Raw genomic sequence first — 57,333 nt, 5'->3', positions numbered from 1 at the left:
TTTCAGTACAGCAAGACTGTAGTCTCCTTGATGTGTCACTGGGAGATGAATATTCCAGTCAGTTACAAGTGGACTGTAATAAAAGTGGTCAATTAGCTTGCTTTGCCCTAACTATTGCTACTCTGAAAGTGTTTGTACTTGATGTTTATGGTTTTAAGCATGGTAGTGTAATGGTCACTGCAGGTGAAACTCCTTTGTGGTAAGCACCAATGTTTCTACACTTCAAAGAAGTGAAACCTACTCTTAATCCCTTGCCAGTTTTTGGAAAATCTTTGATGACTTCTTGCAAATTGATCCAGTAAATGCTTTGAGGTTTTCTATAGCATGAGCAAAGAATAAACAAATTGTACCTTTGATTTTTTTTTTTCCCTTACCTGACTTCTTGGTGGTTTGTAGATGTTGTTTTGAGAGGTTGTTTCTAGACTATATAAAATTGTATATAAATTATATATAAAATTTATTTATAAAAGCTCATGCCTACAACCACCAAGGAGTGTGAAGGAGAGAAACTGTGATGGGATGGAGAAGCGCTCTAACCTAGAGCTATCAGAGGATCATAGCCCTGGTGTCTGGGTAGGAAACCTGTCCAGTGGAGTCAATGGGAAGGACACTCTGGATCACCTTGTGGATTAAGGGGAGATTAATCCTTCTAAGGGGCATGGGGTGCAGGGAAAGAGCATTTTATGACTGTACAACACTTTGTTATGGGATGTCTAGGGGTGGGATCAAAGGCAGGAAAAGGGAGTGATCAAGGACAGGAAGCACTATGGGAAAACTGAAGGGAAAAGGGCAAAGAAGGTGGTGTCTGCATGTACAGAGCATGCTTGTCTGGCCATGCCCTATGTGTCATCAGTGCAGTTTGTCCTGCCTTTGCAATAACTTTTTTTTTCCTGTGAATGGACTCTATTCCATGCATGTGGATCTAAGCACCAGCAGGTGGAAATACCTGAGTCCATGCATATTGAGTGGATGTGTATGTCCCTGTGCTACCACTAGTAAAATCAAGTCAGAGTAGCTGGTGAGTAGGGTAAGAGACTTGAGAGCCATGACATGGCACAGCTGTGAGTCTAGCTAGAAGCTGTAAAGATGTGCCTGAGAGTCAACTGCTAGAGCTTCCAGGAGATCCAAGCCAGCTACTCTTGGATCTGAAACTCAGCTACTGGATCAGCTACAAGAGAACAGTTTGCATTTGTGTGTGAGGTGACTGGGAGACCAGGGAATCCTGGGGCCAGCTGCTGGGTAGAGCCAATGTCTAAGGCTAACTACTGGAGGGCTCCAGGGGGGGCGGGGTGGGGGTGTGGGGGTGTGTGCATGTCCGAGTGCCCACCACTGAGCAGGGCTGCAGGCCTTGAGAATTTGCTTGTCCTGGTGCCAGCAAGAGGAGACTAGCTCAAGCTCCAGGTCATGGAGCCAGCTACTGAATAGCTAGTCTTGGACGCTAGAGGGTTTCATAGTACATATGTATGTATCGCCCTCTAACAGGTTCATCCTGATCAGCCAGAGAAGGGAATAGGATCAGGCTGTTTGTGCTGTGCTTGCATGACTGCTGTGCTCTCTGCCTCAGGCCAGTCATGTGCACTGTGTGTGCTTTTATGTACATGTACATATTATATGCTTGTGTATTTTGTGTGCGTGAGTGCCTATTGGGAATACATGCTCAGGCTTGCTACTGGCTGTAACCTGAGGACATGGAACTGAACAGCCTCTTCTTTATCAGGCCAGCTGATTCAGCAGGTTCTAACAGTTGAAGTTGGAAGGGACCTCCTTGCTTAGAGCAGGGTCAACTAGAGCAGGTTGCTCAGGAATGTACTCCTCCATATTTTAATACTTCTGAGGATGAGAACACAACCTCCCTGGGTAACCTGTTCTAGCACTAACTACTTTCAGTACATTTTTTTCTTACCTTCAAATGGAATTTACTGCATTCTGCTGCTCCTTTCAGTGGATACCACTGAGGCATATCTGGCTTCTTTTTCACTCCCTCCCATCAGGTATTTATACACAATGATGAACCACCCAGTCCTTCGCCTCTCGAGTCTGAACAGTGCCAGCTCTCTCCTTGTATGTCTGATTATCTAATCCCTTCAAAATCATAGTGGCCTTTCACTGCACTTGCTCCAGTAAGTCTTTGTCCTTCTTTGTGCTGAGGAGCCCAGAATTGGACATAACACTCCAGGCATCTGATTGATGCTTGAATGAAGAGGAAGAGTTGGCTCCTTCCAGTTACTGGTGATGCATTTGCTAATGTAGTCCAGATACTATTGTCTTCCTTTGCTACAAGGGTTCAGGCACAACCTGCCGTTTACTGTGACCTGCAAGTCCTTTTCTGCAAAGCTGCTTTCCAGCCAGTCAGTCTGCAGCTTGTACTGGTGCGTGGGGCTATTCTTCCCCCATTTCAAGGCTCTGTTATTTCCCTTTGTTCAGCTTCCTGAATCTCCTCTCTTACCATTTTCCCCCTCTATTAAGGTCCCTCTGAACAAGAGCCCAGATAGCCCAGCTATGTGATGTATCAACCTCCCACCTTTCTATCACCTGCAATGACAGGCCAAAGTTTACACATGCATGACATAAGATTGTAATCTTGTGTCAGCCTTATCAGGGGTTATGTGTTAGCCTGGGTGTCTGCCAGGTAGCAACTTATTATCCGTATTTCATATTAAAGACATCAATTAATAAGGCTGAACTTACTGATATACTAATGATTCATAGTAAGAGCTTAGTTTGTCAGCTCTAGTTGCAGTGACTTAAATAGCTGTAGTATGTGTATTCTGTGGTACCTTGTGTATATTCTGCTGCTTCTCATGTTGAACTTTCTTGCTTTAGGTTGCAGTTCTTTAGCTCTTTGCTTCTTAACCCTTCTGTCTATCTATGGTTAAGCAAGCGTTTCCCAGGAGCAGGAGTGTTAACTTATAGCCATAAGAACTTGGAGCATTGTACAGTTATGGAAATGGTGATAGTTATCTCCAGCAAGTAACTGATTACTGAATGTGTAGCACTCACCTTCATCAACCTAGACTCGAAAAATAAATCTTGAGGTAGCTACTCTTCCCAAATGGAAGAAAGTCTCGGGAACATCAGTGAGAATTTTTTTTATCCCTGGACAGTCTATTCTGCAGAAGGAAGTACTACTCATGTATTTCATCAAACTACAGCAGTAGCTGCTAGTCTTTCTTATGATTTAGGAATAATAACAGCTGTAAAAAGATGGATATAAGATGTGTATGTCTGTAACTGGGTTGAAAGAAAAAAATCTGAAGTGACCAGGTGCATAGTTATCCTTTAATCCTAATGCAACTGTACTTCCACATCAAGTCTGCCGTTAAATGGATGAAGACCATCAGCTGAAACAGCTAAACACGGATGTAAGGACCCAGCTGGAACTAAAAATATGTATGCTAAAGGTCCCAAAAATATTTGAAATAAGCCAAAGAACACCAACACAGCCTGCTCTGCCACAGATTTATTTACAAAATATTATTTACAGATATAAGTGTCTTGAGATCTGATAAATAATAACATTTCCTCCACAGAGAAGGAATAAGGCAGACCCCCTACACATTTTTCTGTTACAAATACCCTATCCAGCCAAACAAGACTTTTCTCTCTTTTAAAAAGGGGCAGAGAAAAATGGATAACTAAAGGGGTTTCTGTTCATGGTATATGAAAAGGTATTAAGCTGTTTGGAGAGATGTAAATCTCCCCTCTGAAGTGTGCATGTGCAAAACAGCAACATGCTGAGGTGATGTTATCACACAAGTTACAGCAGGGTGTGCTGCTACTCCCAATTTGTCCTCTGAAGAAAGAAGTACACCACGGGTTGGTATTCAAGGCAAGAACAGCTGAATTAAAAAATAATCCCTTACCAGCAGCCTTTTGAAAGGCTGAACAGTTTGTTCCTGTTGTAAAATAAGAAAGACAGAAGGCTGCTGAAGTGAGAAGGAATGTATGCCAGGGAGTGAATGCGCCCAGTCTCTACCTGTCTGTATTCTTGTGCCTGTTCCCTGTATGTCCCAGGCTATAAATCTGAACCCTCATTTCCAATCCTCAAACATAATTCACCACTCCCAGCCCATTTTGTATTCCATGTGATACACTAAGGGTCTGAAACTCCAGTATATGGACTACAGGGACTACTCAGTGCTGCACAAAATGGACTGTAGAAGACAGGGCTGAGAACAGTTTTTAAGACCAGTGCTCTGAAACATACTGATGGCTGCTGTTGAGCTAAAACAAGGGGGAACAGAAATGAGAGCAGGTGGTGTTGCCTCATGAGCCTTTTCAGTTCTGGTTGTTTTGCTTTGCTTGTCCCAGTCACTCATTTGGAAGCAATTGCCATAGGAATGATTCCAAGTGATATCTGGTAAGAATGGGCATTTTTCAAGCTTAAGAGCACAACAACTGATCACTCCTTAAATCCTTGGATGCTACACAGGATCCTCTTCTGGTGGCCTGGAAGTGACACTCCCATCTGTTTCAAATCCCTGGAGGAAACGGGAAAAGAAAGATAAAATGAACTGCTGTTCTTATTCCTTGGGGACAAGGATGTGGGTAACTATTACCGAGCATTAGTTCAGAAAGCTTCCTTTCCCTCAGTGCCTCCTACTACACCTATCTTTACTCTAGAGGGAAGAAACTTCTAGATGTTCCTGCCCTTTCCTGGCATCTCTGCCCACCCAGTCAACTGACCTTTCCCACCTCATGACTAGGCCTGTGCTCCCAGTAAATCATGACTTGTTAAATCAGCTTGTGATATGGGCCATGTCTCAACCCTTTAGCATGTTTGTGCCTGCTCATTTTTTTTATGTAACTGCCTAGGTTGGAGCTGGCTGTACATCCCCAACCCTATGAGAGAACACAGCTGTGTTGGTAAAGCATCTGACCTGAGTCCTTCTAAGGAGCCAGAAAGATTTGCTCTATGACAGAACAGTGCCTAGCTGATGGAGGCAGGGGGATATCACTAGCCCATATGGGGTTCACGGCAAGAAAATTATCTTATTAAGTCCTACAAGGGAGGGGAGATGGTCAGCTAAGAGAACTGTTTTCCACCTATTGTTTCCCCTTGCTGTTTGTGTCTGATGTTAGTTCAGAGCAGCTCAGACCCCCGAAGAGCCTCAAGTACGGACAAGGACAGTTAGGAAATTAGTCTCACAGTTTGGGCTGATCCCAATTCTGGGCTGGTTCTTCCCATTTAGGGTAAGAAACCAGTCCACTTCCAGGTAACTACATAGAGAAGGATGGAGAGATGCCTTCCAAGCAAATCTCAGTGCCTATTTAGGTAGCACAGAAGCAGGCACAGCTATTTGTATCAAGCCTGAGGTGCCTTGTGGGTGGCCTGTGCTTACTCAGCAGTGAGCTCCAGAATGGACTCCATGGTGTCCAAGCCAGCAGTGCGAAAGTTGGAGATGTAGCGCTTCATACGAATGGATTCCAGCCATTCAGGGATGGAGCGGTAGGGGATTCCATCAGATCCACTGCAGCTGGGGAGACGGAGTGTTACCCTAGAGACAAATAAAACCTTCATTAGCCAGGAAACTACCTTAAGTGGCCAGCACTATGAGACAGCAGCCAGAGGGCAAGCAAGCACCCTCTGACAGGGCTAGGCCAACTATCTGCTCTCTGCACAGTAAGGTCAGACCAGGCCACTGGCTATCTCTCTGTCACCAGGAGAGAGAGATGACTACTTACTATCTTCTGCACACAGAGCACGCAAGGTGCCTCTTTGCCAGTCCGCATTGCTAGCACTGCCTCTCCTCCTGCTGGGGACAGGGAGGTGAAAATCTCCCAGTTAACCTCTCCTCTTTCAGTGACAGCCTGCTTACCTGGGATCAAAGTCTGCAACAGGCCGGAGGAGCTGGGGACTTGAGATGAAATGTTGCAGCTGTGCCCGGATTTCCTGAAAATGAGGTCTCCTCATCCGATCATGTGACCAGCAGCTCTTCATGAGTTCATAGAGGATAGATGGACAGTCCACAGGTGGGGGGAGCCGGTATCCATCCTCTAAGCTTTTCATCACCTGCACAGAGGGCAGAGAGAAATCTGGCCAAGAGCAGAGAGTGCGGAACAGGAGCCAGAAATCTCTGTGGGGCTAAGAGCAGGCCATTCACTGTTTTGCACAGTCTGGGATGGGTTGAAACAGATTACATGTGTATGACACAGGGTTTGGGCAGCATAGCACAAGATCAGGACACCCAAGGGATGTTAAAAAGCAAAGTGGCATGTGCACATACTTTCAATTCTTTACTAGCTTAGCTCCCCTTTGCCACTCAGGACATTTGTCCATGAGAAGTAAGGACCAAATGATCTTGGCACAGACATGGTGTGAAAAAGGGAAACAGACTTTGAGGAACAATTTCAACAGCATGTGCTGACCTCACAGATGTGCTGAGCCTAGAATGAGACCAGACACAATACTCGAGAGCCAGAGGAAGAAGAAGATGAAACAAACAGAGAATTCTCCAGATACAAAGCCATAGTTGATTTATCCACTCTTAAATTTGGCTCATTGCTGTTGAACATTTTTTACCTTTAACTTGGTTGCATTGATTTTTAGCAGGGAATGAGACATAGTTATGTGTCCTAAAGAATATCAAAACTGCAGGTGGAGGGGGATCTACAAACGTTGGGCCTACATGCCTTGTTTATTTTTTTAAATCAGCCCTTGAGCTCAGTATCTTGTTACCTCTTGGTTGGTCATGTGCCCATACGGCTTATCACCAAATGACAGCACCTCCCACATGACAATTCCAAAGCTCCAAACATCACTGGCTGAGGTGAAAATCCGATGAGCAATGGCCTCTGGAGCTGTCCATCGGATGGGAATCTTACCACCCTGTGAAAGAGCAGAGACATAGCATATCCAGTATGTATCATTAAGTTGTATTTCTCCAGTGCTTTCATGCAAAGACCTTACAAAGCAGTTTAGAGTCTCGGCCTACTTCACTTGAAGTGACATGTAACCACCCCGGGGAAATTTCTCAAAAGGACAGAAATATTCTTGGAAAGTAAACAAGTTTAAGCCCTTTGTTCAGCTGAACACTACACAAAATCACTACTGTTGGAGTAAGAGCCTGACACCACGCACAGCCCTACTTTGAAGGACACCATGCATTAAAATCACTGGAACTTTTATTGAAAGACACAGAGATGTTTCTAGTCCAAAACCCTGATCACAGCAAGGCTATCTTCAAAGCTAGATTTAGTAATTGAGAGATCAGACCTCTTACTTTGCTTCTCATTTTAAAACCACAGTCCCTCTGAATTTCTTAGCAAACAGAGTCAGCATAGACTCCAGAAAGAAAAGTACCACCTTCTGAATCATGCACCCTGTGACTTGCAGTTTCACTATGGGTTTTCCTCAGATACTACAGTTAATTTACATTACAAGACTGAAAGATTGTTTTTGCATTACCTTGGTTTCATAGGTTCCCTCTGCATCATTCTCCAATATTCGTGAGAGACCGAAGTCAGACACCTTACACTGAAGACTGCGTGTTACCAGGATGTTGCGAGCAGCCAGATCTCGGTGCACATAATTGTGTTCTGAGAGGTAGGTCATGCCAGAGGCTATTCCCTGCAGCATACTCACAAGCTGCACAGGGCTAAATTTTTCCTCATTCTCCTGCATGGAAGAAGAAGTCAGAGAAGGTCCCAGTCAAGTGACATCAACCTGCTTGGCTTCTAGTCACTGACCTTATCAACTTACAAAAGTGGGCATTGGTGAGCAAGCAAAAAGGCAAAGCTGCAGCCCAAAGGCCCCAACAGATTCTCCCTAAGGGACTGGTGGTGGTCTCCAGAGGCATCATTAGGCACCTGCACTTCAAATACCAAAGACAGCACCCTGGTCACTGAGCAAACTGGATGGAATCATGCTTCAGCTGCTGAGACTGGAAGTGTCCGTAAGCAAAAGTAAGTGGATGTCTGGATCTTATTTCTAGTCTTATTTTAGGGCCCTAAATCCAGGTCAAGTGCAAATTCTGGCAGTACACAAGCCTATTACAGATTGGAGTTTCTTACCCGGAGGAAGGTATCCAGCGCTCCGTTCTCCATATACTCAGTGATGATCATCATTGGCCTCCCTTGAGAAAGATAAGAGGTGTCAGCCTTTTTGAAATTCTCCTACTCTTGCCTTTCAATGCTCTCCATATTGCCCCAACACAGAGAATCATGTCCAACCCCAGCTAACACCCCCACTCCACTGGCACAGCAGCTGCCCCTTCTCCTTAGACATCTCCCAATGATCTTGTACTATTCCTTGTGTCACATATAACCTTGCAGCATCCCTTACACTATCCCAACTTCTCATCTACTCACCAACCCAAGAAGACCTCTCCTAACACTGCCTCAGGACTATTGGAAATCCATATCACTTCTCCCTTCCTCATTTTCTGCCATATGATAACATGACAATGCCTGTCTTCTTCCAGTACAGCCTCTCTGACAGCAAATTCTCTAAGAAAGGCATGAGAAATGTGCCAGGTTCTGCTCTTATTCCAGGACCCTCTCCCATACACTCTTACTTACTTTTGGTGACAACTCCTTCCAGACGCACAATGTTTGGGTGATTGAATTGCCCCATAATTGTTGCTTCACGCAGAAAGTTCCACCACTGTGAGTCTGAATATGTTGACTTCAGAGTCTTGATGGCAACCACAATACGTTCTTTCCCTGGGAGCCGCAGGGACCCACGATAGACCTCCCCAAACTCTCCTGAGGACAACCAGAGGCAAAAGAACACAGACGAACTCAGGAATAGGCAGCAAAAAAACAGTGTGAGGAAACTGAAAGATGGGGAGAGCAACAAGTAACTCACCCTCTCCAATCACATTCTCCATAGTGACACAAGAGATGTCCAGTTCCTTAGTGAACTCCAGCACCCCTCTGCTCGGGTCATCATATGGTTGCAGGTCTACATAGGGTTTCAACCAGACCTTCTCTATGGTAAAGGGAAACAAAAGAACAAATGAAGCTGTCAGCTCTTTGGACAACACTCGTAAGGCAAAACTACAAAAGCAGAAGTGAATCCAGGGGATTCTGACAATGGCAGCAAACAAATCTACCAAGTACACAGCAAAGAGTAGAACTGTTGTGGGAAGAGGGAAATAACATGAGAAAAGCCATGCTCGTATCTGGTTTGAAACTAATGTTTCTTTTCATTTCTTCCAAATCATTCCAGGCTTCCCCCTGGTTTTACTATCCCTTTGAAGCTCACCTCGATCAAAGCCTGAAGTATTGTAATCTGGCCGTGCACGTCTCTGACGAGTCCTCCTAGTCATGAAAGAAGCAGTCATGAAAATAAAATGGTCAGCAGATAGCATAGAGAAAAGCAACACTTCCAGGGTGTCTTGGACAGAGTTCAGGGTAGCACAGAGCAAAGTGAAACCAGACACTTCAACTGCTTGGAAAAGTACAGCTGCCAATAAAATGTGATGCTTCATTTACGTTTAGAAAGGGAGCTGTGTTTCCATACAGGTAGTCTTGCGCTGAGATACAGATGAATTTTATGTTTTCTGTACACTTTCAGAGCAATATCTGATCTTCTTAAAATCAAGCAATAGCAGCCTTATAGACATTGAGAAAGGAAGTAGAATTTTGTATCTGGATAGAGTACCACTACAATAATGGTATACGGAAAATGGTTTGAAAAGGTTGGATACATGTATTACCACTTTATGGGTCAGTAGCTATAGAAATGATTGCACCATAACAATGTTTTTATTGCTCTGTCATGGTAACAGTATGATAGTGCCAGAATGCAAAAAACCTGAGAAATCACCACATTTTCCTCCGTTCCAAGCAGCAAACCATATCTTACAGACATCAATCCCTCCAATCCTGCTATTCAAAATTACTTACTGAGACCCTTTCCATCTGGCTGCAGCACACTGGTCTTTTTTTTTTCTGACCTCAACATTCCATGAGAAATCAGGGCTTCCCTTTCTCAAGCTCCCATAGCTCAGCTGTTCCCACAACTATAACATTTTCAATACCAAAAATCAATACTTACTTTCGCCGAACGATGAGAAATCCCAGAAGCAGCCCAATAAATAGTAGAATTCCAAAGATAATAGAAACTATGACTCCACCAGACAGAGCTCCCGTGTCTGCATGAACAAAGACAAAGGTCATACCATTTAAAAGACCAAGTTCTATTTGTCTGGAATGTAGCAACCAGCTTCTACCAGTTAATGGCATTAGGTAAGTTGCAGCCATTCATCTTCCAGGCAGCAGAGCCACCACATTTGAGTCCTACCATACCGTTATTCATGAGCATGGAGCACCTTCTGGTGGTTATTTGGTTGACTCTTAACTACAGTCTTGGTCTTCTAGTCAAGTAATTCATCCCTATGCCTGATTTTCTACATAAATTCCATGACACTTTTAAAAGTGAAGAACAGCTGTTCCTTCGCTCCCACTCCTCTCCAACACTCCTTTCAGATCAGACCTTTCTTCCCACTCAGTAGCTGATTTAGGCCATGACAGAGCAAAGACATGATTTTCCCTAACAGTCTAACCTGACTCTCTTCTTTTTTATGACATTAATTACACCCTCCCCTCACATCAATATCTGGGGCTGGTCCTTTGCCTAATTACTCTGACAGAAGCCTCTGTCTGCTTAGGACTTCTGAAATTGACTTACAAACTTGCAGTCTAACATCATATTCCTGCTTTCTCAAAACTGAGCATCAGGTGGTTTCATTTTGTGATTGGATAGCATTCAGATAGCACTCACATAACACAGGTTGTCTCCTTCCATTTAGGTTCTCCAGCTAAAGCCAGCCATTTTCATACAGTATATTTAATTAATCAGAAAAAATCCTAAATTACCTCTGTTGGTGTTTTTAAACCTTATTTCCTGTAACTTAAAAAAATATTTTAAAAACTTAAATATACATTACTGAAAACTATTCATATCCATGTCCAATGAGAATCTATATTTTTTTATATTTTCTCTAAAGAGATTTAGGAAAACATCCAGAAGAAAGAAAATCCCTAAACAATTTCTGTCAATAAATGGGTAGATTTTAAAGCAAGGAATAGATGATGCAGAGAACTGTGTGTGGAAGTGCTTCCTAACATCTAGTCCAAAAGTCAGCATCTGTAAAGCTTAATTGACACTTCTTATTTTTTATCAATTTGATGCTGACTCATCCCACTAAAATAATCAAAAATCACCAGCTTAGTTAAGCAGAAATCAAGAGGCAGAGCTAATGTTCTTGGTTTGTTAAAATCAAAACCTCGAGATTTGAAAGATGAAATACTATCTTTTATTACTAAAATGGACAAGCTTTTAGATACATAGCACTTCTGCAGGAAATTCAGGGATCTAAATTCTCAAATTCAGACTTAAATTAAAAAATCTCTCCTTGCAAATCCTGTCCCACTAATATCCCTAGGCCATTACAGCTAAGCAATGCTTCTAGTATTACCAAATAACTCTCACCAAATGAAACCTTGCAAGCACTTCTTTTTAAACCCTTTCATAGTTAAAATACCTATATCTTGACATGATGAAGTGATCAACTTTTATTTGAAATAAAGCATAATCTTGATTAAAGTATTTTCTAACATATTCTTTCATAATGAAACAATTGTACATGCTAACTTACATATTTTCCACAAAGTCCTTTTAGGACATTATGATATTGGTTAAAGATAATTTATGTTATCATCATTTGGCACTGTGACTTGATGAAAATTTTACCAAAAGCTCCTGGTGCCAAAAAGAGTCCAATCTTTATATTCCACTCATGGTATCACAACTCCTTATCAGCTTTTACATTGTTAATTTAACTATTTATTCACATTAAGGTATGCCTTTGCTTTCTTCCTTATTTCATTACGATAAAACTAGCCTTTCAAATGCATCCCTTCAATGCATGTATTTCTAAAATTATCTATAGGGTCAATAGGAGGATCTGTGAATTTGGGAAATGAAGAGAGAGCAAACTCCATCATAGCAAACTTTTGACAAAAGGGAAGCCTTTGGGTGACACAGGGAAAGAGGAGGTTGGATGTAAGACCTATATAAGGTGTTCTTTGATATAAGAGAAAGGTCTTCTTGTGGCCTCAACAGCTTGGCATTCTACACATGGTGCTTTGTCTGAGAACTTTTTTCAGTGGCATATACCATCTTTTGGGGCACAGCTACATTCAGGAGCTGGACTACATACAGTGGAGCTGATAAAGCTGGAAAAAACCAGTATTGAGGTCCTCTGAGTTCTCCTTTTCACTAGTAACTGGCACACAAAAGGAGGCATATGGTAATCATTTGACTAACATTGAAACTTACAACCCTTAGCCAGAATCAAAATGTCTTTCAGGAGAACTAGATAAAGAGATGGTTAACTATTGTGCCAGTACAATACACTAACCTGAGACTGATCAGGTCTCAATGGGCAAGTACAAGTGAATTGTATATGACAGCAAGGAAACAGTAAAAATGCCTTTTGTGTCTACAAAGCAACAGGTTTGGCCTTCATGACAAGGATTTCAGGACTGTGGCATCTGTGCCTTACAGCCAGCAGAACACAAGAAGAGATCTGTGTATTATGTGAATATACAGTCTGATGGAGAAGTGAGTCCTCCCAAATGAGATACCAGTGCTTGTTCTCTACCTGGCGGAAGAGTGCGGAATTCCTGCTCTGGGGAGTAGGGCCCAGGCCCGAGGGGTGTAATGGATCTCACACGAAGCAGGTAGGCTGTGTCTGGCTGCAGGTCTCTCAGAGTGACATTTGGCTCAAGAAGGTGCTTCACTGTGTAACGTGCCTCCTCTCCCTGCAGAATTCAAACAGGGTCAAGTAACGAATACACATTGAACAAGAGAACATTTCCATCCCTTTGAGTGGAAAGGGGAAGGACAAACAAAGCAGGCCTTACTTTCTCAAAGAACATGACCTCATACTCCACTGAGGTCCGGCTGCGTTGCCGTGGGGCAAGCCAAGAAACAGAAAGACTACTGTCATCTCTTTGAGTCAGGATAAACTGGGATACTGTCACCGGAGCTGCAGGGGAGAGAACAGAGAACATAAGGAAGAAATACAAACATAATGCAAAGTAGGTCCTCTCTCTTTGAGAGAAGCTCTCTCTTTCTTTCTCTGATCACACCATGCAACTGGAACTGACTCTCATTGCCACTGCCACTCCCTCATCCTTCTCTTCTGTGGTGAAAAGGAAATGAGGTCTCCGGTCATAATTAATTGCTTTCCGTGAATAGTATGCTTCTGCCCCAACAGTGGAAGCATAACTTTGTTTGGCCCTCAAAACAAAATCAGTGTTCCAAGAAATTACATTTAATCCAGGACTACACTGAAAACATTCAATTTGAAATAAAGATGTTAGGATTTTATGCCCTTACAGCAGCAGCAGGACACCTATCCTATGTGATGATTTATGAATGCAGCTCAACTGCATAAGGGTACAGTCAAACTCAATGCTCAAAATCTCTCAGCTGACTGCAAATGCATGCTGTTCATGAATAAAAAGATAATTCTCAAGAGTCTGCAAAGACTGAAGAGTTAAGCCTGGTTCTCTCCTTGCCCTTCAACATCACAGGAAGTGATGAGGCAAGCCAAAAGTAGCTCCACTTTTCTGGATCAGAGTTATGCTGCCCCCGCACAGCGTCAGGAAGAGAAGTCATATTTTGCCACTAAATTAAAACCTCGGGAATGTATCAAGTGCTGTTGAGCACTGTGATGTCACTTTTCTATAATCACGTTTCACAGCAGTCTGGAAAGTGTTCACAGGACAGCCAAACTAGCCAGCTTGAAGATAAAGTACATAAATGTGTCAAGAAATTGAATGTTTTTAACATCCTCATCTCTCCATTCTTTCAAAACTTTTTTTTTCAATTACAGCAAGGGTTTTGTTGTGTTTGGTTTTTTGCAATATCTGAGTCATGGGAAATATTTCATGACACAGTCCTTGGTCTTCCTGTCACACAGGTAACAATACTTAGGCTGGACTACACCACTTGTTTGACAGGGAGGGCTTCATCATCCTCACATCTGTTAAGTTCTTGGTGGATTCAGAACTCTTGGTGGGTAATGATTACTGCTACTTTGATTTGCATGAAACATGGCTAACGGATTTTACATGCCAGAGGCGCTTTAGAATCCTTATCATATCAAACCAACACATGTGGCAGACAGAAGGAGAACATGGAAATAGCTTAAATATTCACAGAGATTCCTCTTCCTCTTCGTGATGAGTAGGAAGAGCTTCTCTCTGCTTCTGCTAACCTGCATGTCCAACTGAGACCCAGACAGCTGGAGCTGTTCTCTGTGGAGCAGGTCCCATTCCTGAGACACCATTATGGGCTTCCACAGCAAATGTGTAGTTGGTGTAAGCTTCTAGGCCGTCCACGTCCACAGCAGGTTTTGTGAGACCAGAAGCACTGGGGGAGAACACCACAGCAGCTTCACATGGCTCACACGACAGGAAATGGCAGCGCTGACAGAAGACTCTGTAGGTCAGGTCCTTCCGCCCACCGTGGTCGCTGGGTGGCTGCCACCACAGACTCAGCTGTGTGCCAATAAGGGAGAAGCTGACATTGCGGGGAGCTGAGGGGGGGCCTACAAGAATCATGAAAGTGTTAGATCCAGTTGATTATACACAAAATACTATGGCAGTTTCATATCTGCTGATGCACTTCAAACGCAGCCCTCTGTCCCCCCCAGCCTCTCCCTCTCTGATCTGTCATCCCCTGATCTGTCATTTCCTGACCTTTTGTTTCCTCCAATATCCTTGTTCATGGAATCACAAAACATTTTGGGTTGGAATGAACCTTAAAGATCACCTAGTTCCAACCCCCTACCACAGGCAGGGGCACCTTCTACTTGACCAGGTTGCTCAAAGGCCCATTCAGCCTGGTCTTGAACACTTCCAGGGATGGGGCATCCACAACTTCTCTGGGCAACCTGCTGCAGTGCCTCACCATCATCACTGTAAAAAATTTCTTCCATATGTCCCATCCAGACCTACCCTCTTTCAGTTTAAAACCATTGTCCCTTGTCCTGTCACTACAGGCCTTGCTAAAAAGTCTTTCTTCATCTTTCTCATATGCCCCACTTAAGAGTTGAAAGGCCACAACAAATTCTCCCTGGAGCCTTCTCTTCTCAGACTGAAGAAACCTAGCTCTCTCAGCTGTTCCTCATAAAAGAGGTGTTCCACCCTTACAGTCATTTTCATAGCCCTGCCCTGGACCTCATCCAACAAATCCCTACCTCTCTTGTACTGGGGGCCCCAGAACTGTATGTAGCCCTCCGTAGCCCTCTTGAGGGTCTCTCAAGAGCAGAGTGGAGGGAGAGAATTAGCTCTCAACGCTGCTTTTGATGCAGCCCAGAATACAGTTGGCTTTCTGGACTGCAAGAGCACATGGCCAACTCATGCCCAATTTTTCACCCACCAGTACCCTTAAGTTCCTCTCTGTGGTGTTGCTCTCAATAGGTTCATCCCCCAGTCTGTATAGATATTCTTCCTTCTTTCTATCTGCAACTCACGCGTGCAAGCAATGTTCTGGCCCTCTGAAGGTGCTCGGTAGAAGCCTGCATTGCAGGAACAAGATGTAGCCCCGGAATCGTTGGACATGCTGTTGGGGGGGACACTTCAGACAGTGTTTAGTCTCCAGGGAATGACGGTAGAATCCTCGCTGGCAGGCTGTGAAAGGACAAACAAGTCAATGTAAGATAATCAATAAACCACGATCAACAAGAAAACACCCGGCAGTTTTGTTCAGCTTCTTGAACACTCCTTTACCTGCTTGCTTTTCTTCCATTTTCTTAGTTCACAGAAATATTTATGTTGAGAGGAACCCCTGGCAATCATCTAGACCAATCATTTCAGAGCAGACAGAGAGGAGATGCAAACTCAAGGTTATGACAGGACTTGCAGACTGAAGAAAGGGGATCTCATTCCTCACAGATGCTGTATGAATAGGGAATCCGGTCAACCTCAGAAACTTTTTCCAACAAAAACCCAGACTGGTCTGCACCCTGCACTTCAAGATTTTCACACTATAAATAAGAGCTGTGAATAGTAGCTCCAAATTCTTGTACTCCTCAGAGTCCTCTGCTTCCTGACTTCATGTGGGATAGCCAGTGGGATTTTTAGGGGGAGCAACTTTGCTGATTTCAAGTGTTTTACTAGAGAAATACTTAGCAGGGCCCTGGGGAATATCAAGGTAACTATCAGTTCAACTGACAGCACTGAGCGTAACTGGCTGTGGGTCCAACACAGACTGCAAGAGAATAGGCGCCACGTGGTTTCTATTTCCAGTCCTACAAAAATAATCAGCCACGTTCTTTAAGTATAACATCTGACAATCTGTCTTTGCTCTATTACTATTAGCCTGATCTACAGAAGCACTGCTCAGTTTACCAGTTATCTCAAGGTCAATGCTTCACATCTATAGCTGTGTAGCAAGGAGAAAACGAGTGAGGGAGGTTGAATGGTTTACCACCCTGTGCTAAACAAATCTATCAAATGTTCTTAAACTAAAGAAAACTACCAACTTATTGCTAATCAGATGGTTAAGGAATGCATACACTAATTTTCTGTCACAGCTACCACCTTGCATTTAACTTGAACATTGAGGGAATGACCCTTTTCCTATTGCACTATAAAAGCAACAATGTCCTGAATAATCCCTCAGGAGATCCCAACAGAGAAAACCATCTGTTCAGGAGACTGACACAAATGGCTTACTGTGGTGGAGCATAGCATAGGAAGTGATCCTTTATCTAGAAGACAAGAAAACAATTTAGCCAATCCTACTGTGTGACACAGAGGAACATCTGAGAGACCCTAAAAACTTTCCACTAACAAAGGCCAAACAAGACTACTCATTATTAGTCTGCAGCAGTGACACCTAAAGAGCACAGAAAGGAGAAATAATCACAAGAAGCAGGAGCAACCACCACCTTATGATTTGCAGAAATAACAGAACCAATCAGGAAAGCCTATCATTCTGAGACACAATCATGCAACTATAGAGTAAATGATAGCAGAAGCCATTGAAAAGAATTAAAACACTCGAGCATTGATGGTCACCAGCCCAAAGAGATTCCATTTATATTCCAGACCAAATCAACTCCTTGATAAATAGGCAATAAAAGTTACTTTCATCTCCAGGCTGCTCACAAGTGAGAACAGTTCTACATGCTGGAGTGAATACGAAAGCCCCTTTGAAGCCCCTTGCCCCTTTGCTGCAGCATAAGATTTCAAAATTCCTGATATTGGATCAGTTTGGGTCAGGAGAGCTTTGGCAGCAACAAGAAAAACAAAAGAAAACACAGACCCACAGACTTGTATAACACAGAGGTTCTGATGTTGCCTGTATAATACTACCTGCCACAAATTTGAGACAATATACATACCCTCATTATCAGGCTGAGACTGTCTGCAAGTAAATTATGGAAATTTGGGGTTGGGGACCTTTGCAAGAATGAAGGAATCACAGAATAAACTAGACTGGACTCTGAGATCATTGAGTCCAATCTATAACCAAACACCACCACGTCAAATAGACTGTGGCACTAAGTGCTACATCCAGTCTTTCCTTAAACACCTCCTGAGATGGTGATTCCACCACTTCCCTGGGCAGTCAGTTCTAACGTCTAATCATCCTTTCTGTGAAGAAATTCTTCCTAAGTCCATCCTAAACCTCCCTTGGTGCAGCTTAAGACAATGTCCTCTCTTCCTGTCACTCGCTGCCTGCAAGAACAGGCCGACCCCCACCTGGCTACAACCTCCTTTCAGGTAGTTGCAGTGAGTGATAAGGTCACCCATGAGCCTCCTCCAGGCTAAACAAACCCAGCTCCCACAGCCGCTCCGCATAAGACTTGTGCTCCAGAACAGTTAACTCCGACCCCAGGAGAGCCTCTGTTCCTCCAGGCCTAAGCTCCGGTGTCAGTCCAACCCACGTCTGCCGTACCTCGCGGTGCTGCCGAGTCCCTTCAAGCAGGGAGAGCTGCCTTGCAGGGAGACAACACCCTGGCGGGAGCTGCACGGGGGACTCCGGGCGTAGGGGCAAACCCCGGCGGTGTCCAGACCAGTGAACTAAAGCGGGGTGGGCAGTGCGGGGACACCGGGTGGTGGCACAGGTCGCCAGCCGGCCGGGCCGCAAGGCCCCGCTCGCGGTGCCGGCAGTGTCCGGCAGGGGGCGGCAGCGGCCCGGCGCCCCGCAGAGCCCGGCCCGGCGCCTGCCCGGGACCGCCCGGCGGGCCGGCCGTGCAGGCGGCACAGCCCGAGGGCCGGGCCTGCCCGGGATCCCGGCTCCCACCGCCCCTCCCTGGGGGGCCCCGGGCACAATTAGGTGGGCGGCTACCCGCGGCTGCCCCAGGAGCGCGCCCGCCGGGGGAGGGAGACGCGCAGCCGGCAGTCTCGGCTCCCGCCCAACCCCTCTGGCCCCCGGTTTCCCCAGTCCCTGGGCACCCGCTCCAGGCGACATGATGGGAAAAACAAGCCTAGAAAAGGGCCTGCTCACCGGGCACCAGACGGCAGAGAGGATGGCTGGGGCGCTCCCTTCATTCCTTATTCCTCGGGAGTCTGAGTGCCAGCCAGCACCGGGCACCCTGCAGACACCAGCCCTGAGCTGACAGGGAGCTCAGCTCAGCTGTCACCCTGCAGAGCCCATCAAGGAACCAGAACACAGGCCGGGGCACAGCCAGCCTCCGTGTTCACCGTAAATTACATACTTAACCACTTTGCTGTAGGTTTATCAACAGCAAAGTCTGAAACATTGTGAGAGGCTTGAGATGTAATGCTCTGGGCAGGCAGTTTTTCTGGGACCATAGGATGGCTGAGCCATTCTGTACCCAGGAGTTTTGTATGGCTGGGAATTCACCAAGAGCTCGAGTGAGCTAGTTAAGAACCTCAGCCTCTGGCTTTCTGTTGTCTTTTGTCCTGTAGCAGAGGTCAGGTTCTTTTCCCTGTTTAGAGGCAACGGTTCAGCCTTCTTTTTTGTTTTTGGTTCCTACTTAAGGCAAAACTCAGATGACACTGCCAGAAGGTCTTCCATCCTGTCCCACTTTACATGTCTGAAGAAATCCTTCCATGTTCTGAGGACAAAGTAAAAGCTGTGATCTCAGTCTTTATCCTGACCTGGATTGCTCCCAGTCCATTGCACAATGCCTGGTCTTTTCTGCTGAGGGAGAGAACCCCAAGATGTGCCCCAGCACCTACATTCACCTTCTCCTCTGATCCTCGAAGACAACACTGCTCTGGTCATGAAGTACCTCTCCCTACTGCTGCTAGGTTCTCCTCTCTTCCCTTCCTCTCCCGGGAGACCCCCCCAGTCCCTGCTAATCCTACAAAAGATACTTCTGGTTGCAGCTGTACTTGGGCGGAGTGGGATGAAAGCACAGATGTAGAATGAACCTGTGCTGTGATAGCAGTCAAGGCTTGTCCAGACATGACAGCTTCCCTGCCCCTTCCCAGACGAGTGCTCTCAGGAGGGCGGGGAGAGCTCTGTAGCACCTAAGTGGAAAAACTGGCTGGGCTGTGCAGAGGGGATTGCTGGAGGAGGGCAAGGATTTTGTGCTTCAACCTTCACCAGCTCCCCAAGCGAAATGAGCAGTAAGAAGTGGGGATTCATAGAGTCACCAGCTTGTTGTAGCAGAACAAAGCAGAGACACGGAGCACCTGCTGAACCTGAGACCAGTGCATGGATTCCTTTTTCTATACACCTTAACCTTGTGCCATAGAGCTCTGACAACAAGAGCAGAGTTGTGCTTTTGCCTCCCTTTCTGGAGTAGTACATACTTCCAAAACAACACACATATCCTCTCCCATGACAAACAAACAAAGTTGCCTTAAGAAGCTGAATTTTGCCCCCTCAGTGGCCAAGGGAGAGCCCTGTGCTGCCTGCTTCAACAACCCTTGCTCACTGGGACTCCAGCACCCTGGTGACTCTTTTACTTGCTATAATTGCTCTTCCTCAGAAGAGCAGGCACTACAATATTGTGCAATGTGCTTTACATGATTTCCCATGGCAGAAAAGCCATCCCAGTCCAAGAAGAAGGAGAGACAGAGGAGAAACCTGTCCCCTCTGTCTCTCAGCTTTCTAGTTACGGGACAAATACCCTGTTCTGGGCATCTGACCCATCTGCCCTGGGAGAACAAGGCTTCTGTTTAAGGGTTGAGAACCAGTTGTTGAGTGAGTCAGTGTCAATCACATAGTTACAGCTCGCAGAAACTAGCTGCAGAGCTGAAAGCTCCTGGATGAAGCCCAAGAGGGAGTGGAGAGGTGTGTGCAAGTCTTACACCTGACACATAAGGAGAAAAATCACAATTGAAGAAGAGAAGCTAAGGAGGGGAGGGAAGGTATGATACACCTGGCAGGCACAGAGGGTGGGCAAGAGAGATAGACCACACTAACTGCCCTGATCCCACTCTGTGCTTACAGATACTCTCATCTCTAGCTCTCTGGAACCTCTCCCATGGCCTACAGCTAGTGTCTGCATACTCACCTACGCAGCTCCCATCAACTTCCTCAAACCCCACAGCACAAAGGCATCGGCCCACTGGTACCAGCCACTCCCCATCGGTGCTGCAGTGCATCCTGGGGGGAGAGCCCACTTCTTCAGCTGCATACTGCACGCAGACCCCAGGCACTTCTGTCAGCCCCTCTGAACCTGCTAGTGTTTCTGGAAAGCGAGCCAGGCCCCGCACTGCCTCTGGGCAAGTCTTGTAATACACTCGGACAGACACCATTGCTACGCAAGCTCCAGAGTTCTGGAAAGCCAAGTAGAAGCCCCGGCGAGAGAGCTTCCCAATGGGGCACACTTCTGTGTTCAGCTGCATGGCCCCTGATTCGATGTCTCTGCTTGTGAAACTTCGATCTGCTGCCACAGTGTTGAGCTAAGAGAGAAAGAGAAAGACAACAGCTTTAACACCTAAGCAGGCCACAGCAGCTGAGATACCCATGTCTCTCAACTTTCTTTTACACTAAGGCCCTTTAGGGGCTGTAGGGTCAACTGCTTCTAAAGTCAGTGCACTGCATGCTTTCCTTGTACTTGGAAGAGGTGTTAACAAAGCACCTTTTCCTGTCTCTGTATCTCCATACTTTCCATCGTCTCCTTTAACTGTTTTGTACTCATTCACTGATCTTCTACAGTAGCCTGTGTTCTGAGTCTCTGATTCCAGAGATCTTTAGGAACTGCCCCTAAAGGAACAAGTCTCTCTTCTGTGATAATTTTGTTTGCAAATTGTATGCAGTAAAATCAGAACACCACTTAGAGCTGAGCTTTTAAACTGACTAGTGAATTACAGCCACCTGTTTTTAGGCTGTTCTTGTTGCAGTTCAGATCATCTACTGCAAGGTGCTTCTCATGCAGTAGTCAATATATTTCAGCACTGTAGATACCTGGGTGAAAAATGCTCCCACACTTTTGCATTCCCACTGCTTCACCAAACAAAGGATGAGTGTGAGTGAGAGATACTTTCCGTGCTTGAGCAAATGGGAAAGGTCTCCATGACATCCTGTGATATGGAACAGCTGGACTGCAGGTGGGGTGGCCTTTCTTCTCAGAGTGAGCCTGGTAACTGATCCTCTCCTCCGCAGGCCCATCCCCATTGTATGACACCACCCACTCCCTGTAGCTGGATGGGAGATGAAAGGATCTGTAGAGCAGCTGCATCTGGCAGTGGGATCATAAGGCATGTTTAGGAGTTGTGGAGGTATCTCACAAATTGACATCATAGGCTGCAGGGGAGGTGGAGGAGCACTGGGGAGGGAGGGGAATCAGTTACCAGAGTCCTGCTCTGCCTGTGGTGGATTTTACTGCTCTTTGTTTTTATCATATCCCATTTAAACTGCAAAGAAAAGGGGAGTCAAGTAATTTAGGTCTGTGGCTTCTTTTAGAACAAAACTAGATTGCAGAATTTCCTGTGCAAAAAAAGCAGAGGTTCCCTACTCTGCAATTCAAATATTTCCATGGCAAGAATGTTCCTATGTTGAGAAAAACAGCAGGTAAAACATGCAGTGTTAAATACTTTCACACCAGGGAGAATTTCACTATAGCAAGCCATCACTTTCGAGTTTATGAAAGAAGACCCTATATCTCATAGCAACTGGAGTAAATGATCGGGACCAGAGAGACCTGAACTGGACTTGTTCGTCACTCGGTCTAATCTTGTTTTATTACCTAAGGCAAGTCAAATTCCTTTGATTTCTGCTTTACTATTTCTAAAGGTTGGTGCAACCATCCAGCTCAATCACAACCCTTTAGAATCCTTACCTATGTGGTGTCTGGTTAAATAAGTGGTTATGCAGAACAGAAGTCTGATCTCATTTGAAAACTCCAATGCCTCCTGTGGCAAAGTCTGCTCTGAGCACCACAGAGAGCACTGGGGACAAAGTTTATTCTAAGGACAGTGTTTACTATCCATGCCCTTCCCCAGATGCTGGTTCTCCTAGCCTCTCCCAGTCAGCAGGACACACCTAGTTTAAGCTAAAAGATACAACTAGTTTAAGCTGAAAGATATGACTCAGTCTTCACCCCCAGCGATACGGACCTTGTTGAACAGCGGGCGGCGGAACTGGATCCCAACATCTTGTTCAGACTCCATGTAATAGAGATTGAAGGTCTCTTTGCAGGTCACCACTTCACCTTTGAAGCTCTTGCAGTCCCTCACAGTAAACTTTAGCTCCACATAAATGCGGGAGGCTGCCTCACCCCGATAAATCCAGTTGGTGCGAAGCCAGTGATCAGTGTCACCCTCAGAAAGTACACTGCAGTCTTGATACATATAGACTGGGGTACCATTTATCATCTGCTGCACTTCACTCCACTGCTCCCAGGGCAGAAGAAAACACACATGGTTAGACAGATCTGAGAATCAAGTTTCACTTCAAATATGACATAATCTTGCCTAAAAAATCGATTCTCATATAGGGTTCAGGGCTCTATTCAGCTAAAATTTTCCTACACTTAGCAAAAGCTGTGTCTGGTCTAGAGCCCCATGGCTGCCTAAACTCTGTACATGGAGAGCAAAGAGGATACTATTATTAGGATCTGATTTACATGGACCCTCGTACATCCCCTTCATCCTCCCTTGGTTCCAAGTTATTTCTTTCATGTACTGCCTTACCTTAGAGATTGAGAAAAAGACCCACTACTCCCATATATTTGCCACTTCTCTCTGCCACAGTTTACATTCGAAGTGTACAGCAGGACCTACCAGACCAGGACTATTATCTGCCCCTGGAAATAACACACAGCATTTGAGAGTAAGAGAAAAGATGGCCTGACCTGATAGGAAGGCAAATTACAGAAGGACTGTGCTAGAGCAAGCACTTATTAATTTGGAGTTCACACTTCTTTAAGTGGGATATTCTGCAAACCCTAGTTTAACTATTAAAACTCAGTTGATTCTCCTGACTTCATACTGCGTTTAGGTTCTGCATCTTCCTCAGCAAAAAATAGCTGAGAGGAGCACATGGGCCCAGCTGGTTATATGACCTCACTAATACTATTTGCATGAATTCAATAAGGTTTGAGTCTGATTTTAACATACACTTTTGCAAAATTTTATGTGGTTCTACTTTTGTTACCTTACCACAGGTCAGATACAAAATGCAAACAACAGTCTCTTTGAGTAGGTCACACATGAGAACTGAAAATTTGGAAAGCGAGGTTTTGTCCACAGGGAAAATAACTTAGATCCTTTTTCCCCCACTTGCTAAGACTACCTTTTCTCATTATGCTTTAAATGTTTAATCAAATTAAATTGAAACAAGTGCCCACATAGGTATTGGCACAAGTTTAAGCATCTTGGTTTTAAATCACACCCCAGGTTAAGATGCAATTTAAACAAGGCCTCAGTCTCTGTATTACTCCAGGCTTGTCAAGTCTCATGGGCTGAGCATGAGATTCACACATTTCTCTGGCACCACCCCCTCCTGTGCTCACAGCACAACAGCTTCTCTCCTAGCTTCTGATGCCAGGGACCAGGTCACTCTGCTAGCGGAATACAAGAGGTACCCACAGAGTGCCAAAGGAGGCTCTGTTTTGATGCTATGACTTAGAGCATACCCCCTACACAGCCCCACTCTGGAAAGTATGGGAATGCTTTCTCTGAGCCAGCAAGTCCTGCTGATAGCACAAACTCATATCTGGATGATTTCAGCGTTTTACCTAAGTGCATTCGAACAGTCTCCTCCCAGGAAGTTCTGTGGATGGTATCTATGTGTCCCTTCTTGTTCCCTTTTTTCTCCACGTAATTAATCTGCAGTGTTACCCCACCCTCTTAATCTGATCCAGCTGGCATATACCTGCACCACACAGGATTTACACTTATTTCGCTAACTGGAGGTCAAAGGACTTAAGATGGCAAAAGAGAGAAACAGGCTGATGGGTCAGTCACAATTGATGAACTGGAAGGGACAATCACTTAACCATCTCTTGCACTATTTAATTGAAAATCTTCTGGAAAATGCTACAGGACTGAATTTACAACACATCCTGAAGTACACTGAAGAAATGAAGTTAGAAAGGAGAATAAGAGAAAAGTAGTTTTCATAAGGAACTGCCAGTGTTAGGACTGGCTCTTAGAAGCATTTTTAAATGGGTGTCTGCCTCAACCAAGCTGATGGGAAAAGCATAATTGCATTTGGAGGCCAAGAGTTTGACAGGTTTCTATTAGCAGTTTATCCTAAGGCGGTACCACAGACAAGTGTCACCAGAAAGTGTTTTTTTCATGTCTCACCAAAAGGCATGAGCTGTGGTGATGCATGTCCTTGATATACTATTTTCAAAATTTAAGTGATACAGGATCAAAGTTACATTTTCAGTAGTGACAACTCTAGCAGAAAAAAAAAAAAAAATCCTTTAAACTCTACTTCCGGAAAAACTACTGCTAACCCCTGTATTTCTTAGCTCATCTTAGCCCAGCCTTTTCCAGACTGAGCTCTTCAGGGCAAAGATGCTTGGCACTGACTATTGCACAGTTTCATATGCAGTGTAGTGCAAAAAAATAACAAGGGAGTCAGACATGTTTTTTCTAGACTCTACTGCTGATGGGTAAAGGAAGTAAAATGAGGATATTATTTATGCTAACAATACAGAACTATTGTTTAATATGCTTCTGACTTCTTTTTATTATTCAATGAAGCTTTTAAATTCAAAGTAGTAGAGGAAAACTGTTACATACAACACTTAATGAAAGGGTGATGAGACCAGAAGTTGCTAGGCAACTGTCTCATATCCTCAAAGAATCTGCAGCAAAATCAAAATGTATGCCTCTGATTTTTAATGTAATGTTCTTAATAGGCATGTGTGGTAAAGTCTGGCTCAATCAATATTAATTACTTGGCTCTCCAGTTTGTCTGCCAATGACATTGAACCAACCTCCTTTGATAATATAACTTTCTACCCATTTCATTCCAGGCACTGTGTCCTTGCTCCAGTCATCAGGCCACAGGATGGGTGACATTCTTCTAATAGGAGTGGGGGACAGTGTCAATCAGACCTCTTCATTCTAGCAGTGAGTGAACTTCTGATTTTATGATGCTAGAGAAAACGTTCTCACAACATGCAGAATCATGGAAAGACTTAGGTTGGAAAGGACCCTTGGAGAGCATCAAGTCCAAGCAAGCCAAGGACTTCTTAAATTCTTTACATTTTATTCTTTAAAAATCCCTTTAAACTCTTTTTTTTTTTTTAAGTAAAGTCTAAAATGTCTTAAAACTAGTCTTCAAACTTTTCAAATCAAATAGAATTCTTTAAAAGTTGCTAAGAAAACAAATGCCAGTGGATTCAGGAGAGGGCCATGACTTAGTACTTTGACATCATTAAAAGTGTAAGGATGTAGCCATCGGATTTGAGAAGAAAAAGAGTATTCTCTGCTTCTCAGGAACCTATACACTAATACAGGCACTTAATTTCAAAAGTTTGTTCTTGAAAGTCTTGGTGTGGTGGTATAACACAGAGCAAAATAATTCCAGCACAGCAATTAGCAGTAAGTGAATGTCAACCTCAAAACAAAGTACTGTCTCAATAACCTCAGAACACTACAAGTTTAGAAAAAAGGAAGACAAATTTCCTCCAATTGGTTGGATTCCATATAAAGAAAGTAGTGGTGGAGCCAAGCTGTCTTTATGAAGGCAGTTCAGAATGACTTGAATGACAATCTAGAAGGGCACCAATATATATATGTAGTAAACAATATTGGTTTGGTCTGCTATGTGAGTAAAAATCCAAACATAAGATAAGGTATATGCCTTTCAATATCTGCCTCCATCGACTCTGAATTGATTACACAGTTTGAAGGTCTGAAGCCTAAGGAAGGCTTACTCTGCTTTTTCTATATAGTGAACCTTCTCTAAGTTAGGTCTCTGTCAGGGATCCTATCTAGGACAATCTGTCTTCTTAGAGCCACTGTCTCAGGCTCTGCGGGCATCAGCGAAGTGGTCTCTTTTGGTTTTAGTCTTTTTTAGGTGTGGGGGGGGAAAAAGCAAACAAGCTTTTTATGTTGATGAGTACAAAATTCATCCCTGCTACCAGTGACAGAGGCAGCAGACTGTGACAGTTTTGCAAATTGTTAGGCTCAGACAAGTCAAAAGAGCTTGTGACTTGCAATAGGAATGCTGTCTCCATCTCCAGCTTGCCTGTCTCCTTTCAGATAAGAGCCTGCATGCTGTGACCTATATCTCATTTGTTTTCACATTACCTTAGCACAGTGGCTTCCAATCTGTGGCCTGCAGACCCCTGAGGAAAGGCACAGCAATACTTTTACGAGACTTACAGAAGCAACAACAGGGCAAGCATATTGCCAATAGGTTTAAAGTAACTAAACTAAGATGCATGTCTCTCCACTGGAAAAGTTAAGAGTTCCTACTGGAAAAGTTGAGTGTTCATATGCTGAGATATAATAACTTTTTTAACTTTGGGTTAGAAAGTTCCACTAAGATGAAAAGACTGGCTAAGTTAGTACAGCCAGCTACAGTGTACCTGTGCTTAGCAAGTTTATCTCTTTACCATCTAATTTTCAGAGAATTTAGAGGCCATTAAATCTCCTCCTGAAGAATAATTGCAAGGCCCCGAAACAGCAAACTTCTTCAGCAGCAATACATCACTGCTGTGCCAAGCCGGAAACCTCCTAGCAGAACATGTGCCACTGAACGGTTTCTGTCCCCTTTCCCTGGCTGCACTTTTACCTGTGGAGTGTCTTTGACTTCTGTATAGTAGCATTTGCATACCACCATGACCAAAAAACCTTCCTGGAACAGATTCAGAGTTGAAGACAATTGCAGCTGTACTACAATCTTAGTGTAGTGCCTCAGAGGAAAGCCTGTGACAGTAGAGGCACTTTGCTGGCACCTGCCATGGTGTGATGAAGAGCTTCTCTTTAGCCAAAATACATCTGACAAAAATCTGTAAGCAGGTAAGGCTAGACCAGCCAGCCAAGAATAGCAGCACCACAGTGGTGTATTCCAAAATGAAGCTTCTGTGACCCTTCACTGAAAGTTTCTCAATACTCTTTGAAGTTCATTTGCTGGTGTGGAAGACAATTTAGATGACGATGATGAAAGAAGTGTGGTGACATCTAGACACTTCATGAGTGTCTATAACTTTAAATCTGAGAACAGCCAAGGCTGCTTTTATTTCTTTGATCATTTGGCTATGGTCAGGCAATTTTGATTTCATCACATCATCATGGAGCCTTTGACACAAATGAACATAGAAGTGATGTTTACTTATCTACAGTATCTTTATGGGTGGGATGAGATACTTTTTCCCCACAATGATCCATTGATTATTTTCAGGGAGGAGCAACCGCTTTATGTAATTACTCGTTCTTTAGGGCACTAGCACATAGGTCTCCATCCCACCCACATCCTTTTAATTTAACTTGTACTCATGTTCTTATGGGAAGATAAGTGCTAATGTGAGCCACAGAGCTCCAGCACATTGATTACAGAACCTGTTTATCAAACCCAGGTTCTGCTGTCTGCTCCTTCTCTGAACTGTCTGGCCACATTAAGGTCTTGCATGAAAACAGTTCTGGTCACGAGAGATGCTACTAGATGAGGGATAATGATACTCTAGTCCAACATTTCACCTCAGTATTTTGGAACATTTGGTTTTTATATACCTCTTTTCTTAACATTGACTAATGATATCAGTAACTACAAAAAGGACAGAAGTGGAAAATCAGATGGTGCATCTTAAGAGTTCAGAATTTATGGCTAAAGTTGTATTACCACTACAGAAAATGTTAGCTCTCATGTTATTTTTGCACTACATTGTACATTGCATAGGATCCATTGTAAATGGAAGTGATTTTTTATATTTTTTCAAGTTGAAGGGCTTTTTATTGTGAGTTGTGGTTTTGTATGGTGTGTCAGCTACACTTCTAGACTTACAGAGAACCTGGAAAAGAGTCTGATGGTGATACTTGCTCTGTTTGTGTAAGTTCCTTTTAAAGATGAATCAGGAATTGGGTAATTGCACCTTTTCCTTGAGATGATCAAACCTGCTTGGAGAAAAGAAGCTGCAGGAGTTGGCAGCATGGAAGTCACATGAGGAGCTGGCAAGCTTCAGGTCAGCTCAGCATAGAAAAGCCGGGAACTAGGTGTTAAAATCAATGGAAATAACCTTCCAAGAAATCATGGGCATATTTTTCTGCAGAGCCACCTCTGAGATAGTAAGAATCACACTTCAAAGCATAGGTTCATCTAGCAAGCATACAGAAGGCAATAAAAAACATGAAACCTTTTCTTTCTAACCTACCTACCTGCAAACTCACCAGTATTCTGGTTGGTATTATAATAAAAGTTATTTTGGTTTTGGTTTTTTGGTTGGTTGGTTTTTTATTATTATTATTTTAAATAGCCTGTTAGTCTTCTTGGAGGACCATGCTATAGGCAGATTAATCTCAAAGCTCCAGCTGACTTGTGCTGCTTTTGTGTTGACGTGAGGAAGTTCATTGAACCTTGTCCACTCATTCAACAGCTATAAAAGGGTGAATCAGCCTTCTGAAGCTGCTAGGCAACAGTGCTGTCACCACCACAGTGCCCAAGCAGCTGTACTGATGAATGTCATGGTTGTACAGCATCTTCACTTTGGCTCAGAATGTGCTCTTTTCTGGCCTTTAGATCACACCACTGAGTGCACTGGCTGAGATTGTTACTTGGGTCTATGGCAGTGACTCCATCCTAGGCTATCTGGTTGATACCGTACAGCTATTAATTTACACTTTATTTGCTCTCATCTCACTGTTTTTTACTCCCCCTTCTCACCCTTCTGAGTAAAGTATATCTGGATATCCATAATATTTTTATCCCTTCTCTTCCAAATCCACACAAAAGAACTAATTTTCAATTAACAGAATACCATCAACAAGTATCTGCACCCAGTGCATGCATCAACAGCAGCAGGTCATGTCAGGATACAACCCTGAAGCCAGAGCTGTTCCCATTTCCAGGTGGTTGTTGACTTTACTAAGCATTTGTCCCTTATTTCTATAAAGATCCTGTTCACTTGGAGGAGCTAATCCCCTGTGCCTGTACTTAAGCTTGAGAGCAGCCTGAGGTGTATGCTGCTACTCTACTCCAGTTTCAGAGGTGATGACACCCTTCTGAGTTAGCTCTTAAAGGACATGCATTGCCCACAGTTGTGGGAGGAGGTGCACAGAATAGAATTTCTGATGGCTATTTTTCACACCACCTTCCGATGCTACAAAGAGCTGACTGGCTGAGACTTGTTCCAGGTAAGACTGAGTAAGATACCAAGGAGTCTGACTAAGTGAACTGCCCAGGTTTAACGAGATAAGGAGTGCTCTGCTGGAACTGCTTGCAGGTTGAAGGCTGTATGGCCCACAGCACTATTTCCTTCATGACAGGCCTATCTGTCTGACCAGAAGTGGTGGAAACAGAAACCAGCCATCAGCTGATATCAACATCTGGGACCTCTTAGTCTGCTAGAACCTGAAGGCATGTAAATGTTATTGTGTGATCAGTGATATGGAAGTTGCTGACAGGCCACAAGTACTCGATCTAGTCTGTTACCTGAAGACAACAATTTAGCACTGTAGAATTTGAACCATGCCTGGGATTTAACAGGACAACAACATCATCAAAAAAAAAAAAAAACAAACTGATTTTCCTGATTTTTTGCTTACTCAAATTGTATTCACATAGCTTTGGCAGCCGCTATGATCATGTGAAATACAGAGTGCAGAACTGAACAAGAATTACATAATTTCCAAAGTTTTCAAGTGTTTTTGGAGCTACAATAGTTGTAGCTAGTGGCTACTGGGATACTGGAATGCCTCTGGGATACATTAGGCCACTGGGATTACGTACACATCCTTTGTCCTGTTTGAAAGTAGACTTTGGAAAAGTTGAGCAGATCAAGTGCCATGCACACTGGGAAACCTGGTTAGAAAATTTGATAGCTTTGATATACGTGAGGAAGCAAGCAAGAGAATGGAATAGGCAGGAAAAAAAACTATGGCCTCCTCCTAACCATGAATAGGAGATTGAGAACAAACAGCCTAGAAAGGAGACTAAGAAAATAATATGAGAGCTTTAATAATACTATGATCCATGCAGGAATATAAGTTGGGAAAAATAAGCTCCATAAAACCAGCTACCAGTGGAGAACTGAGCCTTGCCAAATCTTTAATATGTAATAAATATGAGAGGATTTGGCTGCAGCAGAGTTCATGTGATTCCTAAAATAACATACATCCAATTGAAAACAAAGTCACTTGAAACAGGACCCTTCTACAAGCAAAGACAGCTGTAGAACTGGTGAAAGCACACCTCCCAAGAAAACATAGCAGCTAAAAAAGAATAAAAGAGTTTTTAATTTACAATCCATTCAACAGCACAGAGAGAGAAAGTCGTATTGACAAGCCCAGTGTGCAGCATTCTCCAGTACAAATGGCTTGGAACTTTAGTAGTTGCATATACTCATGGAAGTATGACTGGATTATGCAAATACTATTCACATACACAGAAAGGAAATTGGAAATTGTGGATAAAAGGAAAATTTCAAGACAGGCCCACAAGCTGGGGGTGAGATAATCATAGCGTTAAAGACAAATATTGCATTGCTCAATACATTGTATCATAGGCCTACATAAACTGATACAGAAAATCCATAGGAATTGTTATTACAGAGTTCATGTAAAATTGGAAGGACCTTTTGTGCCTGGACTAAAAATTCAAGCTCAGAATTCTAACAAACAAACAATTAAAAATATCACACAAACACAAAGATTTAGGTGCAAAGGCACCTTTGGGTCTCTCCTCCAATTCCCTGCTCAGAACAAAGCTAACTTCAAAGCCAGGCTGCATGGCTCAGGGCCTTGCCTATTAAAAGTGAAATGCAAGAGGATAACATGATTCCTCATCAAAATCTGTTCAAAGCTGATGCAATTATACTTGAAAGAAAATTAGAAATAAATAACTTTTTATACTGTTACTTTACAAGCTACGAGAAAGCAATGCTACTATGCCTAATAACTGAATTTGTTCATGATTGGATTTGGGAAGTCTTTTTTGAACAGTTTCAGTGATTTTTGAAACCAGTTCAAGTAGCTAGGCTCTTTGTGCAGCATGAGGAGTCTTAAAGAAATGTCAGGGCAAATAAATTCCATACTCCTGATACCTTCAAAATGGTCATCATTAGCTCTCTAATGTATGTTAGAAGGTGGAATTCTACCACTAGTGGTGTAATACACCTCTCTGTGCCCAACTGCTATTGCTGTTGCAAAATTTCGAAGACAAAAAAATTTATCAAGAAATTTGTTAGAAGATGGTGGAGGGGGGTGATAAGGTAGATAAAAAAGGAGTTATAGAAACTATAGTCTGCCTTTTTAAAAGCCTAGTTTCCAGTAGTAACCTAAAATGAACAAAACTCTTTCTAAACAGCTACTATAAAACAAGCTAACCAAACCTTTTAGCAAACACAACCCTATAGACACTTTAAGTACAGAGACTTTCACTTAAAGACTATCTTTAAGCTTAGGCAAGATGCCAGTTAATGTAATCTGCAAGTTTTGAACTACTAGACATACTGTCTAAAACTGACTGGTGTACAGCTTGGTGTCCTTAGGCTGCGCACGTGTTAACAGAAACATTGCCTGTGCTGGACACAGACCAAGTCTGACCCTGAAACAACCACCCATGGCAAGCCATTTCACCCACTGTCATTAGCTAAAAGTGAGGAGAAAACAAAGGTGTAATTCTGCCTCCACAGACTTATCCAATCTCTCTGGGCTATGCCTCGGAGGCCTTGTCCATATAAAGCATGAAAATTCCTCATGGCAAATTCCTCCTCTGTGTGATAAGTATATTGACACAAATCCAGCTCATAGATGGGAGATCTCTGGCATCTGAGGTGACGTACAAGTACCAGTGTTACACGAAATACACCCTTCAACTGTGGATGCAATACAGCCCAGGTGTTCCCAGCCTTTTACTAATCAAGCTAGTCAGACTATTCAGTATTACTCTTAGCTCGTTTGTGTCAAAAAATATTCTGAATTATTTTCAGTTCTTTTTTAAACATATTTCTTTCTTCATTTTGGACAAATTATTTAATGAAGAGTTGTTCAAAGTTCTGATTACAAGAGAATCATCCATTTTTCCCTTTTTGCTTGTGGTAATTTGTCAACCTTCCACCTAACAGTTATTGGGAAATGATGCGATTAGACAAATCTCTGCAAAAGACTTGCTCACTGAGAGTCAATGAATCTATTCTTCATACTCTGTTATTTTATCAGTCGTCAGTATCCTGATCTATTAGTTTTGATTGCTCACAGGCCATGTTTTCTCAGTTACAATTACATTTTGAATATACATATATTGAAAAGCAGATGTAGCACAAGTAGATGGGTATGCCTACTACTTACACTGCTGTGAACCTACTACGCAAAAATCAGATGTTCTGTAATAAAGATTTTATTTTCTTCCTATCAGATTTTTTTTAGAATGCAATTTTCAGTGATTTTTTTCTAATCTCTTCAAGAGTCAGACTTCATTGTGAACATGCTTGGAGCCTAGAATTGGCGTAAAATTACCACACAGACAGTTGATGGGACAACAAAGGGAACAATGGGCAAAACATGATCTACATGTATGTCTCACTAGGGCACCTGTTTTGAGTAGGGTATAATAATAATAATAATAACCAAAACAGTTTTACTAATAAAACAAATGCAGTTATGCCAGTACTGGAGAACCTCACTGTCTGGCTCTACTTTACCCAGCAAGACTACTGGGAGGAGGAGGAGGAGGCTGGGGTGAATTTAAAGCAGCCACAGCACATTACAGAGGAAAGTTATGAAAATTAATTAGGAACAGGCTAAACCCAGGTCTACTTTATAGGCATCAAGGGTGAAGACTCTCTCTCCACAGGAAAGCTTGGGACTTACTAGAAAGACAAGAGCATGGATGAGGAACTAGAACTACGAATTAACATATGTCCTAACTACTCTGTAAATTCCATTTCCTTTGTGCCTTCCTTCCACCACTACCACAGTTCTGCTGTTACAAAAGAAACCATCTTTGACAACGTTGGTTGTGACACTAAAGGGACTGCTCCACTGTACTGCATACAAAATAGCTGTACTTGTACAAAAATTCCTGAGAGTTCAGCTGTCTTTTGGGGTCCTATTTTGCAGTGATTTCAGGAGTAGATTTTTAAGCACTTCCATCAACTCAATTTTGTACTCATGAAACAAAGAGAAATGCTTTTCTCATTATCAGCTGTGTGGACCAAACACAGCATTAGGGCTGGGTAAGGTCCTGGAATCTTGCAGCCCACCCATAAGAGCAGATTGTTGACCCATGAGTTAACAGCTATTTCTTCACTCAGCTGCTGAATTAAAAGATGTGTAATGTGTTTCTAATTTCTTGAAGGACTTGAGTAATGCTTCTGCTATGCCTATTTTCTTAGAAAAAGAGATGTAAGATTTATTTGCAATATGACAGAATGAAAAACTAGGCGATGATTGGATTTTTTTTCTTTTTTTCTCTCCATTGCTTTATTACTTCATGGAAACAATATATTTCAAGGATGTGTTTAATCATTGAGAGCTAATGAAAGTCAATAAGCATCAGAAAAGCTACTGAAACTCAATGAGACATCAGTCCTTAAAAGCTGGCTAGTGGCTGAGACTGCAGAGGTGAAGGGGCAGCAAGGGAGAGAGATTTACAAAGCATAAAATTTTCAGGAGAGAGCTGCAGAAGCTCGATTTCAGTAGGAAGGGTGAAAGTTCAACATGGATTATGCTTTTGGATCATTTAGTACTCCCAGTGGCTCCCCTTCCTTGAATGTGTGTACTCACCCCTACTTCTGGAGGGTCTGGAAGCCAGCCTAGTTCACCCTGTGCAGTGCTTGTGTCAAGTAGATTCACTGAAAACCAGAAGAAGGAGAGGAAAAAAGAAATCAGTGACCCAACTTATATGGCCCATAGAATGGTTTCATCCTTGTTTTGTCACAGAATAGAAGTATTGCTAAAGGAAGGACGGAAAGATATGAGAGTGCAGCTAGTCAGGAGTTAAAAGTTTTTACAAGACCCCCCTCTCACACGCATCCAGAAAATGCAACCCTGACAAATTTTATTACTTCCTAAAGCTGCCCCAAAAGGGAAGGAGAAGGCTGAAGCCTATTCAAATGGCAACTCAGCATCAGCAGCTGAACACCTTTTCCTTGGAATACTAAGGCAGCAGATTAAATGGATGAAGAGGAAGGCAATCAAACAAATTACCAACACAAAAGATCAATCAGTGTCACCTAGGGTTACTATTCAGTGCTTGAAACACAGTGGGAGAGTACTGAGGGAGTGCGAAGTGTAGAAGGGACTTGCCATTGTCACAGTACCCAAAAACCATGATGATGCATCAGTTGTGCAAACTGGTGAGCCCTCTACTTCTAACTCAGGCTGTCCACCATCTGATGGTGGCCTAGAAATCGTTTAAGTCTTTACCCCTTTGCCTTTAGCAGGGACATCAAGAGAGTAACAGCTCCGGCCATACTATGGCCACCTCTTGCAGAATTGCCCTGCAGAGCTGTGTTAAGCTTTGGCTACTGGAGTAGCGTGACAAAGGAGAAAATCATTGCTATGTTCATTTTTAGCCCTCAAAGAAATTTGAAAATGTGATCAGAGTTTGCCCTCAAGTCTTGATCTGAAGAGATATTAGAAACGTATCACATTGTAGGCAAACAGGGAGAAGAGAGTTGGAATAAGTCATACTGCAGGATGTGCAGTTTCGCGCCTGCCTTTGGGTCTGCTGGTGCTGCCAGAAGAGACTAATGGTTTCCCTGCACCTATCGCAGCCCCAGCTGGGGATCACAGGAAGCAGGAAAAATTCCTTGGATTCTCTTTTAGATTCCTGTGGGTGTATTCAGAGGGGTCATTTCTAAACATCTCAGAAAAGAATTTGGGGTGAAAGGTAGGAGGGGGGAAATTTTTAAATGGCATTTAAATAGCCGAGTTTCCTCCCCCTCATCTGACTGCTTTACAAATACTACCTGCCAACTGTAAGTAATAGAGTGTAAAGTGCAGATCAGCAAAAGTCCTGTGGAATGAGGAAGCAGGCTGTGGGCCCAGAATCAGAGATAAGAGGGATTGTGCTGCTGTTCTCACCTCTGAAACACCCTTTCAGGATTGGGAGAAGGGAAAAGCAGGAATCCGGGTTTTGCAAGTTCACAGTGTTCACAGTGTGGTCATATGGCAAAACCTTCCTAAGCCACAGACTCCCTGTCCAGACAAGGCCCCTCAATCACTTCCCTTCTACTCTCAATCTTTCTATTTGAGATAGTATTCTTCTGTGGTTAGCTTCAAAACCTCCAAGGGTGAGGTAGCTAGTCGTACCAGAATATTCACCAAGATAACATCTATCCCATGCTTTACAGGACTGAAGCATCCATGTGGAAGTGAGAGGGGCTGTATGGCAAGTTCCATCAGAGCAAGGGAAAAGGAACTTGGAAGTTACCAGGACAAGAACATTGCAGAGCCCATATGCCATGCTCTGCTCTGTCAGCAAGGGCAACTCCTTCAGCTCCTGAGTGCCCACTGCAAGGATGAAGTCCATTGCCAAGAAGTACCTCTCAAAGTGAATCTCACAACAGGGATTCTGGAAGGAAAGGAAAATTGAGTCAGCAAGACTAGAAAAGCACAGGGAATACGGCTACTCGGAGGCTACCAGCTCTTTGGTCCACAGCCTCGCTGCTAGGAATCTCATGTGGCTGTCCAGCCATATGGGCGGAGGTGTCTTCCAAAAGAAGAAAGACTTCAGATAAGAGAGAATGCTGGGAAAATGAGCTGTTTCCCAGATCGACAAGTTAAGGAAGAGTAGATCACAGACACAGCCCAAATGAGATGGCTGAGACTGGGGAGAAGCTGACGGACAGGTCCCTGAGTGTTACTGCCAGCTGCTGGTCACAAACTTCTGGAAACCAAAGCCCGTGTGGTGCTACCCTGTATTGCTTCTCACCTAGGCTGGCCTCCTCCACAATGTCTGCTAGCTGCATCCATGTAGCTGGATCCTTAATAGAAACGTGCTTGTCATGAATGCTTTAGAAGAGCACTCAGCACTCACAGAGTCTGAGATGAGCCCATGGCTGAACTGCCAGCTATGACTAAGTCCTCTTGATCAAGAGCCTGGAGAAGCAAAGTACTGTCTTTGGGATGGAAAAGCCCCAACATCTCTCACTGTGAGACACAGAAGTCCCCAGCAGAAATTAACTGCAGGAGGAGGTAGGGAACAGACCAGAGATGCACGCTTCTTCACCTCTCTGTCAAGTTACCATTCTCCCAGGTTTCATAACCACTGTGTAACTACTCTCAGGATAGAAGGAAAAAAGATCACTAGATCTAATAAAAGGAAGTAAGTGGAACAGAGAAGGGAAACAAGGAATTCTTAAGAGCTGGAAGAGGAAATTGTAAACCCCAGCTCCAGCTTCGAACACTGGGGTAGGTAAAAGATTCTCCAATAAAATGACTGTCCGCTTGCTCACAAGGGTTAACTCCCAAGAGAGCTTCCTAAGGACTGTGCAGGGGTGTTGGCAGAGGGGGGGAAGAAACTTTCTGAGTTTGTTTTTAAACTTGTTATATGCAAGGCCTGTGTTTCAGGGAAACGGGCAGAATTCTCTTGGATCACTGAATATGCCGAGGCATTTGTTCTTCAACTAGGAGAAGGTGGAGAAGGACGGAGAGAACATACCTGGGCTCGTTCACTGAGCCACCGAGATTTGGTTGGGGTTTGCTCCAGGTCTTGGTCTCCCACCCACCAACCTACCCTTCCCTGATACCCCAGTCCCTCTGTGGTGTCCCTGGAGCCCCAGGCGCTTGGGCCAGGTCCCATTCCCTACCCTTCAGCGAGTTCCCTCTCCGCCTGCCCGCCCCAGCCCAGCCCTCCAGGCAGAGGGACCGGCGGCGGGTCCCACGCTTACCTTCTTTCCCAGGCACCTCGGGAGGAAGGAGAGCCCAGAAGAGAAGGAGCCAGAGGTAGAGCTCCATCCCGGCGCTCCAGGCGCTCAGCTCCACGCTGGCCGGAGAGGGGGCCCGGCTCGCAGCCCCCGCCGGCTCAGGCCTCCGCGCCCGGGCTGCTGCGGGCAGCGCATGGGCCTCTCCCGCAGCCTCCCGAGCGCAGCGCGCACGTTGCACAACCGCCCGCCTGGCCCACGGTGGTGATGAAAGATCAAGGCGAGTGGGTGGAGAAGCCTTACTGCCTTTACCTGTTCTAAAGGGGCTGGTCACAGACTTCCCATCTGGCAGGCAAATAAACCCACCTTAAAGGCAGCCACCTCTTTTCCTGGGAGCCTCCCTCCACCTTTGCTCCACTCCCGTAAGAGGCTCCCGATTGCCACCTCCTGGGCAGCCCTCGCCATCCTTCCCGCTCCAGCCGGCCCCGGCAGTGGCTTTGAGCTGAAATTTTAGGAAGAAATTCTTTACTATGAGGGCGGTGAGGGGCTGGAACAGGTTGTCCAGAGAGGTTGTGACTACCCCACCTCTGGAAGTGTTCAAGGCCAGGTTGGATGGGGCCCTGAGCAACCTGGTCTAGTGGAAGCTCTAGTTCCAACCCTCACAGCAGGGGAGTTGGAAAGAGGTGATCTTTAAGGTCCCTTCCAATCCAAACCATTCTGTGATTCTATGATCTATGATAATGGGACTAAAACCACTGAGCCATCCTCACTGAATAGGTTCAGGAAATCCATCTGTACACCAGGGCAACAGCCCATTTCATTCCCCAAGCATGTCACAGAGAGACAATCATACCACTTTGTCTGGCAGAATTACTGTTTTTCTTTTACTAAGCTTCTCAGCACTGACAGAAGATGCCTGCTTTTCAGTAATAAAAAAAAAAAAATCATGGGAGAGGAATCAAGCTAGAAGGATTCTCTCTCTCTCTGTAGGAAGACTTCATGGGACTTTAAGTTTTCTTCCCGAGGGACATAAATATGAAACTTGCCTTTGTTCTACCTCTTCTGCCATTCATCAAGGATGTTATTCCCACCCATGCACAGCTATTACACCCCTCCCCGTAAGATACAGATGGTATTATTACACTTACACTTGCTGTAAGACTGCATTCCTCCTGCTCTCTTCCTCCTCCTCCTCAAGGAAGGCTAAAGAAAGGACCTTGTCAGGTTGCTTAGAGAAACTGGGGGTTCTCCACCCTTGGAGATGTTCCATGTTCACCAGGACACAGCCATGAGTAACATATCCACCTCTGGAGTCAGCCCTGCTGTGAGCAGAGTTTGGGACTATGGACTTCCTGAGGTCCCTTGCATCTAAATCTTTCAGCGAGTTCTGTGATTCTCTAACCATACATCTTGGGAAACCAAAATCTATCCCAAGAAGTTTGAACACAGGCAAGAGAAATTTGAGAACAAAAGGTTAAAATGCTAATCTTTAAATTTTATGTAGCACATGAAGTAAAAGATCTGTGCAAATAATGTAAATGTTAATGACATTCAGAGTAGTTATATCTTAAATTTGTTACAGTTTAATCCTGTCTAAAGTGCTCTTTATCAGTCTGCAGTGCTAAGTCTCAAATTTTTATGCCCATGTTTCCCCTGCATTTGAATTACTCCCATTGCAGCACCAATATAAGATTTTCTTGTCTACAACCCATACCTTGAGTTTGCACTAGTGAAGTGTATCCATTTCAATCTTCATTTGTACAGTACTGTGCCTTCTTCAGTCTATGATGTATCAGTGGGGCAGATAGACCCACAGCTAACTTCTCTGTGATGGGACAACATAGGTGTGGCCTGCATAGACATGAGACGGGAAAGAGCCATTTGCACTCTGGAGGGTAAGGCTCTAGGGCAGATCAGGACCTCATGTCCTTTGTCAGGAAAAAAAATAAAGAAATCAGTATTGAGGCCTGATATTTGATTCCTCAATGCTATCAGAGTTTGTGTCTGTAGAATCTCAGAAGTGCCAAGCTCTGAACTGAAGAACCTGGGGATATTCTATCTCATTTCATTGGTGTGCAGATACTCAAGATATTTGATCTAAGGAATAGGCAGGAACTAGGGCTTGTTAGAGCAGATGTCATAAAAAAAAGATTTATTTTCTCCCTCCCCCCCTTAACAATGTTGACTCATGGGGGTCAGAAATTGGACTATTCCAGATAACAGTGATCAGAAATCGTATGTACCACTTTGTGCTTTCGTAGATAGGAGATCACCTGGTGTAGCTCACAGTCAGAATGTGTACAAGGATAGTGAAACAAAATATAATCTAATGTTACTGTAGGATCAAGATCTGAAGAAAATCTATAAAAAAGTGGGAGCATAAAAAAGTAGAAACACCAAAGGCCTAGAACTTTGCTGATAAAAGCTCCACTAGATTGCTTTACCATGTGTCCTCTGCACCAAAATGCAGATCCAAAGGGTAAAAGAGGGAATATACACAGAGGCTGTACTCACTAAAGTGAAGCACTACGTGTGAATTTTCATACAACTCTGCTGAGTATTTTGTAGAGAGTGTTCTTCTGCTTGTGCCTTACAAGGCTGGATTTTGTCTTTGCAAACTGTTGGACAAAACTGATTCCCTAAGTGTCTAGTAAAAAACACACAAACAAAAAACCAAAAAAACCCACAAACAAACAAGAAGAAACAAAAACCAACCTAACAACAAACAGACAAACAAAACTGAGAGAACTTAATTAAATGTTTACAATTTCTATGTCATATTCTAGGACTCTGTGATTTACATCTCTAGAAACTCTCACTGTCATGGCTTCCCAGAGAGCTTCCTACCTCTGGCATGCCTTTTGGTGGTAAGGAGATAACTACATCTTTTAAACTTACTCTCAACTTGTCTTTGGATTGAATCTCATCTTGTGTTTCTTGTCCCTCTGAGAATTTCTGAATTGCAGGGCATATTTTTTTTTGTTCCATTTCCCAGTATCCTGTTTCGAGTACCACTGAGATTAGGTATCTAGCTGGAAAACATCACTATACAACACACCTGGGCTTTCCTCCTACAGATATGTGGGCTTGTGGTGAGGGAAGTGAGGAGGAAGGCTATGCACCAGCTCTTGTTTTGATGTACTGTTGGGAAAGTCAAAAGGCACTCCCAAGGCTGAGTTGGGACGTGCTTCTTTTGAACTGCAGTTCGGACAGAACTCTTTCATATGTTTCTTGCAGATTGATTACTGTGTTTGCTGCTCCTCACATTTTAGAAAGAGCTATGTGTTTCACCATTGTGCTGTTAAATATCCTTATAGATGATGAGTGAAAGTGAACCTAGGAATCTCTGGAGTTCCTCACTTGATATTACTTTCCAAACTATCAAAGCATCCTTTTGGTACTGATAACTTGAATCTGTGTGTCCTGAACTGGCTTTCAGTAAGAGGTCGTAGTAACACAGATGTTAGGGGCCTCAAACACATTTTGCAACAAGCAAAGGAGGAACTTGTTCTGTGGTCTCTGATTCTCTCCTTTTATCCACTATCTCTACAACTCTAAGAAAAACCTATAACAACTCTGTAGAGCATAAAGTATGCTCTGTTTCAATGTTTTATTCCCTGTAGAGAATTCATGCTTTCTCTCTCTTATTCTCACCTCCGTGACCATAGTTTAATATTCTAGTGTTTTCAATTAAATCTTGGAAAGTTTTCTGGCTCTATTCTACCAGCAATTATCATAGAATATTTCAAACAGCTGACTTCAGACTTTTTCTGCAGAAAATAGACTCCTACCATCTAGTGGTTTAAGCTGTTAAATTAGTTTTGTACATGGACTTTTTCACTCAGAAACTCAGATTTTATTTTAAATAGATATTTTAAACTCCTTTGAAGGAGCACAACTGACTCCTCTTTATCACAAAGCAGCCACCCCTAGCTTAGATACATGAAGACTTGACTGAACAAGTAGTCAAGCTGGTTATCTTTCTCCCTTGAGAAGAATAACAAGGGAAGAGAATGAATGAAGCTGATAGAGACAAGCCATAGATTTGGGGTTTCATATCCAGAAGAAGAAGGGAGCACTCCCTCATTCATCCTCACATGTGCAGAGATAAACACCCTTGGAGATGTACAAGCTTTACCTGAAAGGCCCTGAGCAACCTGACACAGTTTTGGTGTTAACTCTGCTGTGAGTAGATATTTGGACTAAACACCTCCAGTTATCCCTTCCCATCTTAACCTTTTTCTGATTCAGTTTGTCATTGGTAGTTGAGCAATCACATCTTCTTTCAGCAGGAATGTAGACAGTTCCTTACTTGGGCTCCAGTCGAAAAACAAGGGCAGCTTCCCATATGTATTCTCCACCTAACAGAAATGTCATACTAGTGCAGGGACCAGAAGTCCAGTTTCCCCGCATAAAACTCCACTTACTTGTTCATCAGCAACATATCTATATGTGTTTCTCTACCTACTGATGCCCTGGCTGGACACCTCATTAAACAGAGAAGTGTATTTCCACTGCCAACTGAACTGCAGGCTTTGTGGCTTTTGTCTCTGGATAAGCTTATCCTACACATGGTCTGCCTTGCTCTTATTTGGCTTGCAAAACAGGAATAAATGAAATTATTACACCATCCTGCAAATGAAGGGGAGGAACTTTTTTTTCCACAGAAATTGCCTGAGATAATTCTCTTGCCTTCATGTCCCAGCTCTGCTCCCCCTCGTGGTCCAGTGGCTGTGGAGCCTCAGAAGTCCCAGCTGCCTCCAGGAGAGCGCAGCCCATCTCACCCATCAGGACCACATGAAATTTAAGTTTTGTCTGGTGATGGCAGGGATTTTGTTTCTTTGGTCAACAGTAAAGCTGTGAGAGACTGAGAGACCCATTGAAAAGAAAAAAAAAAGGCAAAACTGGGCTTCGCCTACATTAAGTGTGACATTTTGGATAGACAAGTGGGAAGCAATGCAAACCCAGTCGTAATACAGTCTGATTCATGTTCCCATTCATAAAACTGCCCTAAGTGGCACAAATCTGGGTCACAGGAGTTAGTTACTTTCTATTATACTATTAAATACTATTATAACACATTATATACTTATAAACCCAAAAAGTGCAATTTCTCCTTGAGCATTACTAACACAACAGTACATATATGATAAACATAAAATTTGACCCAGATAAATTCAATTTCCATTAAAAATGCTCATGAATTCTTTAACTAGGTTGTAGAAAAATAGAATTATAATACTTTTAGTAGTTGAATCATAGCTCAAAATATAGCAATAACAATCTCTTCATGGCAAATACCTCTCTGTAATTTGTAATTTGTTCATATTTTCTAGCTGTTCTTCCCCACTCTTGGATTAATTACGCTAAAGTGTGAAAATACATCACCAACTCTGGAAAAAATCATCAGCATTAATAACATGCAGTAAGCAGCCATATCACTAGTCACTTTGATAGTGTGATTTTAAATTTCTTTGTTCTGTACTTGCAGCTGTATGTGTGAATTAATCAATCTTTTGTTTTCTGGGTGTTTATAATATATATTTTAAAGTTTTTATGTATGTTTCATGTCTGCAATTATTTTTATGCTCCTCTTCTTGACAAATTACAGTTGCATCCACAATCTCAACACAATAAACTTGTCTTTATTCCTTGCTGTTGTAGCTTAATCTTGGTGTTGTAGTGTTGCTATGCTGTGCAGAAATTAAATAGTTACCACTGGTTACTGTGTTAGCAACCTGTGTTCTTCCTGAGAGGTTTCAATGTGGGTATCAAGCGAAAATATTTGAAATAGATACTTGTTGCATTGCAAGTGGGAAGAGGGCATTGAACGTGTTAACATCTTCCCGACTCACTGCCAACTCTACTCGCAGTTCAGCCTCCCACTTGATTTTTGAAACCTGAACTCTTAATTAAATCAAAACATGAAAACTAAAATGAATGCTGAGAGCAACTGTATACCAAAACCACAATGAAACACGACACAGACTTTAGGAGACCTGATTTTCAGCAGTGACTAGGCTAAAGGCCATATGCTGCTGAGCCATCTGGTCTTCCCTCTACTTTACATGCCAATTTGTAGAACCAGACGGTCTTATATCCTTGCATACCAATTTGTAAAACCAGACTGTCTCATATGCTTACACTTAAGCAGGTGAAGCCAAGGGTACACATTGGGTGGATATCGACCTTCCCATTGTCACTTTTTCCTAGGCTTGCCTGGAAGACAACTGAGCACAGCAGAATTTTTAGAGTCAAGAGCTTTAGGTTAGGGATACAATGCTGGAATTATTAATAACGCCTTCAGTCAGCTTTTTGATGTGGAGGTGCTTGCAGGGCAAAGTGAAACTGACTCTGAAACCAACCAGCTGGCATGGAGCTTCACCTCATTCTTCAGCTCCACTTTGGTCTCCTGATTATTTTTTGTCTTACATTCCTGGTTACTTCCTGAAACAATCCATTAAAGGAAACTTAAGACCTGTACAACAACCCAGTTGGTAAACAAAAAGCTTGTAAAGTCTAGAAATTTTTTATTCTGGGGAGAAATGGAAGGTGATTTAAGCATATTTCTTTCCCATTAGCCTGTTTATAGGGGTGTGGACTGTATTCTTTTATATCCTATAGGAACCTTTCAGGTTTTATATGCTGGGCGCAAAATTTCATATAATACAAAGCAATCTCAGTAAGGACTAATCTCTCTTCTTTTTTAAGTCTTCTGTCTATAAATATCTGCGAAAGAAACTCCTATAGCATTCTAGTTTTCATCATAGTAAAGTATGTAAATAGTAAAGCACACTAAATATTACCATTGCCTTTGGCATGTTCAACATGGAAAACAGGAGCCTTTTGTCAATAAAGCAAATCAACATCTGTGACAGCTTTTCACCCTCATGATATTAACATCCACTTTCTAGTCTTACTACTATCCCCACATCTGTTTCATTTTGCTACTCCACTGTAAACAGTTGTATTAATTTCGCCTTGATACTTTCCTTGTGCTTCAGATCAAAATACATAAAAAGCTATTTGGGTAAATATAGGATTATCTACAGGTTTTCTAAGCTTTTGAAGAATCTGGAAGAAAGGAGGCTGGTGGACTCACTTTCCATGTAAGCCAAAATGGATAGGTTGTTATAACATGACTGTCAAGGGGAGGTGAATACACTGAAACTTCTTCCAAGCGCTTAAAATTGGACTTTTGGCAGTTTTTCAACTTCTCTTACCCATAGTAGAAACAAATTCCTTTTTTCTATTTAGATTCCTAGGAAAATAGGGAAATATTTTTAATGCAAGTGCATTTAATTCTTTTAGGAGATTGATTATTTATAGGAGCATATCTAGGCAGTGTCTTACTTGGGTTGCCAGCACAATATGACAAGTGTGAAGAAAAAAACCAAGAATTTTTCACTGGTTTCTCTCTATGCTGAAAGGGAGATTTCACTGGTATCTTACCAGTATCACTGGTAACGGCAGTAGTACTCAAGATATCCCACCTTGAAGTGTCTCTTTGAATGGCATGTACCATTCAAGGTACTGGATCTCAAAGTCTGTGCCATCATCATCCAAACTCTCTTCATTTTTGAGAACGTGGACAGCACTGATATTATCATAGAGGCCTTGCAGGTTGAGCTCTGGTGCTCAACCACTGATAAGATCTGTGTTCTCATACAGTGCTTGCTCAGGACCACCTTCACAAACTTAATCACAAGGATGAACACTGTTTTTATGGCTGTGTAAATCACAAAGTGATTCTTAGGGATGTCTTAGTTGGTTTCACTGGAAAACTTCATGATACCTGTGTTTGCCAGACCTCAGGCCTCTCCAGATTTGGGAATGTAAGCATTCTTCTTCCAAGAAAGGACAAGACCATTTGTGAAATGCAGGTGCCCAACTGTGCTCATTCTATGGGGAATCTTGAGACCCTACACAACCCAAACAATTACAGTGCCCATGGAAAGATCTTTGCCATATCCATCTTCAGCTGGAGGTGGAAATGCACTTGTTTAACTCTGTGCTGCCTGACTGGATTCTGCTGTTCCCTGCAAAGTTCTGAAAAGGATTTAGAAATTATCTTATTTTATGTTATTATTCTATGCTCAACTCCCTACAACAGGGATATTGCTGTTTTACTTCACTTGAGCATTCCCCAGCTCTCAGCACACAGTGTACTGAGTCAACAGGACTGAAACAACCAGTTGGAAATGTGGGTGGGGTAGAAAAGGGACCTCGGGCAGCTCCTGTCAATTGAAAGATAACATATTAAATAGAAAGTGGTTCTGACATCTCTTATGCACTGCTGCTGCTCTTACCTCATAAGCTACCCCACTTCCCACTCATCCCTGAGTCCTCTCTACAGACCTGTACAATGCTGACACAGCTGGCCATAGGGGAGGGGGAAGGGGTGCTGTGAATGGGTGTCGGGATACTGATGGGGATAGTCTTAGACTAATGTATGTGGGAATACTGGTGGGGATAGTCTTGGGCTCTGGGATATCTCTTCACTCCATTCATCTGCAAGGACATTGGGTGGAAAGAGTGTCCAGAAAGCCTCTACTGCTTGTTGTGCTTCCCATATGCATCTCAGAATGAAAGAGCTGTAAGTCTAGCCTGGCTGCTGTTTCAGTTGTGTCATCCCTTCCAAAGGCATCATCTGTATCCTTATAGCGAGGAGAGATCTGCTGAGGTGCCCCTGATAAGCAATGGTTCATGAGGAATGTCCCTAGTTTAGGACAGAGCCCTGCTATCTTGCTATCTTCCCACAGCTACTAGCAGATAACAGTTATCTCTCTGCTATCCCATGCCTACAGCTACCAGAAACACATGAGGGCCTCTACCAAGGTTTTGATCGTAGTATTATAAACCTCAGTCTTTCTGTCCTTCAGTTTTATTGCCAGACATTTAAGCATAGAAGGCAAGTTAGAAACCTCTGCTGTAAAATCCTGCTAATCTCAGGAAGGACCTCTGGACGTCTCAAATCCAGCTGACTGCTTGCAGCAGGATTAACTTCAAAGCTTGATTTGACTTGGCAGGATTTAGAATTGATGCTTCAGATTTGTCTTGCGTTCATTAATAGTTATTTAATAGTATTTGATTCAAAGTCCTTCTAAAGTACTTCTCCATTAGTAAGTACTGTGCTAGTATTGAGACCCTCCCCTTCTCATTCTTGGAAGACCCAGCAGGTGATTAAAATGTTCACTATGACTTTGATCGTTTTAAATAATGTAGCTAAACATTTGCTTACAGCAGTAATTAGGTATTCGTTGACATGAGAACCAACATTCTGTGTTAATGTTTTAGGCAGGCTAGGCTGTCAACTTGAAGACAGCTTTTAATGCCAGTTTTAAATTCCACATTTCTCTTTTGTCAGATGACTCCAACTTAGCTTCCTTAGTTACAGCGCCAATTTTTTACATTAGTCAAATCCACTTACCATAATTTTTAACAATTGTAGCCCAGAGAAAGCAAATACCACTTTGTTCTCTCAGTCTGTTGAGGGAGAGAGCTGAGGGCAGCTGGGGTGCTGAAATTCCTTTGGATTAGACAGAGAAACAGAAGCAAGCATTTTAATTTTTTCTCAACAATTTGCTATGTAAGAGGTGGGTTCTGAATCATAGAGTCTGTTTGGGCTCTAAAGAGCTATGGAGGAGGGAAATATTAAATAAAATAACAAAGTTGCTTCTTTCCCCTCTGTTCCCATCCAGAATTGATCTTCCCTAATTTGTCTGAATCATCCTGTTCCTCCTTCATGTAGGAAACTCATAAAATAACACTGCTTTGCTCCTTTCAGACTCATGCCCACTGCAGTCCAGCATGTGCTGTAGTTCTCACTGGGTTGCTAAAGAAGTTACAGTAACTGTAGCAGCAGTATTATTACTCTTGCAATTATAGATTTCAACACTCCCCAGGCATCCTTATTTATATGATGCAGTCTTTCCTGATAAAAGTCACATGATAAGATCAATATCTTAGTCTTTATGTTACCATAGGAACAACCCAAATCTAAAGCATCACCCTGTAAAAGGAAAGCTTACTTCCTGCAAAACAGGCATAGGAAGCTCATGCTCTTGTCAAACCGATGGCACTTGAATTTTCTACATCTGGAATAATTTAAGGTTACAGGAGTTTGCACTAACAATCTTTCCATTTGTGATGCGATGTCAGAGTGCAACATTCTGCTAAATTTGGAGAACACCACAGCTCTTTTCCCCTTCCTTCTAACCATGGACTTTCTTCTTCTAACCTTCCAATAATTTACCAGTCTAAAATTTTTATTGACTTCCCAGTTTCCACTGTCATCTTGATAGAAAAATAATGAAACCAATACTTTAATATTGGTTTATTTGCTTTAAATATTTTTGTTGATCTTTTGACTGTGCTGTGATGACCATGAACATATGCCTGAATAGGTATGTGTTTGATCACAGAAGTGAGACCACAAATTGATCAAAACTCTTCATCCTAACAAGCCATTGAAGCATTTTCCTTTACACCAAGTGTTATGTTGAGACCTTTCTTTTTTTTTCTTTTAGCAGAGATTTCTTTTTCTTATAAATATAGTGATGTATGTAGAATTCTGCCAGGATATTTGCCATAGTGAAGTGTATGGTGATCTAGTCTTAACATGACAATGGGGCTATTTTCCAATAAGCACTAAAATTTACCACACACACACATCTCAACTCTGATTATATCACAGTTCAGCTGAGCTATTTTCTTCCTTCTCAACATTTTCCTGAGGATCCCTCTGATTTCCTTGTTCCTCAGGCTATAAATGAGGGGATACAGTAGTGGAGTGATGTTGGTGTAGACCAGAGACACCACCTTGTCTTGAGTTGGTGAGTAACTGGACTTAGGACGAATATAAATGAAAGTGGCAGATCCGTAGTGTAATAACGTGATGGCCAAGTGTGAAACACAGGTGGAAAAGGCTTTGCCCTTTCCCACAGAGGAGGTGACATGTAACAAAGCCGCAGCAATGCAGATATACGAGGTCAGGATTAGGAGGAAGGGGAGCAGCAGGAGGAGCACGCAGGCAGCCAGCAAGGGCAGCTCGGGGGTGTAGCTCTGTGTACAGGCCAGGTGCAGCACAGCAGGGACATCACAGAAAAAGTGGTTGATGTGACGAGACTGACAGAAAGGTAAGCGGAAAACAGCCACTGTCAATCCCAGGGCAACAGCAAAGGCTCCCAGGCAGCACACCACAGCCAGCCTGAGGCAGAACCCTTCGCTCATCACAGCCATGTAGTGAAGGGGCTGACAGATGGCAACGTAGCGGTCGTAGGACATGGCTACCAGGAGGAAGCATTCAGCCCCACCGAGTGTGACAAAAAGGTGCATCTGTGCAGCACAGCCTACGAAAGAAATGGTGCTGCCATCCACCAATATCAGGCTGAGGAGTGCCTTAGGGGCAATGACTAGGGTATAGCAGAGCTCGATGGCAGAGAGCTGGCAGAGGAAGAAAAGCATGGGAGGACGTGAAGGCTCCATAACTACTGCCATGAAGACGATCATATTCCCTGCCAACGTGACCAAATGAACAATGAGAAAAAAAAGGAAGAGGAGGACCCGTAGACAGAGCAGCTCAGAGAAGCCGAGCAGGAGGAACTCCATGGTTGCACCAGTGCTCATATTGTCCCTCTCCATGCAGCCTTCACATGGCATCTACAGGGAGAGAAGCAAAAGGGAGACAGTTGAATTTGACCTGATTCTTGGCAATCAATTCCATATAAGAAATAGTGTTGCAGTACTGTAGAACCAGTGTAGTAAAGCTGATTGTGTAGGGAGGAAGGTGATTTAGTTTAAAAAAAGCAGACTGATTTCACTCAGTCACATTCAGCATGCTCTTGACCCATATTCTCACAACCACCAAGGTTCTTGTGCCTGAATGATCTCCCTAGGATTCTTTGCCATAACTTTGTTGACAAAGAATTTCAACAATTGTGTCTTCATCATTTCTTCTGAGTTGTTCTTAGGTTTGTGACCATGTGCAAGTTTTGAACATGCATTAGGTACCCTTTAGGAGGTAACTCTGATTAGTCTCTCTGTCCTGTCCTTTCTGATCTGAGTGTCCTAAGAAGCTGCAGACAGATGTGTTTGCATCTTGATGACCATCAACGAGTAGGTCTTGGAGATATTCTGCTACTGTTTCTTCTGGTGCTTCCACTCCCAGGCAGACCCATTTGTTCTCTGTTCACATCCCTAATGCAGCCCTCTACATCTCTGCCAGAGATGTACAAGGGCAACTGAACAGTGAGCTGGAGCTTCTGTGCTACCGCCTGACTCCCATTAAGGGGAATTTGAGATGTTTACTGACTGGCTTTTCCCTCTGCTACAGTAGATCTACCATAAAGTTCACATGGAAGCAAGGTTTCAGTGATTAGACATGAGGATTGCAAATTAGAGCTGACGTTTTGGTTGCTTACATCTTTATACCTGGCTCTACCCTATGGCATCAGAGTTAAAGTAAACAACCAAAGATTTCCATGACAACACACTTTGTAACTGTTTTTTTAAAGAAAATGCAAAGCTAATATTTTGGACTTAGAGAGAATGAGATTCTGCTTTTCACAGGAAGAACAGAAATTTCCTAGGAATATGGAGTGATGCAAAGCTATTTAAGTAGAAAAACCTAGGAAAGATAAGGATGTAGAGAGCCATATAATAATAAATTACATATACTGGTCACAGTTGAACAGTGTTCACTGCTCATGTGTTCATCATGGAATACAATATTTACTACAAGGAATAATTCCCACTCTTTCTACACTTTGTTGTAAAACAAGAATAAAAGCAGTGATTCCTTGAAGATTTCTTCTTATATTAAAAAACCAGCAATATTTTAGTGTGAAAGAAACTGGAAAGTTACATCAAATATCATGAAAGACAAATAAAAGGAATGGGAAGTTGATGGGAAAAGTATTAGTGGAGACAAGTGTTTTCCTGGAAAAAGCCATCTCAAAAAAGCCCCAGAAAGAAATAATCAATAAAATTGAGGAGCTGAATATACTAAGCCTACAGATCTTTCTTTTATTTTTGCCCTAAGGTTTCCTTGTGATTCAGTATCTCAGCAGGATTCAAAACATCTGGGGACTCAGACGAATAATGAAAACCTCCACAATTATATTACCTCAGGTGCAAAACTAGGAATTAAATTTCTCTGCTTCAGAGCATAAGTCAGCAAAATTAGGTTAGGAAGAAACTACCATAAGCTCCAAGACAAAAAAAATGGACAGACAGTGAAGACCAAGAAGGAGCTCTGTAGAGAACATAGAGGGAACAGCAATCCTGCAAAAGGAGCTAACTCAAAAAAGACCACTGCTAGAAACAGTTCCCAGGGTTATAAAGCCACAACTAACTCCTACATCCACCTTTTGCTGCTGCAAGACCTCCCCAACAGCTATTCTAAAGTCTGACTATAAAGCTTTCTTGACACTCTATGTAAGTAGTAGGTCTTCACAGAAAACAGGAGTAACAGGTTGATACATGACTGTGGACTCAGTCACTGAGGACCAGCTTGCTTCAAGTACTGAGACTTTAAGAGGATTCTACTAAGCACAACAAAGCTAAAATGTGGGGAAGAAAGAGGGGGTTCCCTCCCTTTGGTTTGGATCTGATCACTTCAGTGACAACATACCGTCTTCTCTGGGTTAGAAGGTAAGGAAATAAAGACTTCTTCCCCTCGATCATGTGCGCTGTTCAGTCTGGGCTGAGATTCTGTTTCTAGCCCAGTCTGGGGTCCCTCTGGCTGTGAGTGTCCCTAGGGCCAATGCTTTCTTTCAGCATCTCATATTAATTCTCTCTGCAGGATCCAGCTCCTTATATACAATATGACGCAGAAGTCTGTCCTCTTCCCTGATGCCTCTGCTCTCTCTGCACGAATGACAGAAATTCCACTCCAGTTTTTCTGTAAATCAAGCAATAGGATGTAATTGGACCTTCAGAGGAAGGCAGAGCTGTAGCACTAGCACTCTCCTCTCTTGTTGTTTTCACTGAAGGAATTGAAAGTACCTGATTATTTACTGGGATAGTTTGTACCTGGAATGGCAACATTTTAATTAACAGAATGTGTTACTACTCTTCTTAAAAATAAATCTGTGGATCTCTAAGTAAGTTTAAACTAAACTCACACTTAGAGGCAAAGCAAAGCAGATATAAAAACTTTAAACCTATCTGTGGAGGTTTCACGAGTTCAGATGACCCATTGTTTCTTATTTAGTCAGATGAAATAACTATTCAGCAGTAAGCAGGACTGCAATTATTTGAACCCAGTTTATTTTCATTGCCATTGTTACATTCATTCCTGGCCACTTACACTGAAATCTAAAGAGATCTGTAGGGTTGTGTGAGTACAAAAGAGAGGCAAACTCAAGAGTTTTGACCGCTACAATGGATCTGCTTTCTGTTAACCCAGCGTGGCAGAAACATGTGAATATGCTATTTTAAGATTTTTCACAAGTTTAAAAGAAGTCCTTTCAAAATATTCTTCTATATTTTATCTATATGGCACAGTCATTTTGGGACAAAACTGCTTCATGCATCCATCCAGTTTGGGGACCAATTGTGTTGCGAGCAGCTCTGTAGAAAAGAACCCGGGCTTCCAGCGGACAGCAAGATGAAGAGGAGCCAGGAAGGGGCAACAAAGACCAACCACATACTGGGCTGCAATAGCATGAATGTGTTCAGCAGGTGAAGGAAAGTGATTATTCCCCTTTATCTGTCACACATGTAGTTACATCTGGAACACTGAGTCCACTGTTGTAGTCCCCCATACGAGAGATGACAACAAGCTCAAGAGGAGCACCTGATGTCCAAGGGGAAGCTGAGGGAGTTAGGTTTGTTCAGCCTGGCAAAGACAAGGCCAAAGGGGTTGATTTTAGCTACAAACTGGGAGGATACAGAGACATCAGAACTGGAGTCCTCTTGGAGAGGCAGAGCAAAAACAGTCACAATGTTTGAATCAAAGAAAATTCTGATTAACCATAAAGAAAAAACTGCTTCTCCTCACAGTGGTGGTTTAGCACTGGAACAGGTGTCCTGAGAGGCTGGGAGATCTTTCTCCTTGGAGATGTTCACAGGTTGTCTGGACAAGACCATGAGCATCCTGATCTAGCTCTGGAGCTAGCTGTCTAGATCTTTCTTTGAGTCTATGATTCTGTACAGCCTTGGTCAGACATCCAGTATAGACAGGATCAGAATTGTGTGTACCCAAGGAACTTTAAAGAACTTTGCTGTCATGAACTGAAATACTCACGGAGTTTTGGCTCCTCCAAGGCCACTACCTGGGATTCTGTAATGTCACAATTTTGAAATTAGATAGAACATAAATGACAAAGTTGTTTTTAGGTATTTGTACTTGTTTTTAAACCTGTTACATAACTTCTTGGAATTAAAGCTATGACAGTGGAGTCTATCCTCTTTAGTCTCTCAATTAGTTTCCTAAACTTTCAATGTTTTTTATTTCATTTTTTTTCCCTTTTCTTTTTGTTTAAGATTCTGCAAACATTTCAGGGCACAGAATGTCCTTAGAGCATTTACAAAACCAAATTCAGAATTTATCTGGAATTTCTAGATATTGTTGCATAATACTGAACAAAACAAGAACCCTGAAGCCTCTCTCTGGCATGTTGTCTCTGCAGATGTAATAGGAGTAAAATTGAGGAGCTGGTTATTTTCTAATTATGTCTAGCAAATTGAGGAGGTTATAAATGGAAGCAAATCTTTACAGTGAAATCTAGTTTAGTCAAATGCTTTGCAGAGTAAGATTGCTCCCCCTAGTAAACTCTGTGAGAATTTCAGAACATCAGCTGATTAACTCACTCATAGTTTGTGTTGTAAAATAACATTCAGGGGTTTAGGTCCATTTCTTACTTTATCCTCTTCTCTAACCCAAACTGTAGGAGAAAATCTGCTGCCTCAGTAACAATGCAAAAATAATTACAAGGAACTATTTTGACAAGTCTGTTCCAACTTTCTCATCTTCCTTTTCTCCTGCTGGACTGGAGGTGAACCGAGGTGAGTCAGCACACGCCTAGTAACCAATACCACAGAGTCAGCAGTTATATGCACTAATTTTTTTTTTGCCATAGTGTCCAACCTTACACTGAAATAAGTAAGGCAAATTACTGTTTCAGTTTGTGAGTGTGTAGATAAGCTGTCATTTATTAACATGCAACTTACACCTCCCTGCAATGTTTCAACACACTCCCACACGTTACCTCCAAAACACAGCTCACCAAACAGGGGAGCATTAGCTGGAGTGAGGTATGCATCTCAGTGCCAGAACACACAGCAACAAGACAAACAACAAGCAGGAGAGGATGAGAATATGCATGTCAAAGCGACTCCATACTTCCTCCTCTAGCCCACAACTTTCAGGTTCCCAGCATTTTCATTGCATCAGCTTACAGCCAAATTCATAATAGATTATTAAAAACTGCACATTGGCATTAGTGTTTGCATGTCTTGAGTTTGCAGCATGTTACAGAGATGTACCTTCTTCCTTGCTGCAGAGTTCAGCCCTGCTCTCCTCCCCCGCACTCTAACTGTGTGATTTTTTTCAGTACATGCCTGCGAGGCTTTGGGACGGCCTGCCTTAGCCCGAATTTGTATAAAGAGTTTCTTGGAATCCAGCTACAGTTAATGAATCACATCATATCAGCTTCTATCAGCAATTGCAACACACTTCAGAGGATGTTTCCCCTGGTCTTCAGAAAAAGGACCAGTGCTGGGCTTGCCTATCCACACCCATGAATCGCCAGCCTGCTCCAAAGAAGGCAACAGAAACTAGGAAGCTCAGTGTAATTTGGAGCAATCTGGACAAACTGGAAACAACTAAGACAGGTACCAGGAAACCTGGAAGAGAGGGATGGCCAGTCCCAGTGATGGCTGGGGAAACAGCGAGCTCAACCCAGGCAGCCATGACAGAGAGACACAAAACTTTTCAGCAGGCTGAAAATAATGTTCAAGCAACATGAAGTAACTAGCCGGTGGTAAAAGAGAATAAGGAGAATAAGAAAGATTGCAGATCTTCTTTGCATGCAAAAGCATGCTGATATTGATCCTCTGGGGGTATCATACCATTGTATGGCAAAGAAAAGAAAGCAAAGATTTTGGCTTTAGCAGCTGCACTGATGTTCTGCTGCAGGTATGTTCAGTAGCAGAGGTTACTTCATTATTCAGAAACATGATGGTGAGTTATCTGATTAGAGAACTAAAGGTAGTTTTAAGGCAGATTGCTTGAATTGGTTTTGGTGGTTGATGAAATGTAAGATTTGCTCTAATGAAAATGGTAAGAGTGGCAATGTAAAAATAAATGTTAGTATCTTTTGAGAAAGTGCATTTGTGACTCCAGTAAGGTTGATTAGGATCAGAATATAGCAGGGCCATGGGCTGAAAATTATAGCATTTTGACAGAGACTTTTTAACAGGTATGGGATCCCCATTCTGTAGCCAACAGAAGTCAAGAATGCTGCCTCCCACAGAGGCAAGGCACTGAAACAATTGTGCATAGCCTTTAGGAGGAGCAGTGTTTCCTTATTCCTATCACGTTCAGAGCTTTCTGGAAACCAGGAACTGAAACTGGCTGAGATGGTAACAGCAGGATGACTGGCATCAATTTACCTTGGTGAGAAAAAGCATCACCCTTCTCTTGTTGAGTTTCTGTTGTTCGGCTTGATAAACACAGTCTGGGAACTCAGTCTGGGAAAGATGATGAACCAAAAACCAACCAAAACAGAGTTTTGCAAAAAAAGGGTAGGCAGCCTGACAGCTGACTACTTCTCATGATTTGTTAAAGGTGGGGTGTTTCTTTCACCTCGTTGTACTTAGTCATAGTCTAACCAAGCCAAAGGCATTGTCTTGCATTTCTACTAAAAAAAATAGATCCCTTAAAAGTATCATAAACATGCAAGCTTTTCTTATCTGGAAAAAATAAAGTTACTGGAAGAAAACTGGTTTAGAACTAGAGAAAGAAAGGACAAATCTAAAGGAGGAATTCATGAAAGAAAGGATGAAAATATTTAACCTAAGAACAGCAGGTTAAATGAAAATGAAAAAGGCAGACAAACTGAAAATTAGGCTACAGGCCCTGGAAAATATTAATTTGAACCCCAACAGTTAAGAGAAGTAGGTGAGGGTAATAAGGAAGACTGATATTCTGAAGACAGATCTAAGTTTTCTTCTTTTATTTGACATTAGTTTCATATTCATTTGGACAACTTTATGAATGTCTCTGCGGATCTAATTAAAAGTTTGGGTTTTAACTACCTGCAACCAGAGAGACTCATCTGGAAAGGAACAGAGTAGCTACAACTCTCATAGTCCTTGAAGGAACTCAGCAGTGCTCAGACCCTCTTGGGGCAGGGATCACTCTGGGGTCTTGCTGAGAATCACAGTGTTGACTTCTGAAAATCATGTATTTATTGTTCCCTGTGCAATAGTAGATGAGGCACTGTCCCACCTGAGTTCTTCCTTAGGGTGGCAGTGGCTGAGACACTCCACCTGGGGACATAATTTGTTTTTGCTTAATTTATTCTGATGCAACTGCAGCTCCTGTGAGAAAATGCAGAAAAGTTCACTCTCTTATGAAGTTCTCCAAAGGAGACACCATCCCAAGATGATGCTGCACACACTTCATCCCCAATGTACCCAGGCTGCCACTCATTTCATCCTTCTTATCCCATCTAATGTTTGGCCATCTAGATTAACATTTTGCATCCATGCCAATTAGGAGCCCAAAGCTCATTTTCAGGATAGTGAGGTGAGTAACTATCAGATCAATACGCTTTTCCAAAGATGCTTACTGCGGAAAGTAAACTCTGGAAACCACCATCTCAGAGTGAATGAACAAAATCCAGACGAACTGGAGCTTGTTTAGACAGAAGAACTATGGCAGATAGTTAATATATGTGTGGTCAGAGACAGCAGGTGAGCTTCAGAATGTGTTCTAGCATTGAACTCTTGAGGTTGTTTCAAGATATTTTTCAAGTGAGTTAGTTGGAGGTGAAAGAAAAGAGAAATCTGTCATTAATGGTGGGAAAAAACTATGTTTTAGAAACCATGTATAGCAACTTGTTGAACTGGATAGTAAGGGAGCAGGTGCTCAATCGAAAAGCCATCCAGCTGTTGCCTTCAGCATTCTCTAGCATCATTTCTACTTGTTGTGTCACATAATTATATACATTTCATACTTCTATTATTTTGTTTCTTGTGTTCACATCATCTCTTTATACTTACCTACCATAAGAGCAAAAACTAAAACAATTCAGTGAAAATCTGGCAAACTATTCTTCATATAAAGCCAAGCATTACAGCACCACAGCAAAATACAGGGTGAGATGCAGTACAGTGTTACTGGTCCAGGTGTCCATGAATGCAGATTTACAGGAAATAGTTTCAAGATGAGTGGATGTAAAAGAAACAGACTTCTAATAGCTTTTCTGCATGAGGACCTGTTAGAGATAAGGGAAAGACCTGTCAGCCTGCAGGGATCCCTGTCTATAAATGTGTCATATATTTCGTCATTGTGTTCCATGGGTGACCAAAGCCCTTATCTGAATTGCATGGCACAACAAAATTATGAGCTTCATGGAGGAACAGGGGCAAGAACAGGACAGTAGCCCTATTATTCTTCCAATGAGCAGGCAAGCTATACCAGTCTGCTTCACTGCCCATTTCCATCTAGTTTTATTATTGGGGCTCCTCTAGAACAAATAATTTGCAGATGAGGTGACATTGAGCCCTCACTGTAAACACGGGCCAAAAGCATTAGGCCCTTATGACCTTCTGGGAGTCTCAGTGAAGATGTGGCATTAACAGAGGACTTGTGCTTACCTGAGGTCTCTGGAAGTCCTAGGAGTTACAGTCGAGGATCCTTGTGGGTCCCTTCCAACTCAGGACATTCTATTCTATTCTATTCTATTCTATTCTATTCTATTCTATTCTATTCTATTCT

General features: G+C 42.8%; 2 protein-coding genes across 2 annotated transcripts; both read right to left on the bottom strand.

The window, feature by feature from the left end:
* Positions 1-3,445: 3,445 nt before the first annotated feature.
* On the bottom strand, positions 3,446-37,771 carry EPHA1 (EPH receptor A1). Its single transcript, XM_027653426.1, is given in 19 exon segments — positions 3,446-4,481; positions 5,343-5,498; positions 5,820-6,013; positions 6,680-6,829; positions 7,409-7,618; positions 8,014-8,075; positions 8,521-8,706; positions 8,810-8,932; positions 9,209-9,264; positions 10,004-10,100; positions 12,615-12,774; positions 12,877-13,001; positions 14,238-14,570; positions 15,498-15,588; positions 15,590-15,654; positions 20,466-20,856; positions 22,513-22,788; positions 34,300-34,367; positions 37,410-37,771. Coding segments are annotated over 19 exon segments (2,889 nt in total). The 5' UTR covers positions 37,477-37,771; the 3' UTR covers positions 3,446-4,402.
* An 8,527-nt stretch (positions 37,772-46,298) lies between these two features.
* Positions 46,299-49,025, bottom strand: LOC113951834 (olfactory receptor 10AC1). The gene is made up of 2 exons (XM_027653355.1): positions 48,132-49,025; positions 46,299-46,349 (listed from the first exon to the last, which is right to left on the bottom strand). Exons 1-2 carry the CDS (start codon positions 49,023-49,025, stop codon positions 46,299-46,301), a joined length of 945 nt encoding a protein of 314 aa, XP_027509156.1.
* Positions 49,026-57,333: the final 8,308 nt, after the last annotated feature.

The sequence above is a fragment of the Corapipo altera genome, unplaced genomic scaffold (genome assembly GCF_003945725.1).
Source record: "Corapipo altera isolate COAL_440 unplaced genomic scaffold, ASM394572v1 61, whole genome shotgun sequence".
NCBI classification, from domain to species: Eukaryota; Metazoa; Chordata; class Aves; order Passeriformes; family Pipridae; genus Corapipo; species Corapipo altera.
This window is presented reverse-complemented; position numbering and strand designations above follow the sequence as displayed.

What these genes read in the sequence shown, in the direction of transcription:
- LOC113951834 (XM_027653355.1), bottom strand. Translation starts at nt 49,025, where the DNA reads ATGGAGAGGGACAATATGAGCACTGGTGCAACCATGGAGTTCCTCCTG. An exon ending in ATAGCCTGAGGAACAAGGAA is followed by an intron (nt 46,350 to 48,131) that starts ATCAGAGGGATC and finishes TGGATTTGAGAC; the next exon opens with GTCCAGAGGTCCTTCCTGAG.